Source organism: Vombatus ursinus, unplaced genomic scaffold (genome assembly GCF_900497805.2).
Source record: "Vombatus ursinus unplaced genomic scaffold, bare-nosed wombat genome assembly UNPS02014798.1, whole genome shotgun sequence".
In the NCBI taxonomy this organism is placed as follows: domain Eukaryota; kingdom Metazoa; phylum Chordata; class Mammalia; order Diprotodontia; family Vombatidae; genus Vombatus; species Vombatus ursinus.
Genome location: NW_020954576.1, coordinates 83,702,863 through 83,774,951, shown reverse-complemented (window position 1 = coordinate 83,774,951; position 72,089 = coordinate 83,702,863). Strand labels below are relative to the sequence as shown.

The window sequence follows — 72,089 nt, the reverse complement described above, 5'->3', positions numbered from 1 at the left end:
GGAAATATTTTTTTAGTTTCCAAGGCTTAGTACTCAGACCTTTGCACTTCTCCTTTTACCTTCTCCAACTAAGAAAACTTATTCATTCATTACTACAAATATCTACAGCTATGACTGACCTCACTCAAACTCCAATCCTGAATTCCCTGCTTTTTGCTGGAAATATCTGTGCCTGACTGTTCAGATAGCACCCCAGATTCAACATGTCTAAAACTGAACTTACCATCAGAGAACAGAGAATAGTGTAATGGAAAGGGCACTAGATTTGAGATTCAACATCCTAGGTTCAAATCCCAGTTGTGCTATTTACTGCTAGTGTAACCTTATGCATATTGCTTAATCTCTCTGATCCTTAGTTTCCTTATTGTAAAATGAGGGAGTCAGATATCTCTAAGGACCTTTCCAACTCTGAACCCTATGATTTTCTCCCAAGAAAAGCTCATCCTTCTTTCTTTTCCTAACAATGCTACCAAAATCTACCCAAGACTCCAAACTTCTTAGTCATCTTTGAACATTGTCCCATCACTCCAATCAGACACAAAGTATTATTGATTTGTCCTTTGTAAAGGCTTGGATATCCATACCTTCCTTTCTATTCCCACTACCATCAGTCTTGTTTAGAGCCTTTTCTACTTCTGTCTGACTTCTATACTCTACTAATTGTTCTCCCTGCCTCCTGTCTCTTTTCTCTCTAGTCTTTCCTGCATGCTATGCCCAACTTATCTTCATAAAACGTTGCTTTTCCAGCTCTTTTTGTGGCAACAAAGAATTGGAAATTAAAGAGATGACCATCAACTGGGGAATGGCTGAACAAGTTGTGATATCTGATTGCAGTGGAATACTATTGAGCTGTAGGAAATGACGGGCAAGTTGCTTTCAGAAAAACCTGGAAAGACTTATATGAATTGATACAAAGTAAAGTATGCAGAACCAGAAGAATATCGTACACAGTAACAGCAATATTGTTTGATTATCAACTGTGAATGACTTAGCTATTCTCAGCAATACAGCTTATCCAAGATAATTCTAAAGGACTTATGATGAAAAGCACTATCCACCTCCAGAGAAAGAATTGATAAGGTCTGAATTCAGATCAAAGCATACTTTTTTTCCTTAGGGTTTTTTTTTGGTCCATGTTTTCATTCACAATATGGCTAATATGGAAATATGTTTTGCATGACTGCACATGTATAATCTATATCAAATTGCATGCTTTTTCAAGGAGGAGGGAGAAAGAGGAGGAACTCAAACTTTTAATGTTAAAATTGTTTTTACATATAATTGGGAAAAATAAAAAAAATTGAAAAAAATTTAAATAAAGCATTGCTTTTCTCAAAAACCTTTAATTGCTCCTTATCACCTACAGGAGAAAATCCAAGCCCTTTAACTTGGTATTCAAAGCTACCAAACTATTTTTACAGCCTTATTTTCCCTATACCTCTAATCCAGCCAAGTTGGCCTACTCACCATTCCCATGGCATTCCAATTCCCACTGATATACCATTATGCAACTAATTTCCCATAGATTAAGTGCCTTTTACACATATCAGTGATCCTAGATTGTATTAAGGACCCAACTTGAATGCTACCTTTTCTACAAAGCATTCTCCCACCATACAGTGAACTCTCCATTATCTGAACTCCTAGGGTTCCCATTGTGCCACTCTCTTGACTGTAATCAGATGCTGCCTTTTATTGGTCTGACATTTCTCATGTTATTTGTCATCTCCTCAATCCAGTTGTAACTTGCTCTTGAGAACAAGCACTACCTTTTAAGCTGGTTTCCCTACCTCCTTTCACCACCCCCTAACCCAAGTACATGGCACAGTATTCTAAATGTGAGGCTCAGTCAGTCAATAAGCATTTATTAACCTCCTGGTATGTGCCAGGCACTGTGCTAAGTACTGGAGATATAAAGAAAGATAGAAGACTGCCCCTGCCCTCAAGGAGTTCATATCTAATGGTGGAGACAAGCAAACAAACATGTACAAACAAGCTATATGAAGGATAAATAAGAAGTATTCTGCAGAGGGAGATAGTAGATTTATGAGGGGTTGAGAAAGGCTTCTTGTAGATGATGAGACTTTAGTTAGTACTTGATGGAAACCAGGAGAACTAGAAGATGAGGAAGGAGAGCATTCCAAGCATGGGGGCAGCCAGAGAAAATGCCCAGAGCCAATGGAATGACTTGTTTTTGGAACAACAAGGAGGCCAGCAAGAAGGAATAAAACATAAGAAAACTGCAAAGGTGGAGAGCAGGGATAGCTTATAAAGGGCTTTGTATTTGTGTTCTGTATTTGTGTTCCATATTTGATCCTGAAGGTGATAGGAAACTATGGGATTTTATTGAGGGGTAGAGGAGGTGGCATGGTCAGACATACACTTTAGGAAACTCTAGACTTCTATGGTTTTACTGATGTGGAGAACTCACCATCTGGAAATTGCCACCACCAATATTAAATCTGTCTATAACATAGACACATGGAGAATATATTGAACACTGAGAGACTAGGTGATTTACCCATGGTCAAAAAATCTATATATGTCAGAATGTTTTCTGACTCGAATGTCAACTTTTAGGACACTATACCATGCTGTTTCTCATATACGATAGGCATTGAGGGGAAAAAAAGATATTTTTAACTTATTAATTAATTGGTCCCTATAGAATGTGAACTCCTGGAGGGCAGGGACTATTCTATTTTGATCTTTGTGTATTTAGCACCTTATAGGGGCACATAGTAGGGATTTAATAAATGCTTATGGAATGAATAAATGCTTTAGGATTTCTTCAGCAACGCTGGCACGGTCTCATGAAAGGACCCCAAGAAGGGAAAAGTTTATGGCCTATTGGAGCATACAAAGTTCACAAAAGAAAAATGTTCCAATGTTCATCCTACAGTTGCAGCCTGCAACTTAGACAACTTCCTTTCTTTGATGAGACCTAATCAATCAAAGGAAACTGAAATGTGGTTTGGCCATGGTTAGTGATGGGTAGTGTACCTAAAAAGTTTGGAAATTAGAGAGTTTTCAGAAGAAGACATTTATCTTGGAGAATCCTGCCAGATCCTGGCCTTTGGAAGAGACAGTGGAAGAGATTGAAGGTTTATACCCTAAAAGATGTTGGGAAACTGTTCATTTTTTCCCTGCCTCCCAGAAGATGAGTGTTCAAGTCCTAAGAATCAACCTAAAAGGCCTAGTTCGGTAGCACTGTGGTTAGGGATCTGGGTTATTATACAAAAACAGAGGGTGAGGGGATTTGGAGAGGGCAGATGCAGGTTAAACAAGGCATAGTTCCAGCAATCCTGCATCCTCCAGATGTGTTGGCTAGTTTCCCACCAGACAGAGGTTGTTTCATGAATTCATTTCTGGCCATTAGAAAATTTGCTCTTTGGAACACCCAGTCAGGACCCTGGGTTATTTATAATGATAAATTTATTTAACTTGCATAATTCAGACTAATTTTCTCTGCATATATATTCATGTGCAGAAGTAGCACAAAGGACAGAGAGGGGAGAATAACATGGTAGCAATCTATGAATTTATAGTAAATTATCCAAAGCAATCTGTAAGTACTTATTCTCTCTGGCAAAAAAAAAAATCCTTTCCTCTGCTTTACAAATGAGGAGACTGAGTCATTTGTTGATCTGCCTGAGGATCATAAGCTCTAAGTGACACTCAGACTGTGAGTCAGATGGCTAGAGTGAAAAAAGATAATTGCCCTGAGACCACACTGCCAGCCATAGCCCTGCCAGTCAAATGGTCAACACCAAATATCCATGCATGTCTCAACTCTAGAAAGAGAGGAGCATCTTTAAGGCTTTTGTTGAAGCCTTCTCTCACTCCCTTGCTTCAGAAGCACCCTAGAGATACAACCTTTCTCTGGGAGTCCTATGTGAAAAAAGTCTATCTCACCAAGATCAGTGTCAACAGGGTCTAAGTGCCAGGGTCACACTCCAACTAGTGCAGGAAAGGGCTTCCTACTGCTCACAAAGGAAACCCTTTTTTGAGAGTCCTTGCTAAGTTAGTAAGGATAAACCAAACAGTGAAATTCATAAGTAGAACTTCACTGGGATAGATAATACCATTATAGAGAAATGGGCTGGTAACTAAACTTGTATTTCTGTGGTTTATTTCATGCAGATGTATCCAAATAACTTTATTAATGAAATGCTGTAGGTATCTGCTGCCAGGAATTCTGCTCTGCCAACTTGAAAATCCCCAATGTTCAAGAGTTTTAAAAGGATGAAGTCCTTCTCCAGTCCCTGGAAAAGTTAATCTACTTAGATTTTGTTGGTGTTGTTGTTTAATCTCCAATTAATTTCTAATCTGTATTTCTATGGTCCTTTATTAATATAATTCTATTGCATTATGATCTGAAAAGGATGCCTTTAGTGTTTCTGCTTTTCTGCATTAAACTATTAAGTTTTTATGGCCTAAAATATCATCAATTTTTGTAAGGGTGCTATGTACCACTGAGAAAAAAGGCATATTCCTTTCTATTCTCATTTAATTTTTTCCAGATGTCTATCATATCTAGCCCATCTAAGATTCTATTCACCTCTTGGACTTCTTTCTTATTTATTTTTTGGTTAGATTTATAAAGTTGTGAGAAAGGAAGGTTGAAATCCCCCAGTATTATAGTTCTGCTATCTAGTTCTACCTACCTTTTCCTTTAAAAATTTGAATGCTATAGCATTTGGTACATATATGTTTAGTACTGATATTGCTTCATTATCCATTGTACCTTTACATGCAATGTAGTTTCCTCACTTTTCTCTTTTAAATTTATTTTAGCTTTAACTGTCTGAGATCATAATTGCTTCCCCTGCTTTTACATCAGCTAAAGAGAAATAAATTCTACTCCAGCCCTCTATTTTTACTCTATATGTGTCTCTCGTTTTTAAATGTTTTATATAAACAACATATCACCAGGTTCTGGGTTTTGATCCAATCTGCTATCTGTTTCTGTTTTATGGGTGAATTCATTCCATTCACAAAGTTATAACTGTCAGTTGTGTATTTCCCTCCATCCTATTTTTTTCCTCACTGTTCATCTTTCTCTTTCTCTTTCTCTCCCTGTCTCTCTGTCTCTGTCTCTGTCTCTCTGTCTCTCTCTCTCTCTCTCTTCCCTCCTCAGAAATCTAAATTATTTCCAATCACTGCCTCCCCAGTCTACACCCTTCTAAAAGTTCCTCCCTTATCCTATTCCCTTGCCCTCCTATATCTCTGTAAGTTAAGAAGATTTTTGTGCACTGTCTTGAGGAGGGTGGTGGGGAGGAAGGGGGAGAAAAATTTTAAACTCAAAAGCTTATGGGGGGGCAGTGAGGTGGCACAGTGGATAGAGCACTGGCCCTGAAGTCAGGAGTACCTGAGTTCAAATCCGGCCTCAGACCAAACACTTCACACTTACTAGCTGTGTGACCCTGGGCAAATCACTTAACCCCAACTGCCTAAGCAAAAAAAAAAAAAAAGCATATGGAAGTGATTGTTGATAAATCAAAATAAATTTTTTTAAAAAAGATTTTTATACCCTTCTAAATGTAAATTTTATTCCCTTTTTAACCCAGTTCTACACACTACCTGCCCTCCACCCTATCCTCCTCTCCACTGTAAACTTTCTTCCATTCACACCTCTTATGTATGAGATAGTTTGCTCTATTTTACCTCTCCCTACCCAGTTTTATTCTTAGGATCATCCCATTATAATCAATTCAACTACAAACTTTCTATCTATGTATATACTCTTTTGAACTACCCTAGTAATGATAACATTCTTTTAGTTATAAATATCATTTTCCCATATAAGAAGTAAACAATTTAACCTTATTAAATCCCTTATAATTTGTCTTTCATGTTTACCTTCTTATGTTTCCCTTGATTCTTAAAAGTCAAATTTTCTGTTCAGTTCTGGTCTTTTCCTCAAGACTACCTGAAAGTCCTTCAGTTCATTAAATATCCATTTTTCCCTTGCAGGATTACACTCAGCATTACTGAGTAGGTAATTCTTGGTTGCAAACCCAACTACTTTGCTCTTAAGAATATTATATTCAATGGCTTTCAGTTTTTTAACATAGAAGCTGCTAAATCTTGTGTTGCCCTGACTACACCTCTTTAATATTTAAATTGTTTCTTTCTAATTGCTTATAATACTTTCTTCTTGACTTGGGACTTTGAAACTTAGCTATAATAATCCAATGAGTTTTCATTTTGGGATCTCTTTCAGGCAGTGATAAGTGGAGTTTTTCAATTTCTATTTTACCCTCTAGTTCTAGAACTTCAGGGCAATTTTCCTTAATAATTTCTTGAAGTATAGGGTCTAGAGACCTTTTTTTATTGTAACTTTCAGGTACTCTGACAATTCTTATACTATCTCTCTTTGATCTGTTTTCCAGGCAGTTGTTTTTCTAATGAGATATTTCACATTCTCTGCTATTTTTTCATTCTTTTGATTTTGTTTTTTTATTATTTCTTGATGTCTTATGAAGTCATTAATTTTCCCTTGCCCAATTCTGATTTTTAAGGAGTTATTTTCTTGGGTAAGGTTTTGGAGCTCTTTTTGCAGTTGGTTGACTTTCTTTTCATTATTTTCTTGCATTACTCATTTCTTTTCCCAATATTCCCTCAACCTCCCTTATTTGATTTGTAAAGTCTTTTTTAAGCTCTTTCAAGAACTCTTTTGGGGCTTGTGACCATTTTACATTTTTTTTTTGAAGCTTTACAAGAAGCTATTTTGTCTTTTTCTGAGTTTGAACCTTGATCTTCTCTATCACCATAGTAGCTATCTATGGTTGAGTTCTTTCTGTTTTTTCACTCATTTTAGTGGCCTATTTCTTGGCTGTTAATTTTGTTAGAGTGGGGCTTTGCTCCTGGGGTGTGGGGGATAATGTCTCAGGCTTCAGGTTTTTTGTATTGTTGTTTTCTGAGCTCCAAGCCTCAGTTCGCCCCCTCAGCCCTGAAACAGAAACCAGAGACTTTGGAAGTGACCACAACCAGGACAGCCCCGCCCCTCTGCTGCCACCCTCACCCACAGCCACCACTTGGGATCTTATTGGATCAGCACACCTGGCCCTGAGTCTAGCACTGCAGAGCGCCCCTGCAATCTTCCCCCGGTCAGTCACCCAACCCCCACACACTCCATGGGGCAAAAGTTCCTGAAGCTAAGACTACAGCCAACACAGCTGCCCCCAGGGCTTTCTGTTGTTGACTCCCCCTTATCTCCCCATTGGTATCTGCACTTCAATCAGGCCAGACCACTACCCTGGGAGATAGGATCTTCTCTAATCTTCCCAAGTTGTCTTAGGCTGCACAACTGCTTTACCCCAACTTTTAATTATTTCTGCTGCTTTCAAATTTACTTTGAAGCATTATTTTAAGTTATTTGTGGAGGAATTTGGGAGAGCCAGGTACTTTCCTGCCTTATTCCACAATTCTCCCACAATTCCCCCAATTTGCTTAGCTTTGAAATTCTCACCCTGAGCGTAAGCCATTTAGTGACTGAGTGAATACAAACTTACCTAGCCCACCATATCTAGTCAGGCCCAGACCAGACCAGGTATCCCATCACATCTAATTACCCACCCTGGCCATCTAGCCATTCACCACTTGCTCTGGGCCAATTAATTAAAATCAATACTGTGATTGCTTCACAAAATGGGAAGGCAAGGGACTGCCCTATGAATCAACTCACCATCACTATTACTCCCCAGACTCAAAGTCCCCTCACTGGCGACCACTCCCCTGTGTTTGTCATCTTCCGCTATTAAAATATATGATCGTGGAAGGTGGGGATTGTTTCTCCTAGCCCCATAGTAAGCACTTAGTAAATTGCTTTTTCATTCATTCATCCACAGCCGTGCATTCAGCACCCAGGTGTATTCAAACAAACCAACCGACTAAGATGAAGGAGAGAAGGAAGTTCAGACTATACACACGGTAAATTTACCCACCAGCTCATCACCCTGGCATAAAGGTCCTTTTCTCAGGTTAGAGAGGGACTTGAAGCTGGAGAAGACTGTGTCTGGGTGACACTTGTCCCCGACTCTCTCCTCCTGTCATTACAGGAAAACAGCAGTGCCAGATCCCTCCCAGAAAGGTTGGGCTCAGATGGCTTCATTCTCTAGTGAAGCGCTTCCTGCTGCGTGGTTTCATTTAGTTGTGTATTTTTATCATCGCATCGGCGGTGGCCAAAGGCCTGTGGGCAGTGAATGTCCTTTTCCAGCAATGAGATGTACTTGCCGTGATGATACTTACTTCATTGGACAACCATCTTATTTTAAGAACAAACTCTTCTTTACCAACCACTCCCCCTCCTCTGACTTTTTTTCTTACATTTTTTTTAAGTTTGTGTTATGCTAAAGCATTTAGTTCCACAGTCAGAGTACCCTTTTAACATTATATGATGCCGCCACCTAGTGACCACTTAGTCAACAACCTCCCCAGTAAATTTTGGGTAAAGATAGAAGTTTTCAAGGACAGAGAGGGCAGAATAAGGGGACATGGGGGAGGGAGATAAGGAAGGCTAGGCATGGTTCTCTGCCTGGCTGCTGGAAAAAAACTATAAGACATTCCATGCCACTTCATGACACTACATGCCCATTCTATCCCCTAGGGACTTTCACTCACTACACTTCTCTTCTACAGATGGAAGGGGATCTCAGAGGCCATCGAGACCAACAGTCCTTCCTGGTCTCATTTAGCAGATGGAGAACCTGAAGGTGGAGGAAACTGAGTCACTTGCCCAAGATGACTCAAGTAATAAGCATCAGAGGCAAGACCAGAACCTAGATATTACTGACTCCAGAACCAGTGCTCTTTCCAGTATACCAAGCTGCCTCAGTCCAAACTGGAGCTGAGAAAGAATCTGCATGGGAATCAAGATTCCTAGCAGCTCAAAGTACCAAAGGATTACTGAGTTAAAAAGCCAGGCAGCTAGATGGGGCAGTTCATAGAGTACTGGATATAGAGTCAGTAAAACCTGAGTTCAAATCTATACTCAAACACTTATTAGTTATATGACCCTGGGCAAGTCTGTCTGTCTGTCTGTCTGTCTCTCTCTCTCTTTCTCTCTCTCTTTCTCCCCCTCACTGTATTTCTCTATCTTGCTTTCTCCCTGCTTTTCTGTCTCTCTCCTCTCCATCTGTGGGTGTGGGTGTGGGTGTGCATGGGTGGGTGTGTTGGGGAGTTGCCTCTCTCTTGGTTTTTCATAAAGTGTTAATACTCCGAGTTGGGACTGTGGTTTCTTCTACACTTGGACAATCCCAAAAGATACTTTCAGTACTAAAGTGAGTGAAAACATTCCATGCCTCCTAAAGAGGACCTGGAAATATGATTTGGTTATGAAATTGGATTTTGGGATATAGTTATGGAATATGGAATTTGGATTATGATTATCATATTTGGAAATATGATTAGCTCTGCAATTCTGAGAAACAATAGCTTGTCCGTTTCTTTATCTTTTTTGTTCATTTATTTTAACATTAATTTTTTTGAGTTTCAAATTCTCTCTCCCTCCTGCCCCTCCCCCACTCATTGAGAAGGCAAGCATATCCATTTCAAAGATAAATAAGTGAAGATCCGATGACCTAGACAAGGAAGCTGAGTAAGTGTTCATTGGCTTCCTCTGCTTCATTCTTTCCTACCACAGGATTAACCATTTATAAAATATGAGCTCAGGGCTCAAAAGAATTAACCCACCTTCCAGCACACCCATGATATACCCAGGAAGTTTGTCAGTCACCTGGCATGCGCTGACTCAATAATCTTGTTTTTATGGGAAAATGTTCATCCAAGGATCTCTAAGCATTTGATACACAGAGAGTAACCTCACAACTCCTTTGACAGCTATAAATATGAAAGATAACAATTATCTACCATTATGGAAACATTAACTCTGGTGGGAAAATGATGAAAAGTCTTTCCTAGGAGATAATAACACTAGAGATAGAGTTAGGCATGTTTTCTTCCCTAGCCAGGAGAAGGCAATTAGCACTACTGTATCAGGAACTGGTTTAGATAACTTCCAATATCCAGCTCCAAAATCCAGTGTTTCTATGATCTATTCTCACCTGATACCTCTTGATTGCAAGGTCTGGCATTTAAAGAATGCTTTATGGGATGCAAAGTACTTTACACATATTTTCTCATCTGACCACACCAACTCCGTGAAGTATTATCATACCCACTTTACTGATGAAGAAACTGAGGGTTTGAAGGGGTAAATTAATTGCCACAATCACACAGCTCCTAAATATTGGAGGCAAGATTAGAACCAGATCTCTCAACCAGCACTGTCTCTACTATCACATACAGCATGTCCCTTGTGTGCTTATTTTCTGTAAGAAAATCAATGCTAACCTTAAATTTAACATCAGTTTGGATTTAATAAGATGAAATTTAATAGAGACAAATACAGTCTTATATTACAGTTTCAAAAAATCAGCTGCACAAATACAGGCTGGGTGAGACATGGCTAGATAATAGTAAATGCAGGGATGTGTTGGAGCCAGCTTAAACAGGCTCAGGAAAGCCAATTATCAATTTTTCAATGTGAGTATTTATACCTTAGAAATCAGCAAATACTAAAAATCATGGCTTAATTTATTGTTTTGCTGATTGTTGAGACTTAAAGTGATGGAGAAAATTTTAACAATGTAGATTAAATTTAAAAGTGCCTTTTTTTTTTGGAGAGCTGGTTGTTAAACATTTAGCAGCACATTCCTACACACAAATGTAAACTACCTGGGCACTCTTTATTGAACTAAAACCGCAACATGAGTCAAAAATGTGATGTAGTACTCCAAAACACAGAACAAGGGAGGCCATAGTCCCATTGTATTCTCTCTAGTCAGACCATACCAGGAACACTGTGCTCAGATCAGAATATCAAATTTTAAGAGGACATGGAACAACTGAGAGCTTCTAAAAGAGGAAGATTCAAGGATTCAAAATCAGTTCATATAAGATTTGGTTAAAGGAAATAAGGTATTTATTCAGCAAAAACAAGATATCATATATATCTTCAAGTATTTGAAGATTTTTTCATGTGGAAATAAGATTAGATTCATTTAACATTGCCCTTGAAGGCAGAACTAGGAACAATGGATAGAAAGTACAGGGAGAAAGATTTTGTTTAAATAAAAGTAGAAACTTCCTAAATAATTAGAAGGATCCAAAACTGAAATCAACTTCCTTACGAGGTAGTGAGTTTCCTGTTACTTGAAGGGTTCAGGTAGAGTCTAGATGACCATTTGAGTGGAACCTTTTAGGAAGAGATTCATTCTTCAAATATTGATTGAGTTAAAAGATCTCCAAAGTTGCTTCTAACTCAGACTCTAATAATTTGCTTTCCAAAGGAAACATTGGCCTTGTTGGAATGGAGAAAGCTCTTTTTCCAGTATACCTACCAATCTGAGTGCTGGCCTTCACACCAATAAGCCTTTAACAGGAGGCCTTTGGAGACCCTTACATTAGTGTGGGGTTGGGGAGGTGACAAATAAGTTTCAATCATGAATGAAGACTGGATTTCTTATCCCCTCCATTACCAGACTGTCCCCATAGCCCAATATTCCTTCCAAGTCCATCTTGGACTCATTGGGTAAATTCTTGGCATCTCTTTCCACCATCAAAAAGCCTTAAGCTTCCCCCCCCCCAGTCACTCCAAGCTGGGGCTGCTGTTTGAGAAAGGAGAATGAGATGACAGGAGGCAGCTGGATAAACAGAAAGGAAACACTCTTCTTGGGTTTGTTGAAAGCTTGCCCTATCTGAGTTTAATAAGGTTAATTCTAATCCGTTGTCTTTTGGGAGGTGACAAAGGCTCTCCTTTCTGAACATGACTCACTGACTGACTCATATTTCAGGTCCCAAGAGAAAAGTGATCATGTCTCAAACAGCAAGCCCGGCAGGTGCCAAACAAGGATTGGCTAGACCCTTTCTGACTCTAGGGTTTCTATCTATGTTGATGTATCACAAACTCTGGAGCTACTTTCCCAACCCCATTCCCATTGGCAGGTCAGGGCCCCAGAGGGAGGCTACTATGTCTTACTGTTCTAGGTAGAGGTGGCCCTATGGGGTTGAAGGTGTCTTTCTTTGATATGTGTGTATATAATTTATTTATTTTTACAAGCAATTATTATTTGCCACCATACACTGTAATTTTAACAACACTGATAAAATGCTACTGACAAGCCTGAATCTGCTTGCCCAAGGAATGGGTAGACCAGTCCAAGTCAGAAAAAGAGCAGGTCATATAGCATATGCTGATTAGCCATGGGATAGAGCTGATGGATGGCTACCATACTTTTAGCTTGAGTTAGAAGGAAGACCTAGTCCCCCCCCCCAAAAAAAAAAGATGCTTTTGCATCATCATGATACAGTCATATGGTATAATGGAAAGAACACTAGATTTAGAATAGAGAGAGATCTGGGTTTGAATGCCACCTCTGACATTAGCTTTGTAACCATTGGCAAGGCATTTAACCTTTCTGAAACTCAGATTTCTCATTTCTAAAATAGAAACTATATGATCTATAACATTTACCTTGCAGAATTGTTTTGAGACTCAAACAAAACGTTATATGTAAAGTGCTTTGTTTACCTTAAGCTGCTACCCAAATACCAACTACCATCATTTGGAGTCAGAAGACTAGAGTTTGAATCTCAATTCTGCTATTAAGTATCTGTGTGAACTAGAATAAGTTGCTTTACCTATCTGGGCCTCAGTTTCCTCATCATAAAATGAGAAATTTGAACTAGAGGTGAGTCTAAGGTCCCTTCTGGCTCTGGTGTTCTATGGTGCTAGAATTTTTAATGTGGAAGAGAGATGAGATATTTTTTTCTCTCTAGACCCAAAGGGAATAATCCAGAGCAATGGGTCAAAGTTGCAAAGAGGAAAATTTAGGCTTCATATCAGCAAAAATTTCCTCTCAACTATAGTTGTTCATAAGTGGACATAGTGTGGCTTGAAAGCGTGATGGTATTCTTTCATTTTTCCTTTTATTATCTTTTATTATGCCATTTCTCATCAATATTTGGCTATTTCCTGTTAATATTAACTTCATTTGACTAAAATCTTACTTATGGAATTATAAAATTAAGGGAAGACTTTTTGACATTCCTCAGATAAGAAGCCAAAGAGGAGTTTGAGCTTCCCAAAGTGATGTAGCTATTTGTGGAAGGATTCCCCTAGCTAACAATAGTTATGGAAGGAGTTCCCTGACTCTAAGCTTTTGGTTATATTTATGACTCTCCTCCTCTCAATCAGACCATTGCGAATCTTCTAAATGTAAATCTGTTACCTGACTTAGTTTACCTAAAGAGTCTGTTTAATTAGGTTTGCTTTCTTAAAAGGTACATGACATTATGATTCTGTTTAACCAATTTTGTTTAATTTTTGTGACCTAAGAAGATATCCCAGATTGCTGTGTATCAAAAATTATTTCTCTCTCTCTGTGACATAATTTTGTCTATAAAAAGTCTCATTAGATCCTAATCTTGATTTAGGGTTCTTTTTCTACCTCCTGAACTTGTGCTTAAGCATAATATAACCTAGTGTTTTGCCACTGTAAGTCCTGTGTTGTAGTAGATTTATTTGGCAGCAGTAACCTACTACATGAACTCAAAGAGGAGAGATTTCTCCCATAACAAGAGGTGATGGCTTCTCTCTCCTTGGAGGTCTTCAAGCAGAGGCCAGATGATCATTCACTGAATATGTTAGAGTGAGAATTCTTTTTGTGGGTTGGACTTGATGGCTGCTAAGGTCCACCCATAAATTTTAAATTGTATGATACTGCGGTCTTGATTCTAGCTTAGTTTACCTCAGAGTTTCTTTCTTCTATAATGGGACCCAAGCTTTCCCTTAAAAGTCTATCACAAGTCCATAGTAAGAGCAATTATAGCATATTTCAAGAGACAGCCTAGAAGCTGACCATCCAGAAATCAAGGTCTCTGTTCTGTGTCTGTAATGATCTGAAAATATAAGGAGACAGTGGAAAAAACACCCCAACTCCAAACCAAAAGGGAGAGAACTCCGCTTTCCTCCCTCCACACAGTCTCCTCATAGACACCACTCTTGATGTCATCTCAAACTGTCCCCTCTGCCATGCCCTTGTTTTCCTTAAGGACCTGGCCAGAGCTGCAACCCAGACACTTCTCTCACAGGGCTAGAGTGAGCTTTCCTAGTGGACCAGCCTTTCAGGTGTTCAGATGAGGGGGAAAGTGTGAGCACAGTGGGAATAATTAACCTTATCCTCAAGTGTTCTTTTGGCCTGGGACCCACAAGGCCTCAAACTGGAGATATCTATCTCTACACTCTTACCTTCCTTCTCCTTGGAAGCAGCCTGACAGCTGAGTAAAAAGAGAATTCAGATGGATCCACTAAGAAAGGAGGTATTTGTTCTGTGGTGAAAATCAAGCAAGCCAAGTATCAAAGCTGCTAAATCAAAAACTCTTTTCCTAACCTGCCACTTAGACTCATAGAGCTGAAAGGAATGTTAAAAGTCATCAACTCCAAGTGCCATTGTCCTCCTGAGTATGACAGCACAGGTCCCTGCAGGAGGGACTTTTATTTGTGTTCTTCCTTAAGTCGAACCAATATGCTGATGTCCTTTCTTCAATTCCTATGACATGTTGGATACCATTAGTACACACAGGCTATCCATTGGTTATGAACTTGTCCCTCAAACATCTGGTTAATTCATTCATCAGATGTGTCCAAAGTTCAGTCTGTTTGCTTTTAATATATGTGTGTGTGTGTGTGTGTGTGTGTGTATGTATATATATATATATATATATATATTTCATAGAAGGAAACTAAAAACCCAAGTGATTGACTTTTTCATTGTTCTAGACCTGTGATTGGTATAGGGCAGGGATGGGGAACCTGTGGCCTCGAGGCCACATGTGACCCTCTATATCCAAGGGATTTGTTCTGTGAAGTTTGGATTCAGTCAAAGGGCTGCATTTGAGGATCTAAAGGGCCACATGTGGCCTTGAGGCTGCAGGTTCCTCACACTTGGTGTAGGTAATACCATATGAGACAACTCTCTCTACCAAGGCAGATCAGCAACTGTTCTGTAATTTGGAGTCTTAAAGAGCCATCTGGAGCGCTGAGAAGATTAAGTAACCTGCCCGAGGTCATGTAGCCAACATGCGTCAGAAGCAGAGTTTGAGCCCAAGTCTTCCTCACTCCAAGGCTATCTCTATGAACCATGTCACAATGTCTCTTTTTGTTTTTTTTATATTTAGTTTCATTGATTGGATGCTTTGGTGTTTTAGGACCAGAGATTCAGTGCTGGAAAGGATTACAGAGGTAATATAATACAGATGAGGAAATTGAAATCTTTTTTTTTAATTCTTTCTTTTTTTATATTATGGTAATTTTTATTTGTTTTTTTGTTTTCAACATTTACTTCCACAAGATTTTGAGTTCCAAATTTTCACCCCATCTCGCCCCTCCCCCTACCCCAAGATGGCATGCATTCTGAATACCCCTTCCCCTAGTCTGCCTTCCCTTCTATCTTTCCCCCCCCTTCTTTTATCCCCTTTCCCTTCAATTTTCCTGTAGGGCAGGATAGATTTCTGTACCCCATTTCCTGTATTTCCTATTTCCCAGTTGCATGTGAAAACATTTTTTTTAAACATGTGTTTTTAAAACTTTGGGTTCCAAATTTTCTCCCTTCCTCCCTCCCCACCCAACCTCATTGATAAGGCAAGCAACTAAATATAGGTTATATATGTGCAGTTATGCAAAACACTTCCATAGTAGACATGTTGTGAAAAACTAACTCTATTTCCCTTAATCCTATCCCACCCACCCCCATTTATTCTATTCTTTCTTTTGACCCTGACCCTCATCAGAAGTACTTGCTTCTGATTACCCCCTTTCCCAATCTGCCCTCCTCTCTATCATCCCTCTACTCCCTTGTCCCCTTCCCCCCCATTTTCCTGTAGGATAAGACAGATTTCCATACCCAATTGAGTGTATATGTTATTCCCTCCTTAAGTCAAATTCTATGGGAATAAGATTCACTCGTTCACTCTCACCTTCCCCCATTTCCCCTCCACTGTAAGAGCCTTTTCTTTTCTTTTTTTTTTGTGAAATAGTTTACCCCATTCTACCTCACCCTTTCTCCCTCTCCTTGTATAATCCTCTCTCACTGCTTAATTTTATTCTCCAGATATGACCCCTTCATCTTCAACTCACCCTGTGCCCTCTATCTATCTATCTATATCTATATATATGTACATATAATTTTTCCCCTCCAACTACCCTAATATTGACAAAGGTCTCATGAGTTACAAATATCATCTTTCCATGCAGGAATGTAAACAGTTCAACCATAATAAGTCTCTTATGATTTTCTGTTTCCTGTTTATCTCTTCATGTTCCACTTGAGTCTTGTATTTGAAAATCAAATTTTCTATTCAGCTCTGGTCTTTTCATCAAGAATGCTTGAAAGTCCTCTATTTCACTGAATGACCATTATTTTCCCCTGCAGGATTATACTCAGTTTTGCTGGGTAGGTGATTCTTGTTTGTAATCCTATCTCCTTTGCCCTCTGGAATATTATATTCCATGCCCTGCGGTCCCTTAATGTAGAAGCAGCTAAATCTTGTGTTATCCTGATTGTATTTCCACAATACTTGAAATGTTTCTTTCTGGCTGCTTGTAATATTTTCTCCTTGACCTGGGAACTCTGGAATTTGGCTACAATATTCCTAGGAGTTTTCCTTTGGGGATCTCTTTCAGGAGGAGATTGGTGGATTCTTTCAATTTCTACTTTGCCCTCTGCTTCTAAAATATCAGGGCAGTTTTCCTGGATAATTTCTTGAAAGATGATGTCTAGGCTCCTTTTTTGATCATGGCTTTCAGATAGTCCAATAATTTTTAAATTCTCTCTCCTGGATCTATTTTCCAGGTCAGTTGTTTTTCCAATGAGATACTTCACATTGTTTTCTAATTTTTCATTCTTTTGGATTTGTTTTACAGTGTCTTGATTTCTCATAAAGTCCCTAGCTTCCAATTGCTCTATTCTAATTTTTAAGGAAGTATTTTCTTCGGTAAGCTTTTGGACTTTCTTTTCCATTTGGCCAATTTTGCTTTTTAGGGCATTCTTCTCCTCCTTGGCTTTTTGGACCTCTTTTGCCATTTGGCTTAGGCTATTTTTTAAGATGTTATTTTCTTCAGTATTTTTTTGGGTCTCCTTTAGCAAGCTGTTGATTTGTTTTTCATGATTTTCTTGCAAAACTCTCAGTTTTTCCTCTATTTCTCTTACTTGCTTCTCAAAATCCCTTTTGAGCTCTTCCAAGGCCTGGGACTGATTCATATTCTTCTTGGAGGCTTTGGATGTAGGAGCTTTGGCTTCATTGTCTTCTTCTGGTTATATGTTTTGATCTTCTTTGTCACCAAAGTAAGTTAATATAGTCTGACTCTTTTTGCACTGCTTACTCATGATCCCAGCCAATTACTTGAGTTTTAAACTCTTTGTTAAGGTAAAAGTCTGTTTCCAATGTGGAGAGTGTACTGTCCCAAGCTTCAGGGGTTTGTACAGCTGTTTTCAGAGATACTTCTAGGGACCTGTAAATTTTCAGTTCTTCCCAGGTGCTATGATAAGGTGCGAAATGTTTCCTCTCCACCACCACTACGAGCTCCACCATGTCAGTGCTCCTCTTTGCCCCAGGACCGCCACCCAGAACTGTGACCTAGATCCAAGCATGGGCAAAGCAAGAGAATCCTGCACCAGCAGAGAGATCCCTGCAATCTCCCTCTGATCAGCTACTTAATTCCCCCTCAGTCTGTGGGCCAGAAGCTCAGGAAACAGCCACGGCCCTGGGTGCGGCTGAGACCTAGCTCCTTCTCTCACCGCAGTCACAGACTTTTCCCACTGACCTTCTAAGTTGTCTTTGGCATTCATGGGTTGAGAAGTCTGGAAATCACCATAGCTTCCCGCGATTCAGTCCTCTGAGGCCTGCTCCAAGGTTGCCGTGGCCTGCGCGCCCATGCCGAACTGCGCTCTTCTCCCCACCCAGCGTGATATACCTTTCTGATCAACCATCCAGGCTGTCTTTGGCTGGAGATTTGTTTCACTCTGTCTTTTTGTGGGTTCTGCTGCTTTAGAATTTGTTTAGAGCCATTTTCATAGGTATTTAGAAGTGTTTGGGGGGAGAGCTCAAATAAGTCACTGCTTTCCCTCTGCCATCTTGGCTCTGCCCCAAAATTGAAATTTTATAAGGTTAGATAACTTATCAAAGGTCACAGGTAGTAAGTGGAAATGGCAGGACTTGAACCCAAACCCTCTAAGGTCATATCCAACCCCCTGCTGAATCACACTACCCCCACGTAAGTATAACCAAAGCACAGAGTCAGTCATTGGCCTAAGTAGAAAGGAGAGCCAATATAAATCTGTGGCCCAGAAATACTACTACTAGGTCTGTATCCCAAAGAGATTTTTTAAAAAAAAAAGGAAAAAGACCTATTTGTGCAAAAATATTTATAGCAGTTATTTTTTGTGGTGGCAAAGAATTGGAAACTGAGGGAATGCTCATCAATTGGGGAATGGCTAAACAAGTTGTGGTATATGATTGTCATGGAATACTATTGTACTATAAGAAATGACACACAGAGTGATTTCAGAAAAACCTATAAAGACTTATATGCACTGATGCAGAGTGAAGTAAGCAGGACCAGGAGAACATTGTACACATTAACTGCAACATTGTGTGATGATCAACTGTAAATGACTTAGCTATTCTCAGCCATACATTTACACAAAACAATTCCAAAAGACTCATGCTGAAAAATGTTATCCACCTCCAGAGAAAGAACTGATAGAATCTGAATTCTTTCTTTTTTTAGTGTAACTTTTCTTCTATGAAATGACTAATATGGAAATATGTTTTGCATGATTGCACACATATAACCTATATCAAATTACTTGCTGTCTCAGGAGGGAAAAAGGGGAGGGAGAAAGGAAGATGAATTTTAAAAGCTAATATTAAAAATTGTTTTTACATGTAATTGGAAAAAAATAAAATATTATTTTTGAAGTAGAAGGAAGAAGAAGAGGAAGAGGAGGGGGAGAAGAAGAAGGAGCAGAAGGAGAAGAGAAAGGAGAGCCAAGTTTGCCCTGGATCTTCCCCAGTGAAGCCTCATTTTATTCTATTCCACTGCTCCCCACACATTCCATCTCCTACCCCAGGGCTCAGGCCATGAGGGAAAGAGGCCTAGCCTGGTAGAGTACAACCTTGGGTCACTCTGTGCCCTCTCCATTGTATCCCTGAATCCTCAGGTTCTCAAGATCACCACTCTCCCCAAATCCTGCTGATAAGAGCAATCCTCCCTTGCCTCACTCAGGGAAATTCTAGGTTGGCAGGTAAACCCAAACAATTCTGGACCAGTCTTGGGGAGAAAGTGAGTCAAGTAGCCACCATCTATTCACTCTTTCCCTTCTCCATGCTTATTTGCATATATTTTGCTAGAATTGGGGATCTATTTATTTGATGTTACAAAGTAAAGAAACCTCACCTTTTCCTAGTGAGCAAAGTGATTGTTTTTCTATTATGTTAATAACCAATTATTAATTTAGGATTGAGGTTTTTTTCCTTTATTTCCTCATTTAGGAAACAGCCCACATAGGCCAGTCAGCCCAGTCTCTGAAGGACATTGCTGATGTATGAGATTGCCCACATCCTCCCAGTACACACTCTGTGATCTTGGGCATGACCCCACCCAGCTAGAAAACCTTACAAATAGAATCTAATCTAGGTGAATTCTTGCCCTTAGGAAATACACCCATGTCATCGTACTTCTCCATTGGAGTCTAGGGGAATGCAGCTTATGAAGGAGAAAACTAACCAGAGTGGTCTGGATAGAGGGATTCCTTTGTCCAAACTGCTGAAGGTGGCTGTGTCTCATGATTAAGTCACATTCTCAGCAGGAGGAGCTGAAGACTTTTGGCCCACCTCCTCATTAATATGTCCATCCCCTCATTAATTGTTCACCAATCAGAGCTAATTTTCACCTGTCAGGGGTACCTCCTTTTCCAAAGATATTTGGGCATTCAGGGATCTCCATGGTTTTGTCTTTGGTTACTGAGAGATCCTACTGACCATCAATTTATTGATTATCAGCTAGCCTAATTAATAAATTGATTATTAATTACCCAGAAACTCTGTCTCTTGGGTTTTTTCATTTATTTCACTAGCTCCTACTCCTTCCCAAGATGCCTCAGCCTCCTCTACCCCCTGGGGAGATAGAGGAAGAGAAGTGAAAGGAAGAAAAGGAAGGGAACAACCATCTATATAATGCCTACTTTGTGCCAGGCACTGTGCTACATAGTGGGTCTTCCCCCACCTTAGAAGGTTTCAAGCATAAACTAGATACCATATATTTGATAGGCTGTAGTAGGGAACCTGCCTCAGTCAGACATTTACTAGCTGTGTGACCCTAGGCAAGTCACTTAACTTTCTACACCTGTAAAACAAGTTGGAGAAGGAAATGGCAAACCACTCCAGCATCTTTGCCAAGAAAGCCCCATAACAGAGTCATGAAGAGTCAGATACAACTAAACCACTAAATAACAACAACAATAAGTAGGGAAGCCCACCGAATCAACAAGTCAGAGCATCTGACTGATTGTGTTTTACCCTAGTGTTATATCAGTGGCCTCAAACACAGCACTGCTGGAAAGTGACCGTCAGGAACCTCCATCCACCTTTCCTAAATCCGCCCCATGACTATGTTTCTTCGTATTTCCAACACAGACTCCTGCCTCTGATCCCTACTCCCTTTTCTTTTTAGGTAAATCTGGCCCTTCGAGGACAGCAGACACCTTCTTCTACTACTTCTGTGTGCTCTCATTCTCCCATCCTGAAGCTAACAAATTAACCATGGATATGACTTTATAAAACAAATTCTTAAAGAAGAAAATGGCTTGGGTTGTAATTTAAATTAAGCTGGGGGGATGGGAGAGGGGTAGGAGGAGGAGAGATGGCAGAATGAGGGATATCAGATGATGGTACTGGGGAGCAGGGGGATGTGGGTGCCAGATGATGGTGTCTGAAGAGGGAGGTGTGTGGGTGTCAGATGGCGGTGTTTAATCCAGTAAGAAGCACACCTGCTGGGAGACACTCCTCACCAGAGGTTTAGGAGTTTCAAGTTAATGGAAAGTTTGAATAATCCTGAAACTCAAGACAAGTATTGCCCAAGAGTTTATCATGCTCCCACACCTCCCTCTGGTGACGAATTTTGAGAACAGCAATAGCTGTATGGACGCATCTAGCTATACTACTCTGTCTTGACTATCCAAGCAAAGGCTCAGAATGAGAAAAGGCAAGGAGGAAAGAAACTGTTGAAAACTTCCCAAAACTTCTCCCCTTTCCATCAAAATTCAGATGCCCCATGGAGCTACGATCTCACTGATGTAGATCCTCCCTCCAGCAAAGCAGATCACAGTCCCTCAATGCCTACCCATCCTGTGTGATTCTGATTCATGTTCTCCCATCAATCATCCAAAGGGGCATCCACCTAATATCCATAGGGACCTTTCTCTCATTCTTTTAACATTGTGTGGATCAGAACAAATCCTATCAACAATGCATGAGGCCCTGTTCTGGGCATGAAACAAATCCCAACTCACAATAAGCTTACATTCTAATGTGGGTGACAAGTATGTATGAAAATAGACTCAGTATAAATATAAAGCTAATACATACAAAGTAGCTTGTAAGGGAAGGAAGGCACTACTAGCTGAGGGGACCAACCAGCTGCACACCCCCTTTGTTGGTTATCCTTCCTCACTCTCTCTAAAGGAGCAGCCCATCTTTTTTTCCAGTCCTGCATTTCTCTGACATCGTAGCTTCTCCTACACAGTTCTTCATTTGAAATGTGTTTCATTTTAACTTGTCCGTGTCCATCACAGTTCTTAAAGTGAGCCTGTTGTTGTTTGGTTGTTTTCAGTTGCGTCCAACTCTCTGTGACCCCATTTGGAGTTTTCTTGGCAAAGATACCGGAATGGTTTGCCATTTCCTTTTCTAGCTCATTTTACAGATGAGGAAATGGAGGCAAATAGGGTTGAGTGACTTGCCCAGGGTTACACTGTTAGTAAACGCTATCCACTCTGCTGCCTAACTGCCCCAAAAGTGAGCCTACGATTAAGCCTCAATTAATCAGAGATGAGTGGTATATACCATTATTTGCAGCCAAACAGCACCAGAAGAAGAATATTCAGTGTCAAAAAAAAAAAAAAAATACGGACCTTTGTTTCAGAGAGAAACTTGGGGTTAAAATAACTATAAGGTTTCCCAGAGATAATCCAGCCAGTGCTCCCCCTGCCCAGTCCATTCAGTCCTGAGCCTACTTCATTATCCATCTGATGTTTGCCTTGGATATATGTACTGAACTGATACATGTACAGTCAGAAGAACTGATATATGTACCAATGGACAAGCTTAGGAGTTGTCCATCCCATCCAAATGGACATCACAGTCTAGACCACAGGTATCAAACACAGTAGGTCACAGAGAGCCCACAAAACTTCCAAGTGCATCATGAAGCAGATTAAAATGTAATTGGTAAATGTTTAACAAAATAAATAAAAAATACAATATAACATAGACAATGTTAATTTGTGATATTTTGAGTCAATATGTGGCCAGTAGGTATGTTCCAGAACTTTTTGGTCTCAGGACCCCTTTATATTCTTAAAAATTATTTAAGACCCTAAATAGTTTTTGTTTATATGGATTATGTCTATTGATACTATATTCAAAATAAAAACTGATAAAATTTTAAAATATGTATTTATTATACATTTTAAATGACAATAATGAACCTATTACATGTTGATAGCAATGATATTTTTGTGAAAATAATTATAGTTTTCAAAACAAGAAAAAATTTAGTGAAAACAGTGGTATTATCTTAAATATTTTTTGCAAATCTCTTTGATGTTTGGTTTAACAGAAGACAGCTGGATCTTCATATATACTAATGCATTCAATTTGCTGTTATATGATATTTTGGTTAAAGTATATAAAGAAATCTGGTCTCACACAGATATGTAGCTGGAAAAGGGAGGAGTATTTTAATAGGCAAATAACATCTTAATATTATTATGAAACTAGTTTTGACCTTGCAGAATCCCCTAAAGGTCAGAGGAATCCCACCGGGGTGTAAGGACCATACTTTGAGACCCCTTACTCTAGACAATAAGCATTCTTTTTTTTTCCACTATTAGCATTCTTCATCCACTTTCTTTTGTATAATTAAGTTTTTTTTCTGTGTAAATAAGGATCTTGTTTAGATTCTTCTTACAGCAGTTATTTAAATGGCAAAGGAATTTTATCAGAATTTAAATTCCTAGACAGTATTATTTTCTATATACTGATCTCTCCATTGGACCCTAGTGATTGTCTAATTTTTTTTAATGGACTGTGGGATAGAGATAGGCAGCTGCTTAAGACCCAATACACAGGGAATCCCAATGAGAGGCATTTTTTAGTATCCTTTTTCTTGTCAACTTCAAAAGATATTTAATTTCATCAATATGAGTACCCTACACACTGGTTTCATGAGTTGCTATAGTAGGAAAAAGAGAGAGAGAGACAGAGAGACAGAGAGGAAGGAAGGAAGGAAGGAAGGAAGGAAGGAAGGAAGGAAGGAAGGAAGGAAGGAAGGAAGGAAGGAAGGAAGGAAGAAAAAAAAAGACCTAGTAACTAGCCTTTAGTTATGATATGTTTAGCATGTCTTGCTAATGTTCTCATGAACCAGCTCCTGCCCAGAGACTCCATAGGCTCATAAAAGAAAACCAGCAGCTCTCACTTCTTTCCTTCTCTGTCCTTGAAAAGCTCAGTCACTAGCCCCTAGACCCTGCCATGACTGCTTCATTCTTCTACCCACCTCCTTCTCTTCAGCTCTTCTTACAGTACCCACTGTCAGAGGCTTCACTTGAAGGGGTTCAACCCAAAACGTGGAACTTGGCCAGTGACTCCTCCACCACATATTCCATAGTCATGGCAAAAGGAAGAGGGTGAAACAAGGATGCTAAAAAAATGCACATAAAAATGTGCATAAAATCCACTTTGCATGGCAACTAGGCATTCCTTTAGTGAAAAGTCAAGTCTTCTGTGACAACGAAAACTCAGTTTCCAAGGCAATAATAATGCACAAGGGACACAATTTTCCAAAACTGCCAAGGGCTCACCAGGGTTATACAATCTCAGCAGCCCTGTTTTTCACGTCTTATTCTGTGAACTACAATCAAGCCCACACTAACTTTACCTCTGGAAAGGGCATGCCAATGGACTGGCCTCTCTTTCCCCTGACCCTCTGTGTGACTTCCCAGATCAAGACGTTCTTCTTTGATCCCTCCTTCCACTAGAGTTGTGTTTCGCATTAAAATGTGATCCCCTCGAGGGCACAGGCTATCTCATTTTTGCATTTGTATCCCCAGGCCTAGCCCAGTGCTTGGCACACGGTAAGCACTTAATAAATGCTTATTGATTGATTGATTGGTTGGTTGATGATTCCAGGAATAAAGCATTTTCCCCAAAGCGCTTAATGATTTCAGGATGTGAACTTCGGAGACTTTGTAAGCAGCAGCAACAAGAGGGAGTCTTGTTTCTCCAGTGTAGAATCGTTCCAACTCAACATAAACTACAGGCAACCAATTGTAACACCCCTGTTGCAGTAATTACCTCGTTTAATTAACTATGTACTTCTAAATGGGCAGGCTATTCCATGGAGCCCCGCCCTTGGGTAATAATTTGTTTTCCGAATTTTTTCTTTAAAGTGCAAGAGCCAGCAAAGCGTCTGCAAGTTCTATTTGGCGCGAAAGAGAAGGGTCTCTCCTCCGAAAAGCGTATTTATCAAAATGAGGTTAACAGAAAGCGGAAGCCGCCCAAAGCTCACTATCATCCAATTATATTGGAGAGAATGATAGGTGGCTCCATAGCTCAGTGGTTAGAGCACTGGTCTTGTAAACCAGGGGTCGCGAGTTCGATCCTCGCTGGGGCCTCTTCTTTAATTGCATTTTCTTTCTTTCCTCTCATAATACATTTTACAGGCTCCGAAGAAGAGACGCGGTTTCTGAAAGCGCCGCCTGCAAAAGCTCGAGAAAACACAAGCTCCGCGATGCCGAGGCGGGGCCCCGGAAACGAAGGAGATGCTTGGGAAAAGGAGGCTACGCGCTCGGGCTGCGGACGCCGGGGGCCGCGAGCACCTGCGGGGGCGCGGGCGGGACGCGGCGGGGCGCCCGGGGACCTCGTTAAGCCCACTGCACTAAGCGAAAGGCAGTGCAGGCGGCTCCGCGCGGGACACCAGCTCATCGGGCTGCACCGAGAGGAAGCGCCGCGGGGACCCACGGCCCGGCTCCGCGCGCCGGAGTGCGGCGGGGAGCGTGGAAGGTGGAGCCCGGCAGGTTCCAGCGGAGCCGCGGCCGCCTGCCGCTGCCCGGTGCGGCCGGCAGAGGGCGCCAGAGGAGCGGGGGCTCGGCTTCCGCTCTCCCTGCCGAGACCATGCCACGTGGCACCGCGGACCTGGGCTGGTGAAGGGACGGGGCGGGAATAAGGTACAAGGTCCGGGCCTCCGGGAGAGGTCGCGAACCGGCGGGGGTGTGGCCTCTGCGCAGCCTCCGCTCGCTCTCCTCTCCACCCCCCCCGCCCCTCCCCTCCCCCCGGCCGTTCCAGCTTTCCAGCCTCGCTCTCCGAAGAGATCGCTAGTTAAATCAGCAAGCGTTGATGAAGCGCCTACTGTGTGCTACCCGCTGGGGATACAAAAGCACCCAGGGAGCTTACGACCTGTTGGGGGAGACCAGTCACCTCAGTCGTGTCCAACTCTTGGTGACCCCATCGGGGGTTTTCTTAGCCAAGATACTGGAGTGATTTGCCATTTCCTTCTCCAGCTCACTTTACTGCTGAGGAAACTGAGGCAAACAGGGTGAAGCCTCAGTTTTGCCCAGGGCCACACAGCTAGCGTCGGGCCAAACTTTAACTCGGGCGACCTCGGGCCGGAGCTCTGTCTGAATAGCGACGTCTCAGGGCAGGACACTGGCCTGAAGGGGCACGGGAAAGACTTCTTCCCCAGGGTGGGCCGTTGGCCGAGGCCTGGCCACAGCAACTCTTGCATTTACCTCCAACGAGCTTGTAAGCGAACTCCCTAAACACTTAAGCTTGTGCTAGTGATGAGGGACATAAGGGTGTGTTACAGGGTCGTAATGGGCTAGTTCAGTGGCTGCAGCACCAGTCTGGTAAACCAGAGATCATATAACGATTAACTGTGAGGGGCTCTAAAGGTCATGAGGTTCAGCCTCTTCGTTTTGCTGATAAGGAGGCTGAGGCTGACAGTTTAATTGACTTGTACGTAATTGACTTATTAGATTATAAGCTCCTTGAAGGCAGGTACTGTCTTCTGCCTCTATTTGTGTCCTCAGCATTTGACACATAGTAGGGACTTAAATGTTGATTGATTGATTGTCCTGAACAACAAAATGGCAGATCTATGTGCCTGGCACATAGTAGGAACTTAATAAATGTTTATTGATTGATTGGTTGTCCTGAAGAACACAATGGCAGATCTAGAATTCTGGCTCAGGTTCTCTGATTCTAAATCCGGGTCTCTCACTGTGCATACCTATATAATTCTTTTCTTCTTTCTTTCCTTTTTTTAAAAATTAGACTTGATAAGCTAGGTGAGGAACTCAGTAAATCCCTATTTAATTGAATGAAACAATGGGGCAGCCCCAAGTCTTTCTATACAGCATTGCTTTAAGCTGGCTTGTATTTCATCCCCTGAATGCCAAGTCAGTCTCAAAGTTAGAAGGGACCTCAGAAACCATCTAGTCCAACCCATACATGAACAAGAATCCCCTTGTTAACAAATAGTAGTCATCCAGTTTTTGTGTCTCTGCCCTTACTGGTCAATAGGTATACGGGACTAAGAAAGGGAGCTTTTTAGACAAAACTAGGAAGACTTAGGGGAGCTAATGCAGAGTGGAGTGAGCAGATCCCACAGAGCAATTTATAAAATAACAAAAAGAAAACTAAAGGGGAAAAGTGTAAAAAATATATAAGAACTCTGATCCATGCAGTAGCCAACCATATTTCCCAAGGATCTGCTGGCAGTGAAGTGATGAACTCAAAGTGCAGAATGAGATATATTTCAAACTTGGCCAATGTAGGGATTTGTTTTGCATGACTATACAAACAAGGGTTTTGTGCTTTCTTTCAGGTTGAGGTGGAGGAGTGTAGCAACAGGATAACCAAAATGTGGGGAAAAAAGAGGTCACTGAAACATTTTTAAAATGCATAAAAGACAACAGAAGGAAAGTCAATAGGAAACAGAGAAACAGGGCAGCTTTTCAACCATGTTGAATTTGTTGTATATTTGGAGGAAGAAACAGGCTACATAACATGCAGATTCCCCATGCATGTGTAATCCTCTTTTTTTATTCTGCTTTGTATATGGAAATGTTCATCTTATTTGGTGTTAAGTTCTTAATGAAAAAAAATTTTTTTTTTAAAAACTACATATAGAACTGGGCTGAAAGCTAAAAACCTCCTGGCCTTTAAATGACCTTTAAGCTAATTCATATCTCTTTGCCCATCTGTCCACAAGATATCTACCCATTGCTTACCTACCAGGATTGTTGTAAAAATGAAATCAACTCTTAAGTAGTGTTCCTTAAACTAATTTGGCCACAAAATTAATCCTGGGCCTGAAATAAAGTGAGAGTACTATAAATGTTGTTCTAATTCTAAAAATGAAAGAGCAGGTTCTGGGAAATTTCTCTAATAAATAGAAGAAATGGAGGCATTTTCACATTCCCAAGTTTAATATATGCATAATTTAATGGAAAGTGTTTGTGGAGTGGGGGGAGACAACACTAGCAAGTAATTTTCTCACAAAACTCATACACACATCACATAGAAAACTAGGGTTCCACAGACCATAGTTTGGGAAAACTTGCCCTCAAAGGCCATTCTCAGAGTGTCTCAGAGAAATGGGCCTATTAATATATATCTACCACCATGCTTTAGAAAACTAGGAATGGTTTCCTGCAAGATACTGGAAATAAACCAGTATCTAAAACACTTTCTGATTTTTAGGGGCCAAAACACAAGAATAAGTATCCAAGTTATATTTTCTTCAACTGACAGAACTAATAATGGTGCTTACCTCTCTGCACCCACAATAGGTGCTTTATTAGTGTCTTGTCAAATTGTTAAGACACCTTAGCTATATCACCTTCCATCAATCCCCTTCTCCCCCTAGAAGAAGAAAGCACAGGCATCTTAGTATTTTTTAACACAATGTACTTTTTCAAACCTTAGGGCTATAAAGTAGCTTCATTTGTTTTGGCTCCCCCACAGCTAAAGGATTTCTTTCAAACAGAACAGACATCCTCCATGAACAGCTGGCACCAGCAGGCTTTGCTCTCATCATCCAGAAAAAAAAAAAAAAAAAGATACTCTACCCAGAAAGCAACATTCCACTTTTATCCAACCAGCTTCCAATCTAACTGTTTAAGGACAATCTTTCAGCTCCTTTCTCCATACATCCCCCAGCGCATGGAGAAAGCAAAGCATGATGTTCTTAACGCCTTGCTTTTTTTTTTTTAGTCCATTCCTTTTATTTTTGAGAAATTACAGTTAATTCCCAGTTTATATACTTATATCCAGAGCACTCTTGACTGGATTGTCCTATACTACCCATTTCTGAAGCCCCTTTTCCCTCAAAGGGTTCAGAACACAAGCATTTGAGGAGTGTAAATATGGGGAAATGAAGGCAGGGTGTCCATTCTTCTAATCCAGGGATTTTTCCAGTCTACCCTACTGTCAGGCACAGGATTCCTAGCCTTGTGACAGAATCCAAATTTCTACAACTGAATGTAAAATAAGAACCCTACAGAACAAATAGCTAGAGAGGATTTGAACAAGGAATTTTAGATTTTAGCTCACCATTGAAGAGAAAAAGGCCAGAAGATGTAAGTTTGAGGAAATGCTGCTTTATTCACCAATTCAAGCATTTATTAAGCACCTAGTTATGTGCCAGGCACTGTGCTAGGTACTAGGGATACAGAGGCAAAAATTAAACAAATCCTATCCTTAAGGAACTTACATTACCTTGATGTTTGCCTGGACATTTTGATTCAATTAATTCAAAAAGCATTTATTGCATGCCCTTTATGTGCTAAATATATAAAGACAAAAATGAAATAGCCCGTGCCCTGAAGGGGCTTATATTAGTTTGAGGTTGTCATGAGAATTTGAGATAGAATCAGTAAAATAGAATCAGGGGTTCCAAAAAAGCAGTACCCATGCATTGCCATCCTTGTGTGCTAGTAGCAAAATTAGCACCAGTGGACTCATGGATAGAGTTGCATGAAAAGAAAAACCACACTGGTTTCAATGTCAGTCTCAGCTCTCCAATAATTATTCAATTAAGCTGGGGCTGGGGCTGGGGCTGAATCAGAGCCTCTGAGATGGGCCCTCTTCCCCTTCCCCCACTCTCAGCTGCTGACTATCAGGAGAAAAAAAGGCAGAAGGAAGACTCCTACCAACCCTGCCTCCATGTTGGCTGCCATTGGGTGTGGTGCTGCTGGTTCCTAAGGCCCTAGTTCTCTTCTCCTGAGGTCTAGTGGAAAGTCTTCTGGCTTTTGCCTGGCGCTTGCCAAATGTTCCAGGAGTCTTCTTCCTGGGCCTGGGTCTAGGCTTGGCAGGCAATTTCTGGGTACCTTTAGGAGAAGCTGACTTCTTAGAGGACGCTTTCTGAGAAGAGCCCCTGTTTCGAGTACCAGAAGCTAATGCTGCTTTGGCCAATTTTCTAGCAGCTTTCTCTGACTGTTCTTTTAGCAGCTCCAGGACAGTCTCTGAAAAACAATAATTTGTATAATAAGATATGTAAGTAATGGAAAACTGAAATTACTCAAAACTCCAATTCTAGTAAAACCCTACCACCTATGAAAGTCACAAGGGTTTTCCGTTCTCTGCATATCAACTCTTATTAGGTCAGTTATCCCAAATCCTTGAACAGGGAGCATCCTACTAGCTATTGGGATGCTCACAGGGAGAGGTGACCCTGGGAAGTTTCCCATTTCTCACAGCACCAAAAATATTTCTTTTAATTTTTGTAAACAATTTATCTTTGTATTTTATCATTGTAAAAAGTATCACAAATAATAAGACAAAAAAGACAAAAAAATTTTAATTATTGTAGATGCTTAATAAATCCCCATTCAATAAATGAATGAATGAATGAATGTAGGATTCCTACACATTCCCCCAACAGGCATTCATTAAGTGCCATTATGTGCCAGGCACTGGAGACACAAAACAAAAATAAAACAGTCCCTGCCTTCAAGGAGCTTATAGTCTACCAGATGGTACTTATGGTAGAAAAGGTTAACAACAAAACATAGTAATTTCTAGATGTTAGAGAGATGTGACACGTTAGCTTCTAATGACAAATTAAAGGGTTCCAAATAACAAATTCTAATCAACAAATCATCAATGTCCTTTCTGAAAGAACATTGACAAATAAGTAGCATGGAAAAATGGATAGAGTGCTGAGTTTGGAGACGAGTTCAAATTCTACCACAACAGAAAGCAACCATGTGACCAAGGGCAAATCACTGCAGTTCTCTGAGCCTCAATTTTCTCATCTGTAAAATGAGGTGAATGATATCAAAATGATCTACTTGAGAAATCATTATATGGTTTAAATGAGATAATGTAAGTAAGGTGTTTTGCAAACTTTAAAGGGTTGCCCTTTAAATTATTATTAGTTATTAGTTATTAGTCAGTTATTATTATTTAAAAGAGGGCACCAGAATAGGGACCAGACTGGTAAGTAAGCCTCAGAAGGATCATTTAAAGGAATGGGAATGTTTAAGCTTTGGGCTTAGGCTTGAGGGAGATGGGATAGCTGACTTCAAGATGTAAAGGGCTGTATGATGTAAAAGATGTACGTGGAAGCGAGATTCCATTGCTCAATTGCTTTGCTTGGCCCTTAAGGAGTGGAAGGCACCAGGAGGCAGATTTTGTCTCAAACTGAGGGAAAACAGCTTCCTAATGTTTAGAGCTACCCAAAAGTGATAGGCAGTATTATCTTAACTGTTAAGTGAGTTCAAAGGACCATATATCCACCATTATAGAGCTGGAAGGAAACTTATAAGCCAATCAAGTCTCATCCCCTCATTTTACAAATGAGGAGACTAAGGCACAGAGAGGTCAGGTGACTTGCCCAGAATTGCACAACTAGTAAATGTCTGAGGCAGGATTTGAACCCATATCTTCCTAACCTCAAATCTAATAATTACCCTGTATGCTACACCACACTGAGTTCCCATGGAGGTGGGGGTGGGAGCCGAGGAACCACCCAGAGAAGCTTAGATGACTGCCGATCAAAAGTGCCGTAGGGTGGATTCGTGCTTTGAATTCATGCTCAATGAATTTATGATTCCGTGGGGAAAACATAACCGCTGAAATAGAAGCTAGGACAGCTCTCTTGGGAACCACAGCAGGGGGTTTTTCTGACCACTCAGGTGCCCAAACTATAAAACACAAAGACAAACTCACTGGCAAGTGGCCGGAAGGGAATCAGCTTGCTCTTGGCTTTGACAGGTGCTGGTTTGTATTTGCATTTGCCTGGGGGCGCTCGCCTGTAAAACAAAGAGGGAGAGGCTGAGTACGTGGAACTGGAAAAGGGCAATTGGAGAGCCTGGCTACCAGTAGCCCCAGAGGAACTCTAGAGGTTTCCTATTGCTTCTAGGTCTAGGATAAAATATAAAACCCTCTAGTGAGCTTTTAAAGCCCTTCACAACCTGGTCCCAACCTCTATTTCCAGCCTTATTGGACATTACTCCCCTTCTAATGCAGCCAAATTGACCTTCCCTCTGCTCTTCACTCATGACACCACAACCCCCAGGTCTGTACCAATGCATTGGCCACTCCCCCCCACCCCAACCTTCTGCCAACACCTGGAATGCACTCCCTCCTTACCTCCTACCCATCAAGTCCCTCTCTTTAAAATGCAACTCAAGCAATGTCTTCTGCAAGAAATCTTTTCAGATTCCCTCCTAGTGCCTTCCGTCCCAAACTACCTTGACTTTAACTACTTTGTATTCATTTATTCACTTTATATGTATACTATGTATGTTTATGTATACACTTGTCTCTCCTATTAGAATGTGAGCCCATTGTCTGTAGAGATGGTTTCATTCTTTGAACTTGCGTCCCTAGGTCCCAGTACACTGTCTGGCACTTAGGAGACTCAGTAAATGCTTGTTGACTAACAAAGTCCACTCTGAATTATCCAGGTTAATGAGGAGAACCCGGGGGAAAGATTGTTTCATTCTTCCTATTATGTATTCCCATCATTTAGTAGTGCGACTAGCACATGGGAGGAACTTAATAAATGTTTATTGATGACTGACTGATTGATTTATCTTCTAATGAGAAGAGACAGTAATCTGGATGTAGGAAAGGACCACTCCAACCTTTGTGACCAGGGCTGGTCTAAGAGCCTTATTTAATGAACCAGGGAGAATGGGCAAATGGCCCACACAGATAATCCACAAAAAAATAAGGATCTCTCTAGCACTTGGCAAAGAGCCTCACATCTGTTTTTTGAGTTATATCTTATGGCAAATCTTGGAATAGCTTTGTACATTAATCCCAATGAATGTTTATAGATCATCGAGGTTAATGAGCATAGAAAATAAGGGTATTCATCAATACTACCCAGTTAGTGAGATAGGATTAGGGCTCCCAGTCCAGGGCAGTCCAATTTCCTGATCTTTAAATCATTCATAGATCTGGCTGCTATGCGGAAGAAGAATCCTTTCCATACTTCTTTGCACTCCCCCGGGGTGAGAGTAGGGATGTGGAGGTAAGGGGTGAGATGGAGACCAGAAGCTCAGGAATGATAGAAAAAAGCAAAATCAAATGGGTGGGATACCTTGTAATCCCAGATGACCCACCAGACCTTCCTAAAAGAAGCCTTTGAGATGCTGCCTTCTCCTATACTACCTAGCTGGGGACACTAAGCCCTGCAGATCTTTTCCAAGAACTTTTTGGAAAAAAATAAACCAAACTGCTTATTTGTTGAGAGTATAAAGTTTATAATAATAAAATTTAATAGAAAAATAAACCAAGAACCCCAACTTGCCAAAAGGAAGGTTACATGAGGACTGCCACCTCCCCCTCCTTCTCCAGCCTTCCACAACTGGAAGGGTGAGTGAAGCTTGAGTGGTACTAGTCCATCTGCCACCTACGGTACCAGCCCTCTTTACTTCTCAAGTGGTGAAGTAAGCACTTCTCTTTTATTCTGTATGGAACTAGATGGAATGCTAGTATAACCAAGAGATAACTACCAAGTGTCTTTGTTTTTCTGGTGAATGGGGTGGATAGGAGAGGGAGGTCTTAAAGGGGGGAGTCCTAGAAGCTTGTCAAAGATCAGGGGTTCCAGAACCTAAATCAGTCAATTCTAGCCCAGTCCAAACCAGTCAGTCCTATCTCTAGAGCTGCCATATTCCCTAGTTTCCAAAGTTCCTAGAGAAGCATTGCTCTAGATTTGAATTTGCTCAACCCTCAGTTCTGTTTAGTGCAGATATTCAGATATGAATCTGGACAAATTTTGGCATCATAGATTTAAAGTTTGAAGGGACCTCAGAGACTGTCTCATACAATCCCTCATTTTACAGATGAGGAAACTGAGGCCAAGAGAGGTTATGTGACTTGCCCAAAGTATAAATAAAAATCAGACTCTCAGTTTGATTCCGTCTCAAAAGGAGGCCTCCAGTATCCTAGACCTAAATATTAGGATGAGATTAAGTAGAGGCCTCTAGGCCCACCATGGTCTGATGAAATTAACTATAGGGAACACTCCTACAGACCTCATCTTGGATGACACCAGTTACTCCAAAATCAAAATGTTCTCTCCAGCCTCTTCAAATCACCCCTCATCCAGTCCTGTTTACTCAGACTCCCAAATAAGGACAGGGCTGAGCAGCCTCACCAAATGGGCTTCTTTTGCTGCCTTCTGGGTGTGTCTGTGTCTGTGTGTCTGTGTCTGTGTCTGTGTGTGTGTGTGTGTGTATCTCCTTGCGTTCTTCAGAGAAGAAGCTGCCCATTTGCTGATACTAATTAAACTTTTTTATCTTCTAGCCTAGCCTGATTTATTGACCTCCAGTCAAAAGGCCCTCGGTGGGAGGAATTATTCTCTGAGAACATCTTGGGATCTCTGGGCAGACAAATTCCCCAACAGAAATAAGAAGAATTCTTACCTAGAAGGATCAACAAACTTGTAGATGGATCCATGTGGTGCATAGGCACTCGGATAAGAGGTGGCCAGAAAATACAGCTCTCCTAAACAACCAAAAAATAGTCAAGACCGTAGGATTTTAGTTTTGTCAGAACTAAATTACCCAAGACATCTCCCAGGGCTTGCAAAGCACATATAAGAGGTCCAGTCTACAAACACAGAAACTAAGACTAAACTCACTTATCACAACTCTAAAGACTGAGGCAGAATCACTGTCAGTATTTGAAAAAACAAGAGCCAAACTAGGCCTTTTAGTCCTTCCTTTCTACTCTCAGAAATGTTGTATTAGATTTCATCTTACTACAATTCAATTCAATAATTTTAGGCACTACTTACATACAAAAACAAAAACAAAACAGTCCCTGCCCTTAACAGCTAGCATTTATATAGTACCTACTATGTGCCAAGCACTAGCTTTTACCAATATTATCTTATTTGATCCTCACAGCATCCCTAGGAGTTAGGTGCTATTATTATTACCATTCTACAGTTGAGGAAACTAAAGCAGACAGTGGTTAAATGACTTGCCCGGTGTCACTTTGCTAGTGTCTGAGGCTAAATTTGAACTCAGGTCTTCCTAACTCTAGGCCCAGTGCACTATTCACTTCTATCACCTACCTGCCTTCAAGGAGCTTGCCTTCCACTGGGGTAGGAATAGGGGACCCAAAATATATATAAATAAGTACAAGGAAAACTGAGGAGAATGAGAATATAGATTAGCAGCTGAGGATGATGGGGAGGAGATAAAGAAAGCTTCCTGGAGGATTGGCTTCTGAATGGAGCTAGAAGGAAGATAAGGACTAAGAGGTGGGGATGCAGAGAGCGCCTTGGACAACTGGTTCTACCAAAGAAGGGAGGCAGGAGTATCAAGTCAAGGGAAAGGAGAGTAACTCCATTTGTCTAGAACATAGAAATCTTGAAAGTATATGATATGGAATAATAGTAATAATAACTAGCATTTATATGGCACTTTTAGGTTTGCACAGCACTTCACATATTATAACTCATTTGATCCCCACAACAACCTTAGGAGGCAGGTGTTCTTATTATCCTCATTTTGCAAATGAGAAAAGGGAGGGCCATAAAAGTTAAGGGACTTGCCCAGGGTCACACAGCTAGTAAGTGTCTGAAGCAGGATTTGAACCCAGGTATCCCTGACTCTAAATTCCCCCTGCTCTATCCACTATGCTACCTAGTTTAACCCATGTGCTGCCTAGCTTACTCCAATAAGGCTGGAAAGGTAGATGTAAACTAGGTCTGTCATTTATAACACTGCTGTGTGTGTGTGTGTGTGTGTGTGTGTGTGTGTATGTGTGTACAAAAATATAGAATCAAATAATTTAAGAGTTGGAAAGGACCTCAGAGGTCATCTATGCCAACCTGTTCCTGAATCAGCAATCCCTTGTATATCCCCAAGAAGCAGTCATCTGGCCACTGCCTGTAAGGAAAAAGCCATATGACCTCCCCAGGGAACCCATTCCACTTTTGAAAAGCTCAAATAATGAGGACGTTCCCCCAACATTAAGACTCTCTCTCTCTCTCTATCCACTACTCCAAGTTGCCTCTCTTACAATAATATAAATATTTATTTATATTATATTTATTATATTGTAGTAATATAATAAATATCAACTTATTACCTAATATATTATTTACATTGCATTATATAAATCTATTCATTAAATATATTAATATAGTAAATAAATACAAATATATTATAAATTAATATAAGTATGTTAATAAGTATATTTAAAAATATATTTGTATAATACATATGTATATTCATTTATATATTACACATTTTCTAAATTATATTTATAAATAATATAAATTTAAATGTCCATAAACTAGTAAAGCTTGGGAAACGTTATGTTTTAAATAACTGTGATTGGGACAGCTAGGTGGCGCAGTGGATACAGCACCGGCTCTGGAGTCAAGAGTACCTGAGTTCAAATCCAGCCTCAGACACTTGATACTTACTAGCTGTGTGACCCTGGGCAAGTCACTTAACTCCATTGCCTAGCCAAAAAAATAATAATAATAATAACTGTGATGATATGGATGTAGGTAAAAGTACTTTCCTTGAGTTTCTACTACCCCCAACTCCCAAACACACAAATATTGAGTTAAACCTGATCTTGTCAGTCCGGTCTGGGGGGACTATGGTGCTAGCAGGGTTATGCCAGAGAGGTAAAAGACGGTACTTACTACATGCCATGGGCTGGTTTATTAGCTCTCCTCTTGTGGGAAGTTCCAAATTTAAGAAATTCCCCATTGAGAACAAGTTTTCATCAGAAATTCCCTAGGTCCACCCTGCCTTGGTAAATAAGCCTAGGGAGTCCTCTCCACCAAATCCCAGCCAAAGATGTTTTTCTTTGCCTATGTTCTGTCTGCAAAGATAGCTTGTTTTTCCTCTAAAACTCATCTGCAGGCACAACCAAAGCCAGAGTATTGGCTTAAGCAATTGAGCCATGGAACAGACTGCAGCCCACAGATGCCCCAGGCAGACAGGCCATCCTTGTCTTTGGAATACTCTGGGAGAGATTTACCACTGCAGCCTGTGGAGTTTTAGATCGTCTGCCCTTCATTGATTGATCACCGGGTTGCCAACCTGTGGTGCCTCTTATTTTTCATGTGTTTGGGTTTTCTGTTTGGAACTCAATGGCTTTTTTCCTTTCAAAATGTTTAGTTTTCCAAAATGATCTAATGCTACAAAATGTTCATCTGAAACCGTTAGCTTTGAAAAGTGGCTGGATAGTTTGCTGGAGCACTTCAAAGTGTGCTGACATTTTTGTTACATCAATCAATCAACAAGCCATGTGCTAGATTCTGGGGTTGTAAAGACAAAATTGAAACCTCTATTGCTCCAAATGTAAGGAAACTGAAGAGTTTAGGAAGTCCCTACCATGTCACCAAAGCAGAGGGCCTAAAGCAAACTCCAGTGGAGAAGAGGAAGAGCAAAGAGAGGAAAGAGCGAATGGAAGCTTCCAACAGCAAAGGAACTGACGGCTTGGAGAAAGGCAGACTCTGATGTGGGGGTTCACTGAGAAATGGCACTAAGTAAATGAATGCGCAGGAACCATCTAGACTGTGAGGTTCTCTGTCTTTGGTGCTATCGCAGCCAGAGAGCTCTGATAAACCGAGGTTACCTGCTTCATCCTCAGCAAAGGAAATAATGAACTTGCTGTAGGTGCTGATCAGTCCTGGGAAGGCGCAGGTCTTAGTGTTGCCAATGCAGATGTCTTGTTTTTTCCATGTATTTGTTTTCTCATCTTCCTGCAAAGCCATAAGTCGACTAGATGAAAAGCAAAACCTTATATTTTAGGCATCCATTTGTCCACTGCGCAGGATTCTTTTCATATAAAAAGCACAGAATCTTAGGACTAGAGAGGCAACCTATGTGCAGCCTATGAATGAATGATAATCCTTTCTATGATATCCCAAACAAGTGGTCATTCTGTTTCTGCTTTAAAACATCCAATGAGGAGGAACCCACCTTCTGAAGCAAGTCATGCCCATTTTGGATGGCTCTATTTTTTAGGAATTTTTAGTTTTAGGAAGTTTTCTCTTATATCAAATTGGAATCTGTCTTTTTGCAGCTTCAACCAATCAACAAACACATTAATAATCTACTATGTAGCGGATACTATACTAGGCATTAGTTAGGAATACATATAATAAATGGATAAATAAAACTGTCCTTGAACTCTAAGAGTTTACCTTTTAAAGGGGAAGGCAACATGTAAATACATAAATATGTCTAAAATATAGACAAGTTAATGTTAAGGAGGAACTAGCAGCTGGAGGGATCAGGAGAGACTTTGAGTAAGAGGTGATATTTGATCCGAGCTACCAGAAAGCTAGGGATTTGAAGAAATGAGTATGAGGAGGGATAGGCCAGGCATGAGGGACAGCCTGTGTAATAACACAGACAGGAAATAGAGTATCATGCATAAAGAACATCACGAAGTCCAGTTTGGTAGGAACAGAGAGTATACAAAGGATAATAATAGAAAGGGAGGTTGGAAGCAGAATGAGAAAGGTTTTAAGTGCTTTTCAGTTTGTATTTAATCACAGAAACAATAAGGAGACAGTCACTTAAATCTGTGATTGAAGAATAACTCTTTGGCAGCTGTGAGGAGGATGGATTGCAGTGGAAACAAGGCAGGGAAACCGATTAGAACACTGCTTCAATAGTGCAGGGGAGAGATAGTAAAAGCCTAGCCTAGGGTAGTTACTGTAAACAAAGAAGGAGATAGATACAAGAGATGTGAAGACAGAATACAGAACAGTTGTCAGCTATTGGATATGTGAGGTGAAGAAGGATAAGGAATGACGGATGACTCAGGTTATGAAGTGAGGTGACTAGAAGGATGGTGATTCGCTCAACAAAACTAGAAAATTCAGAAGTGAAGTAAGTTTGGTGGGAAAGATAATGATAATGAGTTCTGTTGAGTTTTTTATGCTTCTGAATCATCTAACTCAAAATATTCAATTAAGGCAGTAAGATACAGGACAAGAGCTCAGGGTATAGAGAAAAACTGGGTAGATGTGGAAGTCATCTGTATAGAAATGATTATTGTATCCATGGCAGCTGGTGAGATCACTGAGTGTATAGTGAGCAAGGGGAAGAGGACCCAGAATAAAGCCTTGGGTACACTCACAATTAAGTGTATAAGTCCACCTACTACCCTTTATTTTGTCCTTTGGGGAACAAGAACAAGTCTAATCCTTTTCTATATGCAACTTTTTCAGGTACTTGAAGACAGCTGTCATGTCCCCATTAAGCCTTCTTTTGTCCAGGCAGAACATCCCCAATTCCTTCTTCTGATCTTCATATGTAATACTATCAAGACCCTTCACTATCCTGGTTGGGTTTTTTTGTATGCCCTATAAATGTCATTCCTAAACTGTGGTACCTAGAATTCAACACAATATGCCAGATATGGTCTGATAAAGCATAGTGCAACAGAACATTACCTCCCTAGTCCTAGATCCTATGCCTGTTTTAATGATACCTAAGATCTCATTAGCTTTTTTGGCTGAGATATAATATTACTATTGCCTCATATTGAGCATGTAGTCCACTAATACTCCCAAAACTTTTACAGATGAACGGCTACCTGGCTACACCTCCCCTGTGTTGTTCTTGTATAACTGACTTTTTTGGGCATAAATGTCAAACTTTACATTTATCCCTGTTAAGCTTTATCTTTTCACTTCCCGGTCATCTCCTCATCATGCTGCCTATACTTTGGCCATCATCTCTCTCCTCTCCCACTGACTCAACCTTGGACTCTATTTCTGGTTCCTTAAGTTCTACGAAAGGAGATTTCACCTATCTTGCCTGGAATCAGAGTTTCTCAACACTTTCCAGCCCTCACCATACCAGGCTACCACACTTCTCTCACATACACTTTCCAGATTCCCTTTATAAGTTGTTTTCTCCTGTTAGAATGTAAGCTCCTTGAGGCCAGGGAGATATATGTGTGTGTGCATATATATATATGGATGTGTACACATCCATATATATATATGCACACACACATACACACCTTGTATCTCCAGGGCTTAGCAGAGTATCTAGCACAAAATAAATACTTCACGGGCATTCCTTCTTTCTTTCTTTTTCTTCCTTCTTTCCTATCTCTCTGTTGGTCTATCCGTCCATGTACCTATTTATCATCTATCTATCATAGCTATTTTCAAGTATTTTAAGGACTGTCACTTCTTGGAGAAGGGTTTAGGCTTATTCAACTTGTCCCCAAAGGGTAGAAGTAGGAGCAGTGGGTGGAAGTTAAAGAAAGTTTTATTTAGCTTCCATGAAAGTAAAACTTTATGAACGCTTAGAATCGTTCCGAAGTGGAAAGGTTGCTTATGGAGAGACTGGGCTCCTTCTTTCACTTGAGGTCTTTGAGCGGAGAGGCTGGATGACCACAAGGCAGTTGTTGCAGAGAGGATTGTCATTCAGATACCAGTTGGACTAGACAGCTCCTGGATCCGACTTCCAATTCTAGAATCTGTGATTATACGGCTCCGCTTCTCTTCTAGACTTTATTCATAATTCCAGCTTTACTAAGTTTAAACTTTGAAGTTTTGGATTCAGATTACAATTCAACACAAAAAGAGCTGAGTGAGTGCAAATGCAGAGGAGCTATTAAAACAAATTTAAAAAATAATAAATGATTTCTGAAACTGTTTTTATTGGAGTTCCTCATAGCTGGGAGCTAGGCAGCTTCCTCATGGAAATTAGACCTGCCTATTCTAGGGAGCTAGCTTCAAAGCAAGGAACCAACTTCTTTAATCATCTACTTTCGGGGACAGTCTGCTGAAAGAATGGGAGCCAAGACTGAGTGGAATGAAAGTGAAAAACAGATTGAAGAGTGACTCACACCGTTAAATAGGTGAGGAACTCCCTCAAGCCACAGCCTTGGACTCTGCCAATAGGTTCCCTGGCTCTGATAAGTTAGCTGTCGCCTTATTTTGCCCAGATCCGGGCCACCCCACTGTCTCTCAGCCAGCCATCGTCACGTCATACCGCTGCAAGTTTTCACCACCAACTCCCCTTTATATGTTGTCTATTCCTACTAACATGGAAGCTCCTTGAGGGTAGGGACTGTCTTACTTGCTTATTTATGATATACTTTTGTTTTTATTTTTATTTTTTGAGGCAATAGGGGTTAAGTGAGTTGCCCAGGGTCACACAGCTAGTAAGTGTCTGAGGGCAGATTTGAACTCAGGTCCTCCTGACTACAGGGCTGGTGCTGTATCCCCTGTGCCATCTAGCTGCCCCTTGTTTTTGTTTATATGTGTATCTCCAGGGCTTAGTACAGTGTCTGGCACATAGTAGGTGCTTCATAAATGTTCTATCTATTTTTCTAATTCAGCCCAGTGTTCTAACCTATTGAGATAATTTTGAATTCTAACTCTCTTCCTCTTTCCCCACATATCTCCTTCTCAACGAATAATTCATTATGCATTGGCTGTGTAATTGCAATAGTATAATTGACTGTGTAATAGTGCATTGACACTATGCTAGGCACTACAGGTGTTAAGACAAAACAAAAAAAATAATTTCTGCCCTCAAGCAGCTTACATTTCACTTGGGAAGGGGAGGGAGGGTATTGTGGGAATAAAACATTCATATCAAAAGAAAATACAAAATAATTCAAGGAAGTAGAGAGCATTAATATCTAGGGAGGTCAGGAAGGACTTCTCATAATGATATAATCAGCTCCTATGGCTTTGGCTGTCATTTCCATGCAGATGATCCCCAAATCTCCTGTACATATCTAGCTCACATGTCTCACTGGAGTTCAGTCCTGTATTTCCAACTACTTGCTAGACCTCTCCACCTGGCTATCTCATAAGCATCTCAAACTCAATCTACCTCTTCTTCTAACTTCCCTATATCTATTAAGGATGCTACCATCCTTCTAGTCACCCATATTTGAAACCCAGAAGCCATATATTTGACTCTTTACTCTCTGCCCCCCCAAGTCTTATGGATTCCACCTCCTCAACATCTCTCATATCCAGCCTCCTTCTCTTCACTCACACCACAACCACTCTAGTTTAGACCTTTATCACCTCTTGTCTGGACTATTTCAATAGCTTCCTAATTGGTCTCCCTACACATCATGTCTCTCCTCTCCAATTCACTTTCCACCCAGCTGCCAAATTGATATTCATGAGCAGGTATGAACATATTACTCCTCTGCTCAGGAATCATCAGTGGCTTCCTGACTCCCATCAGTTACTCCATCATACAATGACTATCTTCTATACATTAATATGCAGTAGATATGTAAGTGATCATTATTCACTTACAAAGTAACACTTACCCAGCCTGTTATATGATGCTATAAATGCTAAGCTATTAGTATAACTTCAGCAGGGCTCCCCATAAAAGCTTTTGGTGTCTCACTGCAAGCATGCCGGCAAAAGCTCCTTGATAGACTATCTCCTGATATCCCTAGAAGTAGTTCAGTCAGTCAATCAATCATTCAACATTTATTAAGCACCTGCTACAGGCCAGGCACTGGGGATATTAAATACTAAGGGGAGGATCTTGGATCTTGGCTCTGAGACTCCGCACTTAGCTTCTCTGAGCCTCAGTTTTCTGAGTTTTAAAGTGAGAAAGATAATTTAGATAAGGGATTCTTCACCTGGGATCCATGAACTTAAAAAAAAAATCTATTTAGATAAGTGTGTTTTAATAGAATTGATTTCCTGTATAATCCTGTGTAATTTTAGCTTATACATTTTTAAACATGATTCTGAGAAAGGGTCCATCTGAAGGGGTCCATGACATACACACAAAAAGGATAAGAGCCCTGAGCTATGATCTTAGGGTAATAGAGTCAGAGTTAGAAGGGATTTCAGAGGTCATCTAATCCAAAGCCCTCATTTACAGAAGAAACTGGGGCCCAGAGAGGATAAATAATTTGCCTACTGTACTATTCTGACTATGAATTTCAGTGCTCTTCAGAAAAGGTCAAATCCCTCCAAGGTTAAAGAAGGAAAGAAGGAAAGTAGCTGTGGAAAGGGAAAGTGTGGGATGGAGTGAAATAAAACTGCCTGTCTGAAAAATGGTTCTTGGAATTAGAAAAGGAAACATGGTGGATCATGGGATCACCAACAGAGAGCTAGAAGAGCCCTCAGAGGTCATTTGGTTCAACTCCTTAATTTTATATAAAAAGAAACTGGGGTCTAGGGAGTTTAAGATGACACAGGAAGTAAGAATTCTTACCCACTCATAAAGTCCCCAAAGATGTAGAGGCCATTTAGATTTGGGGATTCACACCCCCGGTACACGTATCCTCCAGTGACTGACTTTCCCACCAAATGGCCATAAGCATAGATCGGCAGGATGTCATCTGTCAAGAAACAAAAGGAGAAATAGCTACTGTTCGTCAGCTAATTGACAGGTGACGTAGAAACAACTGACATGGTGTAGGGGAGGGGGGAAGCAGCTTTGAAAGTGTTTTTCAAAACTACTGCAATACAGGAAGCAGGCATGGTGGTATTAGAGTTTAGCAAATCCTTCTAATGATAGGCATACAGAGTTACAACAGTGACCCTAGAAAAACCTCAAAACACAGAAAGGTACAGTACCTAATATATCAAAAGAATTAGAAAGGCATATTTTTAGCAAGGAATTGTCACAATCTGTGTCAAGAGCACCCAAGAAAGGAGAAAGAGCTTATTAATGACCAGATGGGACTGATCCAGTGAAATGTGATTTAATTCTAGGTGCTTGGTGAGAGAAGGGATCCAGGCAAGGGGCTAGTTTTTTCCTGGTCAGGCCAATGAAGCATTTTATGACCTTCTGTTTCCAGCACCCACAAGCAAAGTAGAAGGATAAACAAACACCCAGCAGGGCAGAAAATGTTGAATTCAGAAATGCTTTTGTTTCAAGCTTTATCCTTCTTCTCTTCTCTTGCTCTCTCTCTCTGTCTGTCTCTCTGTCTCTCTCATACACACACACACACACACACACACACACACACTCGACCTGTGATTTCATCATAGAACATGATGTGAGAACACACAAGCAGTATACTATGTGTGTGTGTGTTAGAACTTGAATCCAGGTCTCTGATTCCAAGGCTCTCTCTGACCCTCATATGTCACAGTGTCTCTCGTTCCCAACCTGTATCCTCCCAAATTTCAGGTTTTCTTGCTTACCTAAAGAGGCATTATGACAGAGTTTAATGTCATAACATTCAAAGCCTTCCTTAGCTCTCCAGCCATAATTCCCTCCTTTAACAATGAGGTCCACCTCTTCAAACCTGTTCTGACCCACATCACCACAGAATATCCGGCCTCGGCCCTTCTGGGTGGTGGGGTCGCCTCGATCGACTGCACAGCGCCACATGTTCCTGACCCCATATGCGTAGATAGCGGGGTGAGCCCCAGGCTCCGAGACGAAGGGGTTATCTGGAGGGATCCCGTAACGCTTGTTATCTGAGCCTCTCCGGTTTATATCTATCCTCAACACTTTTCCCAGCAGTGAACTCCTGAAATAAAAAGAAAGAAAGAAAAAAAGCAAGGAAGAAGAAGGGATAGGGAGTAGAGCTAGCAATGAGTGAGAATAAAATAACAAGAGTGACTATAAATTCTGGGATGGGGCAAATGCCACACAGTTGGGAGAGGGGGCAGGGAGCGGGTGGGGGAGAGAGACTTCAGACTGCATAAAGCCCTGTTGAGGGGAGAAGGGAAGGGAAGACTCAGAATTAAGGAGGGAGTTGGGTGGGAGGTGGAACACATCCTGGGGTGCTAAGAGGCTCCTGCTGGGAAAGCTATTACTGAGGGAAGGAGTAGAGTAAGATAGCACCAGGAAGGAGTTCTGGGAGTTGGGGGAGAGGGAGGGAGAAAGAAGCATGCCACCTGATAACTTCTCATTTTAACTAATTCTTCTTTCTAAGTGCCTTGGCTTATTGTTCATGCTTATTTAAGGAAACAAATGCTGTCAGAATCTTATACATTTTGGCACCCAAGGGCAAAATACCTGTTCCCTTATCCTTGTTACAGTTTTTGTTTTGCCTGCCTAAGATATACTTTGTGGCAGGCTATCATGTGGTACAATAGGATGGTTTGAAATGGCTCGCTAGGGGTGTACATTGTGTTTTCTGTTACACTTCAATCCCTACAAGATGTTAGGATTGTGCATGCTGAAGTTCAAGGAATCATTTCTTAAATATTTACAAAGTACTCACTATGTGTAAGGCACTGAAATACGGTGATGAGAATGCAAAGACATAAACGAAACTGCTTCGTTTTGCTAACCGTGTAAGAAGGTGCTATTGATTCTCTATCATTTTATTATTGACCCTGATTACAGTTAATCGATTTCGTCTTCTAACTGCCTAAATCATGGTTCTTTGTCTCTGAATTTAGAGCAGAAATTTAGCGGGCCTATAATGAGTTAAGTTTACAAATCCAGTTCTACTTTATCATGTTCCTGTTTTTGCCTCAAGAAAATCTGCTATCCTCGTGGGAACGCAGGTGGGCACCAGGGAGTCTGCTCTAGTGTCTTGATGCCACCAAGCTATCTTTCCAGGGCATCTGTTTGTTATCCAGAGAAATGTGGCCCACTATCCCTAACCTGACAGGCGGACTCAAACAATGAATTTTTCTTAGTCACAGGAGGGAAGAAGAGGGTTGTTGCTAGCCTGTCAGTTATAGTTTCTAATCAATCATGTTGTCCCCCATGCCTCAACTCTGTAACCATCATGTCATCTTCACCCCCATGATGTTACCAACCCTATAACCAATCACAATTTGCTTCCTGCCTACGAAGTCCTATTCCTTATTCTGTACTCCTCAAAAACTATGTTTCTTTTCCTAGGGTTCTTTGGCTTAAACTGAGGCAAGTCATTGATCCCTTTATTATCAGATTCATGCCCTGTTAATAACTGTTATCTTATGCAGAGAATACATGCCTCAGTCTACTTTTGATGAATTTCATTCATGACACATTTGCCCCTAATTTCACTATGTAACCCTAGGTAACTTCTCAATCTCAGTGAGGTATTAGGATTATAAAAAAGAATAGGGGTTCCATTCTTCCAAATGCATTCAAGATGAAAGTTAATTTTTACCCAACTTCTCAGGTCAACAGTCAGACAACAAGCATTTATTAAGGACTTATTTATGCCAGGCACTCTGCTAAAGCACTAGGAGTACAAAGAAACGCAAAAACACACTCCCTATTCTCAAAGAGCTGATGTTTTCATGGAGGAGACAGCTTGTAAATAACTAGGTAGGTACAAGACATATACATTTCCAACAGTAGGTAACCTTAGAGGAGAAGGCACTAACAACTTGGGGCCTCACGGAAAAGATAAGAAAGGCTTCCTGCAGAAGGTGGAATTTGAGCTGAGTCTTAAAGAAAGCCAGCAAAGTTATGAGTCTTGACAATTAGAAAACTGACTAGCTTATATGGATATAAAATAAAATTTATTCTCTACTGAAAGGTGCTATGGGAATCCAAAAGCTTAATTAATCAAACAAGGTACCATGTAGAAATCTGGAATTTGAACACTGTAAAGAAGCTAAATGGGGCTTTTCCACAGGGTCACCTCATGCAGTAAGAGGTAGTTAAGCAAGGAGCCTTGATTTCATACCTATGGGAAGCTGAAAGAGCTTTTGGTCTCTACCTCCTAAGAACATTCCCCATCTTGGCTATTATCCCCACCCAAGTAAGTACCAGGCACAAAGAGATTGAAGCCCAGCCCCCAGCTTACTTGTTCTGAGCATTTCCAAACTTGCCAAAGGGGTCTCCAGCTTCTCCACCATCCCCAGTGAATATATACAGATAGCCATCAAGGCCAAAGAGGAGTTGCCCCCCATTATGATTGGAAGCTGGCTCTTCTAACTCCAGGATGACCCTAGAAAAGAAGGATAAGCTATGCATATATCCTTAACTCAAACAAAATCTCACATACATAGAAACAATCAGTCCTCTAAGGCAGCCAAGATACCCCATGTTTCCCAGGTTCAAGTGGCTTACTATTTTCAGGTTACAATCAGTGCAAGTATGCTGTGGTTAATCAAATTCTTTCCCTGATTAGCACGCTCCTTAGGTGAATTCCTAGCTAGTCTGTTAACTTGGGCACTAAATTGAGTTTGGGATTTTGCTGAGTATGGCAAGGCCTCCAGGAGGAATCCTTTTGTGAACACAACCTCCACCTTGGATTCTGTACCTCATTTTGTTTGGTTATATGCAGGGTTGTGCTGTAAATATTTAACAACTGGCTGAACTAAAAAAGAAAAAAAGAATAAAAAAGAAAAACACATGCAAGAAATGCTTTTAAGTTTAATCTGCATTATTAACATTTTCTTCACCATTTTAAAAAATTCTAAACAATCAACAAAACAATAAATCAAGCCTTGATTTGCAGCGAGTTTCCAAGTTATAAATGCTCACCCTAAAAGTTTAACAAATGGCTCTTCATTTGGTACTCAACAACTACAGCTCATCCCTGCTAATTCTCTGGTATATATTGAAGGAGGGTTCCCTGGCATCCTGTCTAGAGAGAAAGGGGGACTGACTGGTCAGGATCCTTTGAGGTTCAGAATCAGGCTAGTGGCAACAAGAAAAATAGATAGAAAACTGTGGTCCATAGGAAACAAGGCTGGATTTGGAAGCAGAGGACTTGTCTTTGAAAACCAGCTCTGCCACCACTTACTAACCATGAGACCTGGCAACTCACTCTGTAGCTCTCTGGTCCTCAGCTTCTTTATCTATAAAATGAGAGGGTTGGACAAAATAAACTCCAAGGTCCCTTCCAGTTCTAAGACTAGGATCTTAAAGTGACAACTCTTTCTCCGACAATAATTGGGGAGTTCAGGCTTTGAAACTGTTTCTTATGTCCAGAAACAAGCTGGAGCTCCTAAGAACATGGTTGTTAAAGTTTCAGCATAAGCATTTATGCCTTGGGAATTGTCACAAATCAGGGCTTGATTTATTGTTTTGTGGATTGTCTACAGAAAGTTATACAGAAGATATTAGTAATGCTGATTACATTTTGAAATGTATATATATATTCATGTTTTCTTGGGGAGTCAGTTGTTAAACATTTACCAGCACACACACACACACACACACACACACACACACACACATACATACATACATACCAGCACACCCACACATATATAGAACATATGTATGTATATACATGTACACGCTCCTCCACATACTAGCATATGTATATATTTGTGTGTATGTCTATGTATATGTATGTAAGTATGTATGTATGTAGATAGAGATCCCAGAGCCATTTTGTCCCACGTGGATAGGGCACTATTTCCCAGTGTTTGACCTCATTATTTGAAGACTTACAATGCCAAACTCTGTATCCATGATACTTAGAAGTGCTCCACATTATTAGTGTGGATTTTATCCAGATAGCACTTACAAATCCCTATTTTTACCAAATAATTTTAAATGGCTTTTTAATATTTGATAAGTGAAGGGTTCAAAATAGGTAGACTTGAATTCTTGTATCTCTTCTCCAGGATCTTTGGGATTTCCCAGTCCATCTGTATAGACAGTGAGAAACAAGTAAAGAAAATTAAAAAAAAAAAAGGAAACCTTCTCTTTTCTATGTGCATCTGCTTTTTCTTGTAGTATAGGCACAACACTGTCTACACCTTTTGTAAGTCTAATAAAAGTTCCACTCAGTCAGTTAAACCCATAACAGTCCTTGAGTAAAGGGGACACATTATAAGAGTCTACTCTGAACATCTATATTATTTGGCAATGCCTCTTTGGAAACGTGATGAATCACAGAAGACAATCAACCAAAAGTGTTCTTATGGGCCATCAAAAAAGACAGTCTCTGCCATCTGTAGCACTCCTTACCTTTCTGAGTTTATATCAGCCTTATTGACATCAGCCTGAGAAACCTTCATCTCACTGATACGAATTTTCTCTGCTTTCTTTTTGCCCCGGCATGAGTAGTAAATATAGAACTTGAGATTGCGTCGGAATCTGGGGTGGAAAACCAAGCCCAAGAAGCCTCTCTCATCACCTATCCATGGGGTTGTCAACACCAAGCTCTTAAGGTCCAGGAAAGGCTCCTCTAATCGACTCCCATCTGGCAAATAGACCCACACCACTCCAATCTGCTCAGCAACAAAGAGGCGATGAGTTCCATCCCCAGCATGCACCATGGAGACAGGGTTCTTCAGCCCATTGGCCACCTCAGTCAGACAGAGTTGCAAACAGCCCTTCCGGTCCTCTACTACAGCTCCAAGCTTGCGATTGAGGTTGTCATTCCTCAGCACATTGGGGAAACAGTAGTCCTGGTCTGGAAGATTGAGGAGGTGGCAAAAGTGGGCTCCATTCTTCTCCTGGGATGCCCGGAGACGGTGGTCATTAGTCAGCAGAGAGACGGCAGAGTGGCAATTGGAATGGAATGCCGAGCAGTAGTCAGAGCAAAGGCCTGGGAGATTCCGGAGGGGTGTCTGAGGGTTTTCAGCATCATAGAGGTGAGCTGCATAGGGTGAGCACTCCTAGAAAAGGGAAAGGAAACTGGTCGGAGCACTTGAGTCTGGTAAAGAGCTTTGTGAATCTTTAAGTCAGGATGTCTTAACTTGGCATCCATGAACTTTAAATGTGTGTGTATGTATATATGTGTGTGTGTGTGTGTTTGATAACTGTACTTTAATATAATTGGTTTCCTTTGTAATCCAATGTGCAATGCATTTAATAACATTATTCTAAGAAGAGGTCCATAAACTTCTCTAGAATGCCAAAGTGGTTCATAATGCAAAAAAAAAAAAAGGGTTAAAAACCCTGCTTTCAGTGCTCTCGATATATCCAACCACTTAGGGAAGTCATGTGTGAGGTTAGGCTCCAGTATCCTGTGCTATCTCATCTTGTTCAGTTGAAGGCTAATCCTCCTAGGCTATCATATGACCTTTCTGAACACAGGCTGCTCTTGAAATGCCCCCAGGGAATCAAGCCACCAAAGCTATCAGCCGAAGCATTATGGTTTTTCTCACACTGCTGCTCAACTTAGATACTTAACGGAAATTAACCAAAATTTTACAATGTTTATTAATATGAAACACATAAGCATGCACACTCACGCATGCACCCACACACACTTTGCTCAGCTCAGCTCAACCTCCATTCAGCTTAGCTGAACAAATATATCTTTCATCTGTAAAAGAATATCACTTTCAATATCTGTACATCAATAAAATATTTTGTTGGTCAATGGTTTATCTCATTTTAAAGGCTTAGCAAGGGAAAGTAAACATTTAGGAAAAGACCCAAACTTCCAGAGTCTTCAGATTGCTCTTTACACATACATACACACACACACACAGAGGCAGATGGAGGCAGTGAGCTGGCACGAAAATGAGAAGACAACAAAAAAGATATTTGCCCTCCCTCTGAAGGGAGGGAAGGGGGGGAGGAAGAGGTCCCTGACAGCTCTAAATCTGATCCTGTGATCCTATGTTACTGTCTCTCCTCCTGGCTCTCACTTGATGAGCAGTGCAGAGTTCAGTCAGCCCACAGTTCTTGCTCAGATTGTCCCCCTTCATCTCCAGCTCTCTACCATCTCTTCACTCATACTGGCAGGATCCTGGCTATTCTGATGATTTCTGTTCCTGATGCTCCATGATGGCTCCAATGATGTCTTCTTCCTTGTTGTGGTTTCCTCTTTGCTCTTCCAAAAAGCTCATTCACGTTTAAGGTCTGTGATATTCTGAATAATCTGCCCCAGGTCAAGTTCAAAACCACTAGAGCTTAAGGGATCTTGGGAAAACCTCCCAATCCAAAAACATCTGCAGAGAAATTAAGTGACATGTCCATTCACACAACCAGTATGTATCAGAGACTAGATTGAACCTAGGTTTTCCAGACATTGAGGCCAGCTCTCTATCCACTGAGCAACAACGCGTCTCTGAATGCACATAAATGTTAGATATAATTTTTAAGACCATTCTGGATCCAGAATGACGGCAATAGGTTATTTGTCTCCATCTACAATCACACATTTAAATAAAGAGGGAATAGAAATATATCATAATGGTATAGTGAGAAAAGAACAATGGATCTGAACCAAGAAAACCTGGATTTGAATCTTGGCTCTGTTACTCACTTCACTTTGGGCCCTGGATCATATGTAAAATGATGGACTTGGTCTCATTGGTTGAGACAGCTCATAAAGGGTCAGGACTCTTAGGTTCTATTCTTGGTCTCTCTCACTCACATGCCAAGTGAATTGATTCTTTTTATTGGAACCTGATTACTATTTACAAAAACATCTATTGAGTGGGACTGATTTTGAAACAAACTCACTAAATTTATTACTCCATTTAAATAAGCACCATCTCCTTCATAGTAGTCCTTGTGGGGAAAGTCATGGACAATCCCATGATGTCATCACTGCCCTCAAGTACCTTGGGGGGGAGTCCTCCTTTGGAATTGCCTCCAGAGCTTATAGCAGCTCTTGTTGACCCCTCCTAAATGATACATCTTCATTCTTTCAAGGTTAAATCTGGTAAATAAGGTGGTTTAAGATATAATTGGCTTCAGAAATGAAGTGTGACCAGAGAGCAATGAGATTAATTTTACTGTATGTATTAGAAACTGGACATAAAGACAAGAAGCAATTGGAGAAATGTGATCCTATCAAAGGATGCTAGATACTCCATCTCCCATCTTTGTGCTGGCTGTCCCCCATGACTAGAGTACATTTCATCCTCATCTCTACCTCTTAGAATACCTCAACTCAAATATCACCTTCTGCATGAAGCCATCCCCACAGCTGCTAGTGTCATCCTTCCTCTAATTATGTTGTATTAATTTTGCATATGGGAATGCACTAGAGGCTTTCCCAGTAGAAACAGGAGTACAGCAAGGATGTTCCTTTCCCTGCTATTGTGTGATGTAGTTCTGGAGGTGCTAACAATAGACATGGGATAGAAGAAATATTTTTATCTATATTTGTGTAATGGAAAACTGGCCCATTCTCATTCTGAGCTATGACGAGTATAATGAGGGACTGACTAGTAAACCCAGTCCCTATAAGCATGTGTGGAGAGTTCATTTGATGCAATTTCCCACCTGGACTTTACAGCATACATAAATCTTTGGTCCCTGCTTTGCTGACTATGTGGTAAACAAGAGCCTGTTTGGTTGGCTTCATAGCCAGATGAAGGGACATCCAGAATGCATCAGTTGTCCAGAGTCTAGTCCTTCTCTTCCTAAAAACCTTCATCTGGCCTGGTAGCATTCCAGTGAGAGAAAATACTATAAAGAGAGAGACCTTGGGCCCTCCCCATCTGAGGCTAAACATGTAGTCCATGAATACAGTCCTTAATTATTTCCCTTGGCAATTGTTTTCTCACTTAAGATGAAGGAGATTGAAGGCTATATAATCTTGTGAGTTTCAAAAAAGTCCAGGAGTCAAGTCCATGCTCAGTTTTGTAGCCACCAGGTCTAGCTTTGAGGCTTAGAAGACTGAGGAGAGATCTTTGGGACCCAGATAATCAATAATGAGACAAGGGCTCATACAGCGTGAATTTGGCTCACACAGCGTGAATACACCAACGTGAATTTGGTGGAACTTATGCTATGCATAAAATGTGTTTAAGTCTGAGTCTACTTTCCCCAGGGATAGAGGTAGTATAGAGGAGAGTGTATCCCCAGCTGTTAAAGTAAAATGTCTGTACTTTTGTTCTTGCTATACCTTGAAAAGAAACATCATTTTATAAAAGCTAATTGATGTTCAATGGGCAAATGGAACTTGGGTGGCCAACAGTGATGGCTTTCCCACACCGGAATGGGGTCTTGAGCTGATAGCATTAGAAAAGAGACAGCTCTGCCCTAGAACTCTGACAGAAAGTCAAGCCAGAGAATACTTGGCTAATTTATGCACACATATATATGTATGTATGTTTGTACACATGAACACACACATACACACACACACACACACACCAGCTCAAGCACCATGTTCTCCATGAAAGCTTTCCTAATCCTCAACTGCTAGTGCCCTCTCTCCCTCCCATTACTTTCGTCTATATTTGTATTTTTATGCTGTATATATTTTATTCCCCATGAGATGTAATATCCTTGCAAGTAGGGATTATTTCATTCTTTGCATTTATATTTGCATTATATACCTGGAGTAGAGCAGGTGCTTAATAAATATTTGTTGACTGATTGATACATGTGCATATTTCCAATAGAATGGAAGCTCAGTAAGGCAAATACTGTTCAACTTTTGTCTTTGTATTCCCTGCACCCAGCACAGTCCCTGGCTCACAGTAGGCCCTCAATAAATTGTTATTGATCGTTTGCTGCTCAGGATACAAGAGTCTGAGTAGATAAATCTCATCCAGTATTTTTTTTTTTTGGCTAGGCAATGGGGTTAAGTGCCTTGCCCAGGGTCACCCAGCTAGTAAGTGTCAAGTGTCTGAGGCCAGATTTTAACTCAGGTCCTCCTGACTCCAGGGCCGGTGCTCTATCCTCTGCGCCACCTAGCTGCCCCATCATCTAGTACATTTCTTATATTCATGTTATTTTTGGTCCAAACTTGTGATCTCACCATTATAGAGTGTAGTCAGAGGAAACTCTCTTTATTAATGCAGATCAATAACTATTCTGCAACTTAAACCTTTGGAGAGTTGGCTGGGGTACTGAGCATTTAAGTAATTTACCCAGGATCATACAGCCAGCATGTGTCAGAGGCAGAGGCCTGACTTGGACCCTATCTCTTTATCCAATATGCTTCTCTACTGCTACATGAAAATATATTCAATAAATGCATGGTTATTAGTTAATAATTAAGAAATGATACTGGCCCTTAAAGAGCCTTTTGTTGAAATAGAACACAGAGTTAATACTAATCTGAAAATTTCATTAATATAAGGCCTTTAGAAACTAATATAAAAAATGAAATTCTATAGTGAGTGGGCATATGCTCATTACTTGGTTTTTCAGTCATTAGTAATCATTAACTGGGTTAGTGTCAGGCTAACAAGCAGTAAAACAAGGAACATGAAAAGTCCAAAAGTTAGCATTTTAAAATGACATTTTGCTCCTTCATTCCGGATATAAAGGCCTGGTGACCTTTGTGAATTGAAACACATGTTCCCTTTTGATAGCCTCCTGGAAATGAAGAACCTTTCCTAGATTTCTTGAAAGCAAAAATCTCAGCTTTTAAACCTGTCCCAATACAAACAAAATCTAGTAAATGCACTACTACTCCTTCAGTTACAGAGTTGCTGAGTTTGTATTTTCAAATTTCCTGTCCAAAATTTGAAGCCAGTTCTTACCCTAGGACTTCCATCTGAACTCCCCAAGAATTACTCTGGGGAGGGGCACTGGAGTCTTTGTCGAGCAGCAAAGTTGCCTTAGAGATGTTGTTTGCTTAACCTGTGAAGACAATGCCACTGACCCACTGTCCAGAGTATGTGCTTTTCTTCTTGGGATGAGAGATTTTCACCAATTCATCCACTTTTGTCCAAATGTCCAAAGCCCTACAGGAGATACAGTTAATACCCAGAGGATCAGCATTAAACTCCTGATTTCTGATTCATTAGCATTATTACTCTAGCCAACTAAGCTCATTTTTCTCAGATGAGTAAGACTGCTCAGAGCCCTTGCATTTCATAGGCTACCCTCTAATGGAAGCTCTGAAGACCAGTGAGAGGATCCAAAACAAACAATCTATAGGAGGATCAAAAAATAACCCAGATATTGGATAATCCAGAAGCTGAATGATCCCTTAGTTATCCTAGAGTCCCCTCACCTCTGACTGTCAGGGTCCCCACACCTGTGACATCAACTTGCCCTGAGGAAGAAGGAATGGCCCAGAAGATATTATCAATTTAATATTCAAAACCCCTAGTCCCTAGCACAGTGTCTTTACACATTGTAGCTGCTTAACAAATGTTTGTGGTTGAATCGAAGGCACTTTCCACTTGTTTAGGCCTTTAGTTAAGCCAACATAATTGAACAAGAGAGAGTCCAATGTGATAGAGGCAACGGGAGTTGGAAAGCATATCTAGAAATGACTGCTATGTAAAAACAAAACGACTAAATTAAAGGAGAAAGCTGTATCAAGGAAATACAGACACAGAGAAAGTAGAAATCAGAGAGCTGGATTGGGTTGTTCAAATCAAGGGTGTACAGACAAAAGAAACCGGGTACTAAACAAAGAAAACAAACACAGGGTAGTCACTCAGAACAGAGCTCAGAATGAGGGCTCTGATAGTGCCAGTAGACTGTCTGCATGCCCAGAATTTCGTTTTCTGTAAGATACTCTTATATGCAAGCACCACCATCTGCCCACCTTTAGGTTGTTACCTGTTCCTCAGCATCTTCTAATGGGGTAGGGGGAGGACAGGGGGAAGGAATAAGCATTTATATGGCATCTACTATATTATGTACCAGGCAATATGCTAAGCATTTTAAAATATTATTTTATTTGATCATAACACTGCAAGGTAGGTGCTATTACTATCCCCATTTTATAATTGAAGAAACTGAGGAAAGCAGAGGTTAAGTGACTTAACTAGGGCCACACAACTAGTAAGTGTCTGAGGCCACATCTGAACTCAGGTCACTCTGACTCCAGGCCCAGCCACTTAGCTGCCTGGTGGCACTTATACAAGAATACTAGAAACCTAGTCATCAGCTCCATTGCAGTAAGGTCCACCTCTTGTCCTCACTGTCCCTCCTTCAATTATTAAAGGTTGCTGCACACACAGTATGATGAGGACTAGTTTTTACATCCCAGAAGTCCTGCTTCTTTCTGCTTATATATACTAGGTAAATGCAGCTCCAGGGTGGATGAGAGACTGGTGCCTTCTTCCAGGCTACTGGTCACACCTGCTGTCTTCTCCCTTGTGCTAACATAATGGAGGATTGACTATAATAATAGAACATAAAACTTTGAACATGATGAGATGCTAGTAAGGAGATCAATTTTTTTAAAAAAAAACAAATACAGCAGATGAAAAGCAGTGTGTTATAGTAGATTTGGGCTAAAAGCACCTGTGTTGAACATGGGCTCTGAATGTTCACCCTCCTCACCTCCACCCTTTCCTGGTTTTCTTCAATAGCTAACATCCCACCTCCTATAAGAAGCCTTTTCCAATACCCCTCACTGTTGGACAGCTCTAATTTTATGGAAGATTTTTTTCTCCCAATAACAATGTTAACAATAACAATAACTGACATTTATCTAATGACTTGTCCAGGATCGCATAGCCAATGGGTACCAGGAGCAGATGTTGAGACCAGGTCTTCTCAATTCAAAGCAACTAAGACTATAAATCAGAGAATTGCCTTAGAAGTTCCTTACCAGGTTTTCATTACACTGATATAATCATAGATCTGGGAGAGGGGGAAAAATTATATGAAAAAGGGGGTTTTCTAGCATCCATTTCCCACTTGGCTGCCTCTTCCCTTGGCTAACTCTTGGGAGGCACATATCTTAGTTATCTACTACCCCTACAAATCAGAGGCAGCCAGGTGGCTCAGTGGATAGAGCACTGGGCCTGGAGTCTGGCCTCAGATACTTACTAGCTGTGTGACCATGGACAAGTCACTTAAGCTCTGTTTGCCTTAATCCACTGGAAAAGAAAATGTTAAACCATTCCAATATCTTTTCCAAGAAAACCCCCAAATGGGGTCACAATGAGCCAGACATAACTGAACAACAACAACAATACTGCCACAAATTACCCAAAGCAGGATGGTAGATAAATGGCCAAAGCAATGGCAGTGGGTGTACAGAGTCTCTGGATACACTCAGGCCTTTTCCTGCTGCCCACATGCCCACATAGCAGGAGAAGGACACAGGAAGACAACTCACTTAAAGGCTGTACTGCTCTGCATGGTCAATCAATCAACAAGCGTTTACTAAGCATCTATGATGTGTCAGGTACCATATGAAATGCTTATCTTATGGCTTCAGTTTTCTTTCAAATTTCTCCCTTCTCTTCTGGCTATGGGATTGCTCATCACCTGACCCCTGGTGATAGATATCTCATGCTTTGAACCTCACATATAAACACACTCCCTCTTTACATTTTTTCTGAACTGTTGAATGAAACAAAATTAACTAACTTCAATCTCTTCTCTCCAACTGTCCAATCTGTTAGGGATCAAGGTCAAGAAGAGGAGGATTTCTGCTAAGGAAGAATAATAGTTTGTATTTACCAAGCAGTTTTCAAGTTTACAAAGAACCTTCTTCTCAACAGTCCTTTGAAGTAGGTATCATATTATTCCTATTTTACAGATAAACAGGCTCAGAGTGGTTAACATCTCACCCATGGTCACATAGCCAGTCAGTAGAACTCAGGTCCTGTGGTTTGATATCCATCACTCTTGTCACCACAACTTGCTGCCTACTAGGAAGTGGTAGGAGAAAGAAGATGGCTTGGTGATCCACCTACCTTTCCTAATTTCCCAAGTATTAACACTCCCTCATGAAATTACTTTGTATTTGTGAACCTTTATACATGTTGTTTCATCAGTTGTTGGGCAGCCACGGATGAGTTACAACCTCCATCATTGGAAGGAATGCCCACATTGATGAGATCAGAGTTCTACTGGAGTGTTTGACTATATGTCCTGTCACTCAATAGAATATAAGATCCTTGAGAGCAAGGACTGTTTCCTAGCACAGTTCCTTGTACACAGGACATGCTTAATAAGTGACTGTTGAGTTGAATTTGACGGAATCCTAATAAAGCTAACCCCAACCCCAATATTCTAACTTCCTTATGGGCCCCGCTGAACAGCAAGTATGTCCCAATTTAACCACACAATCTGGCCTTAACCACACCACAGGCCTCCAGACTCAATCACAAGCCTCACTGAACAGCAGGACCACTGCCCTAGACTCAATATAGCCACTCCCCTTATCTAGCCACCCCCCCACCCATGCCTCAATATTCTAACTTCCTTATATGACTCACTGCCTCACAAGAACAAGAGGTGTATCCATGAACTCGTATTTCTCACAGAAACAGCAGGCATGTCCATGTGATGGGATCTCAGCCACTGCCTCTAGCTAGCTAGCTAGCCACTGTCCCCAGACCCATTGCTCATATTTCCTACAGAAACAGCAGGTGTGTCCATGCACTCAACCACAACTTACATCCATCTAGTCTCAGACAGGACCACTATAGCCAGCCAATCAGAAAGCAGCACCACCAGGATGCCCAAGCAGATTATAAACCCCAAAACAATAGAAAGGACTTTCCCTAAGTAGGCACCTGCGCAGTAATAGCAAAAGCTGTCCTTTAGGTGAACTTATAATGCAGAAAGGTTTATTAAAATATCATTATCACATATACAAGCCCCCTCCCATGGGTTTTTCTGTACACATTATAGAAAATTGCACGCATAGTTTCACCAAGGCTGGGACCCTTCCCCCATTACTTAATCCCTTGACAAATCTCTCCTGCCTTTTTAATATTCATAATTTCTGTTGTGTAATCAGCATCATTACACTATAAAATTGCTTATCTTATCTTACTAAGTTGCTGGTTCCTCTTGGAACTCAGCCCATTGGAGTCATCATTCCCAATAAATGTCTTTATTTGGATTAAAAATAGTCTGAGTCTGAATTCATTCAAGAGATAACCCCCACAACAAACCATAAAACTGCAACAAATTGATGATCAGCTTTGCAAAATATAATACTAGTTAGTTATTTCTTCATCTTTGTGTTATAAAGCCTTCCACAAATAATAGCTACCAGTACCCCACCAGTTCAATTCACTGGCTGTAAGATAACATCTCTATATATTTGGATTGTGGATGGGGGTAGATTAGGAGAATTATCTGAAGAAGGCCATACTTCTGTTATGGTTTTCTTTCCTACTTATACCCATTCACTATATCTCTTAGCCAAAAACAGGTGGTAACAATTAAGGACGGGATGAAGTTTCCCATCTTTTCCAATCCTAACAGTCTATTAATGCTAGAAACAAACTGGCCCCTACGGGAGAGAAGAAAGGTCATGAAGAATCACAGGAAGTTAGAGCTGGAAGGGACCATCTTCATTCAGCCTCATTATTTACAGATGAGGAAACTGAGGCCCAGAAAAATAGAATGACTTGCTTGAGGTTACATGCTAAGTGACACAGTCAAGATTCAATGTCTAGGAGATTGGAAAAATAGAGACACTAATGCACTGTTGTTGGACTTGTGAACCAATCCAACCATTCTGGAGAACAATTTGGAACTATGCCCAAAAAACTATAAAATTGTGCATACCCTTTGACTCAGCAATACCACTACCAGGTCTGTGTCCCAATAAGGTCAGAGAAAAGGGAAAAAGACCTATTTGCGCAACATTATTTATAGTAGCTTTTTTCTGTGGTGGCAAAGAATTAGAAATTGAGGGGATGTCTGTCAATTAGGGAATGACTGAACAAGTTGTGTGATATATAATTGTAATGGAATATTATTGTGTTATAATGAATGACAAGCAGAATAGTTTCAGGAAAACCTGGGAAGATTTACATGAGCTGACGCAAAGTGAGTGAGCAGAGCCAGGAGAACATTATACACAGTAACAGCAATATTGTAATGATGAACTATGAAAGACTTAGCTACTCTGATCAAGACAATGATCCAAGGGCAGCTAGGTGGTGCAGTGGATAAAGTACCAGCCCTGGAGTCAGGAGGACCTGAGTTCAAATTTGACCTCAGACACATGATACTTACTAGTTGTGTGACCCTAGGCAAGTCACTTAACCCCAATTGCCTCACCCAAAAAAAAAAAAGAGACAATGATCCAAGACAATTTCAAAGGACCCATAATGAAAAATGCTATCCTCCTATAGAGAGAGAAGACTATGAACTCTGAATGTAGACTGAAGCACTTTTTAAAATGTTCTTTATATTTCTTGTGTATGGGTTTGTTTGGGTTTTTTTTTTTTTTGGCTTTTTTTCCAAACATGGCTAATATGGAAATAAGTTTTCCATGACTTCACATGTATAATTGATATCATATTGCTTGCCTTCTCAATGACGGAGAGAGGGGCAGGAGGGAAGAAGAGAATTTGGAATTCAAAATTTTAAAAAGCGAATGTTAAATTCTTTTTAAGAAAAGAAAGCCTTGATGTCAGCTGACACACACTTGGCCTCTTGCCAACTAAATGGAAGGGGCAGAGTGGCTGTAGCCAAGAATTGACAATACAGCCTTGGGCCATAGATATCCTTCCTCCTGGCTTTGGAGTCTGGCACTGTCTTGATTCTCTTCAAGAATTCTGGTAACATTATTAACCTCTTTGGATCCATCAAGGTAGTAAGGCCAGAAGTGGATGTGTGTTGTATTATCTCTGTAGATAGAATGTATCTTCTGTAGCCCTTTTCCTCTTAAGAGTTGTTTGGAGCACCAAGATGCTAAGTGACTGGCTCAGGGACGCACAGCCAATATATGACAAAGGTGAAACTTGAATCCAGATCTTGCTTACTTCAAGGCCAGCTCTCTACCCATTATACCACACTGCCTCTCTTAACAGTAAATGACTGATAGTTTTTCCCAGTAAAATCAGCAATCTTATCAGTTTCCTGGTGCTACTCCATCCTCCTGCCTCAAAGTCAGCATGCATTTTCACAGGTCACATTTTTAGGCCGAGGAGAACTACGCTGGTGTTTCTCTAGAATGTGGATTTTGGCTGAATCCAGGATGACTGGTAAAAGCAAAAGCTGCATGACTCATGCGGTCAGCTGCATGACATTTACTGAACCAACTCCTGGAAACCTGTGGAGCCATGTCTCTAGGGACAGAAATGCTCTCTCTCCCACTCTCCTCCCTGCGCCTGCCCCCCATCACTACCCTGGCATTGAAGAGAAGACCCAGGAGGGAATGAATCCCTAGATACCACAGGGGACCCAGCAAAGACTGGCCCCGTACCTTTCCCCTCTAAGACTGCAGAGAGGATACAGAAGCAGCTAGAACTTCCAAGAGGCCTATCCCCACCCACCTTTTACCCTCCTGCCAAAGAGAGAGAGAGAAATAGAGTAACAGAGAGAGAGAGAGAGAGAGAGAGAGAGAGAGAGATCCCATAAGAAAATTATTTCAAACTCCTCTGGGCTCTAGAGAGAGGATACAGGTTAAAGAGAGAATCCTACAAAGCACAGCCACTTTTTATCTTCCAGAACACTAAGAAAGCTCCAAGGAGGGCAGTCCCTGCCAAAGCCTTTGCAGCTAAAGACTAATCCTACACACTTCTACTCTCTGTATGTGTCCCTGTCCAATACAGGCAGCATAGAAGAAAGGGATGCTATTACAATCATTACCTGGGACATTTACCTGGCAAGATAATGTAAGCTCCTACCCAGATGGGGAGCATAGGATTAGGGGCAGCCCTGGTAGATAGTGAGTTCCTCGTCACTGACATTCTTTAAATGGAAACTGGGTGACCACCGGTTGGCAATTCTTGATTTGGAGTAGGTTGGAGTAGACAGTCTTTGCATTCCCTCCAACTCTAAGTTCAGTGATTGAGGGAAGTGAAACGGCTTCCCCTTCACTACTGCCATCCAGCCTGGCACCCACCCCTAGCAGCAATCCTAAAGTCTCCTTCCTTCACTGCCTCATAGCCATCATATCCATCCCTACCTGGCATAGGATGTCCTTGATATAATCACCACACAGCTCATGGCCTTTCAGATCTAAATACTCCACGATGTCCCAATAGCGAGCAGCAATGCGGCGATCCTTGCTCTGATCACAGCAGCCAAAAGTTTCATAATCAGAGCAGAACTCCAGGTGCACAGGGGGCTTGAAGGGAGGCCCATAATCCAGGCACTGTGGATGTCCCTGAAGAAAGGCAGCCTGGCTTAAGAAGAGCAAGAGGCAAAAGCAGGAAACATAGCAAGATTTTGGCAGCTGGGAGCCAAGTCTAGATGCTGAGTTCCTTGGACCACCCCTAGGTACAATCCCTCTCAGCATCTTGGCCTGGGAAACACTCAAGCTGCTGTTTACCCAGGTTGACTTCCCTGCTTTTCACTTGATCCCTCCCTCTCTTTTTCCTCCTCCTCTCCCTCCTCCTTCTTCCCCCTCCCTCCTCTTTCTCCATGAAGTTTAGTAGCAATCTGCTGGGCAGAACTTTTCTTAAAGGGCAGAGAAAGTCATTCTCCCTGTGAGCTCTCCATCTTCATTCAAAGTAGGAGGCAGGGAGCAACCCAACCACAACTAGATATGAAGCTGTTAAAGGACAGATCCCTTGTCTCTGTTTCCACCACCCACCACCCTCAGTACCGAAATGACTAGGATTGATCAATTAGCAGAGTGAAATTGTAGACATAGTAGTGATTTCTGAGGTTCATTCTGGCTTTAAGTCCAAAGAATTTATAACTTGAATGTAACCCCAGTTCCAAAGTCCATTGGTATGGAATGCTGTCCTTATTAGTGGAGATAAATGTCCTGCACCCTGGGCTTTGGGACTGAGGTTATGTTAATATCATGTGCACAAGACTCTCCTCAATGTCTAGGGGAAGAATAAGCAGGAAATCATAATGCTTCCCAGTTAGGAAACTCACTTTATAGAACAAGGAACCCTGATCCAGCATGTTCCTGACACTGCACATGGAAATCAGGTTCAATGGAGAGCACCTTCAAAACACTATTTCAGTGTTATTTCAGACATCACACGGGACTTAGGAATTGATGAATTATGCCTCAACTAGGTGAATTTTGGATATACCAATGCAGAGGAAGTGGTAGGGAGTGAATTTAGGGAATCTTGTACACATGATCAAGAGTAAGGAAAAGTGAAATAAGAGAGGCCTAATGAGCTCTGTGAACTATCTGTGAGAAATGTTGGAGGAGGTATGTTAGGAATAACACATATTTTGTGCTCAACCTAGTCACTCAGGCAGTTCTCTAAGGCTAAAATTTATACACAGGTGGTAATCTGAATCAAAGAAGACAGTTGCCACGCTAAAATAATAACAGTAATTGCCAAGATTTATATAGCACTTTAAGACTTATAAAGTACTTTACAAATATCATCTCATTTTATCCTCACAATAACCCTGAGAGGTTTTGTTGTTGTTTTTCAGTCATTTCAGTCATGTTTGACTCTTCGTGACCCCATTTGGGATTTTCTTGGTAAAGATACTGGAGTGACTTGCCATTTCCTTCTCCAGCTCATTTTACAGATGAGGAAACTGAGGCAAACAGGGTTCAGTGACTTGCCCAGGGTCACACAGCTAGCATATATCTGAGGCCAGATTTGAACTCACAAAGATGAGTCTTCCTGTTTCCAGGTCTGGCACTTTTATACCTCACAGCCCTCCAAAGAATCTGAATTATTATTATTCCTATTTTAAAGAAGGGGAAACTGAGACAGAAAGAAGTTAAATGACCAACCCAGGATCACAGAGTTAGTAAGCATCTGGGGTTGCATTTGAACTCAGGTCTTCTCAGTCTAGGTCCAGCACTTCTATCCACTGTATCACCCAACTTTCTATAAAGCAAGTTCTTGATATATGGATAGTCACTCTTTAGAATGATGTGACATTTTGTTTTAATATCTTGGATATGTTACAGGTTCAATTCATTTGTGAAAGCAAAGCAAAAAAATGAATGAATGAATAAATAAACAAAAAAGTAAATGAATGAATAAGAAAAAGATTTGCAAGTGGCAAAATACCATAACCCCATACACAGGGCCAAGGAGAAATGAACTAGCAGGGTTTGTACCCATAGCTCTTGGCTGTTTGTTTGTTTGTTTGTTTTCACAGCTCTGCTAAGAATCTGGAATTTGTTCATGATTAAGACTTGCCCTTATGCTAACAAAAGGGACAGGGTGTCCAATTTCTCATGTCCTTAGAAAGGTTCCCTCTCCCCACTCACCACCATAAGCCTGACTTGGTTGTATTTCAACAGATGAGAGACAAAGAAGTATGTAAATAGTCTGGCCTCATCAATTACCCAGATACTTCAAACCCAAGATAAAAATCAAACTAAAGCAAAAAAACTTTTGCTCATTATTCAAGTAAGAAAAGGCAAAATCTAATCAAGTGGGTTAAATGGATCCAAGTAAGTGGATTAATCTGATCTAACTAAGAAAATGTACTGAGAGAAAAGGAAAGGAGGAGACAGACAGGGGTAAATTACATTACAGGAAAAGGCACAAAAACCTATTACAGCAAAGAGAAAGAAGGGAGGGAGATGAGCATTGTTTGAACCTTACTCTCATCAGATTTGGCTCAAGAAGGGAATAACATAATCAGTTAGGTATAGAAATCTAACTTGCCCCATAGGCAGTAGGATGGAAAAGGGGAAAGAAAAGGGAGGGGGGTTAGAAGGGAGGCAGGACTGAGGGAGGCAGTGGTCAAAAGCAAAACACTAGTGAGAAGGGAAAAGAAGAAAGGACAAAGAAAAGCATAAACAGAGAGGAAAAAGGATGGAAAGAAAGACATAGATAGTAATCATAACTGTGAAGGTGATATATGAATGTAATGGAATACTATTTTACTGTAAGAAATGATGAACAGAAAAACCTGGAAAGACTTATATGGTCTGATGCTGAATGAAACGAGCAAAACCAGGAGAACATTATACACAGTATCAGCCACATTGTGTGATGACTAATATTGATAGACTTAACCCTTCTCAGCAATACAAGGATCTAAGACATCTCCAAAGGCCTCAAGATAGAAAATGCTATCCATATCCAAAGAAAGAACTATGGAGTTTGAATGCAGATCGAAGCATACTATTCGCTATTTTTTTTTCTTCCGTTGTGTTTTGTTTCCTCTTTCTGGTGGTTCCTCCTATTGGTTCTAATTCTTACTTACAACATCACTAATGTGAAAATATGTTTAATAGGAATGTATATCATATTTGCCTATATCAGATTGCACCCCATCTTGGAGAGGGAGGTGGAGAGAGAGGGGGTCGAGTAAAGTCAGTTTTCTGGCAATCTTGCCCGGAAGGGTAGCTGGATGGCACAGTGGATAGAGTGTCAGGTCTGGAGTCAGGAAGACCCATCTTCCTGAGTTCAAATGTCACACACCTTCTAGCTGTGTGACCCTGGGTAAGTCACTTAACCCTGTTTGCCTCAGTTTCCTCATCTGTAAAATGAGTTGAAGAAGGAAATGGCAAACCACTTCAGTAAAACAAGAAAACCCCTAACGGGGTCACAAAGAGTCAAATGTGAATGAATAACAACAATATTAGTATTCTGGCAGTCTTGGGCAAGATATATAAAAAGCTACCTAAATACAGTCAGTGAAGACACAGCTGCTATTGGCTTCTGAGGAAAAAAAGGAGGATTATCTCACCCCAACTTGGAGTGAACACTCTCCTATTTTATGGAGCACTTGCCAATATTTTTGGGTTATTTAATGCCTGTTTATTTGAGTTTCAGTTGCCTTTTTTCATAAAAGCAAATAAGAAAAGGGCATCTCTTTCATAAAAAAGCTTTTTTTTTAATTGTGCAAATTATCAAGTGGTAAAGTATAGCAATAATTTTAATATAACAAAATACTAGCATTCCTAGATACTCTGGACTTATGAAGTCAGGCCCAACGACATTGCTTTTTGGCAACTGGCCGCAAGATTTACAGAACAAATGGGTTTTGGTTTTTGTGGTCATTGGAGCAAGTTACATAGTTAGAATGAATGAATTTTTAAGGATGAAAACGTAAAATTTTGGCAGGGGGAGTTTCATAAAAAAGATCACTAGAACAATACATCACTGCTTGATTAAACTGAAGTATAAAGTGATAGAGGTAAGTGTTATTATTGTCTGTATTTCACAGATGAAAAAATTGAGGCAAAGATTAAGTGAATTCAACATGACTAATGTGGAAAAAAAAAAAGACTAAATATAGGCCTGATGAGAGACTGTGCCAGTCATCCAAGGACCAAGCTAACTAACTTCAGTGAGGCTCAACATTAGATGTTTCAAAAGATGGTGAAGCTTTTGCCCAAAGAAACTCTTGAGGACTATATACTAAGTAGCAGAAGAGTTCTGATCCTTATCAATGGAGGGGCTGTCTTCACTGACAAATATTACTGATATTTGTCCACTGATAAATATCAGAATAAATCTCTATGTAGACAAAAAAAATTTTTTTTAAAAAGTTAAGTGAATTGTCCAGGGACAGACACACAGCTAGTAAGCATTTGAGGCTGTATTGAACTCAGGTCTTCCTACCTCCAGGTCCAATGCTACTTTGCAAAGCATTTCATCCTCACAACAACCTGGTTAGTTAGATGCTACTATTATTGTCATTTTACAGATGAAGAAACTGAAGCAGATGGAAGTTAAGTGACTTGCCCAGGGTCAGACAGCTAGTAAATGTTTGAAGCACAATTCAGACTTATGTCATCCTGACTCCAAGTTGGGTACTCCACCTGATTTACATTTCAATATATAGTACTTTAAGGTTTGCAAAATGCTTTACAGATACCTCATCTGATCCTCAAAATGCTGTGAAGTAGTTAGTATTATTATCCTCATTTTACAGGTAAGTAAACAGGTCTAGAAAGATTCAGGGACTTGTCTGGAGTCACACAGTAAGTTAAGTTACTAGGGCAATATTTGAACTCGGGTCTTCCCGATTCCACCTCCAGAGCTCTATCCACTAAAAGAGAATGTTTACCTCATACTAATGGGACTGGAAAAGTCTACAGAGCCAGGACAAGGCAACCAGACTCCTAAGTCAGGGTTTGAACATTGGCCCCTATGCCACTGTCTACTAGAGGTTTTGAGCCTTCACTGCAACACGGGTAACATAAATTCCCTTTGTAATACAGTGTGGAATCTGATTGCATTAAAATGTCAGTAAAAAAGGACCCTTGTCCTCAGCATGGTTAGGTGGCTATCTTATCTCTCATCTCAGCTCTGCTGATTTTCTCTGCCCTTGATCACAGAAATGCTGTCACCACCAAGGCTCATCTAAGCACGTAAGATTGACTAGGTCAAGTGATACCTGGTGATCATTTTTAATTGGCCTAATTGATTTGATTTGGACTGTGCCTGCAATTTCATTGGTATAGGGAGCTTCTCTTGAGGAGTGCCAGTAATTCTATGTAAGGTAAATGGAAACCTTTGAGGAGGCAGAGCCAAGATGGTGGAGGGAAAGCAGTGACTTATTTGAGCTCTCCCCCCAAACACTTCCAAATACCTATAAAAAATGGCTCTAAACAAATTCTAAAGCAGCAGAACCCACAAAAAGACAGAGTAAAACAAATTTCCAGCCCAAGACAACCTGGATGGCTGATAGGAAAGGTATATTGTGCCGGGCTGGGAGAGCAGCGCAGTTCAGCATGGGTGCACAGGCCGCAGCGACCCTGGAGCAGGCCTCAGGGGACTGAATCTCGGGCAGCTGTGGTGGTTTCCAGACTTCTCAACCCATAAACACCAAAGACAACTTAGAAGGTCAGTGGGAAAAGTCTGTGACTGCAGTGAGAGAAGGAGCTAGGTCTCAGCCGCACCCAGGGCCATGGCTGTCTCCTGAGCTTCTGGCCCACAGACTGAGGAGGAATCAAGTGGCTGATCAGAGGGACATTGCAGGGATCTCTTTGTCTGTGCTGAGGCAGGAATCTCTTGCTTTGCCCATGCTTGGATCTGGGTCACAGTTCTGAAGGGCGGTCCTGGGGCAAGGAGGAGCTTGTTGTGGTGGTAGAAAGGAAACACCTTGCACCTTATCATGCCACCTTGGAAGAACTGAAAATTTACAGGTCCCTAGAAGTACCTCTGAAAACAGTTGTACAAAGCCCTGAAGCTTGGGACAGTACATTCTTCACATTGGAAGCAGACTCTTACCTTAACAAAGAGTTTAAAACTCAAGTAATTGGCTGGGGTCATGAGCAAATCTCGCAAAAAGAGTCAGACTATATTATCTTACTTTGGTGACAAAGAAGATCAAAACATACAACCAGAAGAAGACAACAAAGTCAAAGCTCCTACATCCAAAGCCTCCAAGAAAAATATGAATCCGTCCCAGGCCTTGGAAGAGCTCAAAAGGGATTTTGAGAAGCAAATAAGAGAAGTAGAGGAAAAACTGGGAAGAGAAATGCAAGTGATGCAAGAAAATCATGAAAAACAAGTCAACAACTTGCTAAAGGAGACCCAAAAAAATACTGAAGAAAATAACACCTTAAAAAATAGCCTAACCCAAATGGCAAAAGAGGTCCAAAGAACCAATAAGGAAAAGACTGCCCTAAAAAGCAAAATTGGCCAAATGGGAAAGGAAGTCCAAAAGCTTACTGAAAAAAATACTTCCTTCAAAATTAGAATAGAGCAATTGGAAGCTAGGGACTTTATGAGAAATCAAGACACTGTAAAACAAATCCAAAAGAATCAAAAATTAGAAAACAATGTGAAGTATCTCATTGGAAAAACAACTGACCTGGAAAATAGATCCAGGAGAGAGAATTTAAAAATTATTGGACTATCTGAAAGCCATGATCAAAAAAGGAGCCTAGACATCATCTTTCAAGAAATTATCCAGGAAAACTGCCCTGATATTTTAGAACCAGAGGGCAAAATAGAAATTGAAAGAATCCGCCCATCTCCTCCTGAAAGAGATCCCCAAAGGAAAACTCCTAGGAATGTTGTAGCCAAATTCCAGAGTTCCCAGGTCAAGGAGAAAATATTACAAGCAGCCAGAAAGAAATAATTCAAGTATTGTGGAAACACAATCAGGATAACACAAGATTTAGCAGCTTCTACATTAAGGGACCAAGGGCATGGGATATAATATTCCAGAGGGCAAAGGAGATAGATTACAACCAAGAATCACCTACCCAGCAAAACTAAGTATAATCCTGCAGGGCAAAAAATGGTCATTCAGTGAAATAGAGGACTTTCAAGCATTCTTAATGAAAAGACAAGAGTTGAATAGAAAATTTGACTTTCAAATACAAGACTCAAGTGGAACGTGAAGAGATAAACAGGAAAGAGAAATCATAAGAGACTCATTAAGGTTGAACTGTTTACATTCCTGCATGGAAAGATGATATTTGTAACTCATGAGGCCTTTGTCAGTATTAGGGTAGTTGGAGGGGAAAAATTATATGTATGTATATATAGATACAGATAGATAGAGGGCACAGGGTGAGTTGAAGATGAAGGGGTCTTATCTGGAGAATAAAATTAAGCAGTGAGAGAGGATTATACTAGGAGAAGGAGAAAGGGAGAGGTAGAACGGGGTAAATTATCTCACAAAAAACAGAATAGAAAAGGCTGTTACAGTGGAGGGGAAACAGGGGAAGGCAAGAGGGAATGAGTGAATCTTATTCTCATAGGATTTGATTTAAGGAGGGAATAACAAACACACTCAACTGGGTATGAAAATCTATCTTACCCTATAGGATAATAGGGAGGGGAAGGGGACAAAAGAGTAGGGAGATGATAGAGAGGAGGGCAGATTGGGAAAGGGGGTAATCAGAAGCAAATACTTCTGAGGAGGTACAGGGTCAAAAGAAAGAATAGAATAAATGGGTGGGGTGGGATAGGATTAAGTGAAATAGAGTTAGTTTTTCACAGCATGTCTACTATGGAAGTGTTTTGCATAACTGCACATGTATAACCTATACTGAGTTGCTTGCCTTTTCAATGAGGATGGGTGGGGAGGGAGGAAGAGAGAAAATTTGGAACCCAAAGTTTTAAAAACACATGTTTAAAAAAAACTGTTTTCACATGCAACTGGGAAATAAGAAATACAGGAAATGGGGTACAGAAATCTATCCTGCCCTACAGGAAAACTGAAGGGGAAGGGGATAAGAGAAGCGGGGTAGAGATAGAAAGGAAGGCAGACTAGGGGAAGGAATATTCAGAATGCATGCCATCTTGGGGTGGAGGGAGGGGCAAGATGGGGTGAAAATTGGAACTCAAAATCTTGTGGAAGTAAATGTTGAAAACAAAAAATAAATAAAGTTATTAATTAAAAAATAAAAATTAAAAAATAAAAACAAATAAATGGAAACCTTTGGAGATACCGGAGCTAGCCAGTGTAGTTAATAGCAAACAGTCCTGGGTCCTGAGATGAATGAAAACTACTTCCTTTCTGATAATAGAAATGGTGGCCAGGGTACTTTGGTTTATCAGTTCCCATTACAGTAACCCTGTAAGGCCAGTGAGGAAGACAGATGGCACCTGTAAGCTATTAGTGAACTATAGGATATTGAACAAAATTGCCATTCCAATTGTCAAGGCTGTGACAATTGTCACCATTGTGACAGACCAGATAGCTTAGGCCCCTAGTAAGTAATATGGGGTTTGTTAATCTTGCTAATAACATGTTCTCTATTGCTATGGTTGAGGCTAGCAATTCCCTTTCGCCTGGGAAGGAGTCTACTATGGCTTCACTATCTTCCCCAAGATTACCATAACTCTCTTTTCTACTACCATGGTGGATAGTATTAACAGGCCCCACTTCCTGGGGGTATTAATATACAGTCCTACATTGATGACATATGGTGATGGAGGTATATGAGGCCATGGTGGGAGAGGCCTTACATTGGATGGCCACCCATCTGAGGGATAAAGAGATGGATGGAAATCAACCCAAAGAAAATCTAACTAACTATGTTAAGTTTGGAAGCATACAATGGAAGGAATGAGCCCAGATAATTCTGGACACAATCCAGAATATTCACATCCCCACACTCTAAATAGAAATGGTACATTCAAGATAATGCTTGCCCCTGGCTCTTAGGTGATAACATCCTTCAGGAACAGATTTTAACTCTGCCAGAGGCTGAGGCCTCTGGTCCCAGTCCTGTCTTGCCTCCTCTACTAGTCCAATAGGCCTACAAGGACCTGGCTTCAGAGAAACAGTTTTGCCTGGTTCACCAATACTTCTGATTGACAACTGGATCTCAGCAACCATTAACCTAATAATGGAGGATGCCCTGAGGGATGGAAGAGTCTATTGGTCCTCTCAGCAGGCTAAGGGGTAAGCCGTAGGGCTGGTATCTGAGATAATTTTGAAATACAAATCAGTTAAGATCTTCATTTACCTTGGGTGGTGGTCATGGGTCAGAGGCCTGGAGAGAACATTTTGCGACTATCAAAGGCTCACTCCTTCAGATCTGGACCAACGAAGGAATTTTTTTGATGCCTTCCACCGACAGTTGTTTGGAGAACACATCAGCACTCTCTACTAAAGTAAAAATGTCATTAAAATGGCAAAAGTTCAGGAGTAGATCAATTGGCAATCTGGATTCGGGAGCTATGTATGCTGGGTGTGTATGTGTATGACAGGTCTGGCCTCAGACCACATAATCCTCCTAATTAAGGATGAAGCAGCTACTTCTGCCCAGTTGGGTTCCCTTATGCCTGTTGGAGAGCCCATTTATCTTGGATAGTCTTGGACCCACACCTAACCAGCAAATGGGCCCTCTTCCCTTAACTGAAGACAAAAGTTTTTCTCTGCTAACCAGCAGTTTGATCATTATGACCCTGAGTACCAGTCAGGTGTGTTCCATCTCCCAGCAGGCTATGTCCAAGATGAATCACCACCATCCTAATAAGGGGAGAATGGGGAAAACTGGTCCATTAGTGGCTTGGATTCAGCCTCCAGAAAGATTTATCTGACATCAGACTGATTTTGGTCATAGCTCTGACTGACCCTCTCCAGCCTTTCCTTATTCTATCTCTGTAACACAGTCACTGAAGCCTTGCGATCTATGACCCCTCAAAAGACTCTATACCTGTGGGATATGTCTCAGATCCCCATTTCCCCTGGGAAACTCCTTCCCAGAAAAGGTTTAGGGAATTAAGGGGTGACACTGTCAGGAAGTGACTTGCTTTCTGATGACATAGAGAAGGTAAATTCACATAACTATAGTAAATGTTTACTCGGAAAAGGGATCCCCTAGCTGACTTGGTGGCACCAGCCAGGATAGCCTTCTCTCTGGAAACTTCAGGGCGGAGGGGAGAGATACCAAATCTCTGCTATTTTAGGTGTCTCTTGCTAAGAATCTGCCCCTCTTCTTCAGGGGCTGAGTAAGGACTCTCTATCACCATCTAGGAACAAAGGATGGGTACCAACATATTTGGATGATCTTCTATGGAAGATTTATAGGAAAATACAAAGCCATTGCATAGAATAAGAAAATATCAATGGATTTCAATTTATACCATTGAAGAGATGATCCCCATTGACAACAGATCCACAGAAGCATATCAATTTTCCATGTAGTACTACCCTAAGGCAATACAATTTTGTAGTATCACTGTTAATACATATGAATAGGAGTAAACTCTGTTATTCAAAATACATATGAATAGGAGTAAA

At 40.8% G+C, this 72,089-nt stretch overlaps 1 protein-coding gene and 1 non-coding gene across 2 annotated transcripts; one reads left to right on the top strand and one right to left on the bottom strand.

The window, feature by feature from the left end:
• Positions 1 to 24,940: 24,940 nt before the first annotated feature.
• TRNAT-UGU lies at positions 24,941 to 25,013 on the top strand. Its single transcript has one exon. It is a non-coding gene; the product is annotated as a tRNA-Thr (tRNA).
• Positions 25,014 to 29,000: 3,987 nt separating this feature from the next.
• On the bottom strand, positions 29,001 to 61,776 carry LOC114050005 (HHIP-like protein 2). The gene is made up of 9 exons (XM_027871512.1): positions 61,444 to 61,776; positions 48,693 to 49,345; positions 46,570 to 46,713; positions 44,009 to 44,340; positions 43,071 to 43,197; positions 37,468 to 37,613; positions 34,281 to 34,362; positions 31,573 to 31,655; positions 29,001 to 29,864 (listed from the first exon to the last, which is right to left on the bottom strand). Exons 1-9 carry the CDS (start codon positions 61,774 to 61,776, stop codon positions 29,464 to 29,466), a joined length of 2,301 nt encoding a protein of 766 aa, XP_027727313.1. The 3' UTR covers positions 29,001 to 29,463.
• Between the last annotated feature and the right edge of the window lie 10,313 nt (positions 61,777 to 72,089).

Bases quoted from the DNA above. Each gene is read 5' to 3' on its own strand.
- LOC114050005 (XM_027871512.1), bottom strand. From the start codon at position 61,776: ATGCTGAGAGGGATTGTACCTAGGGGTGGTCCAAGGAACTCAGCATCT. The intron at 49,346-61,443 runs GTAGGGATGGAT...TCCCTTTTCTAG, and splicing joins TCAAGGACATCCTATGCCAG to GAGTGCTCACCCTATGCAGC. The intron at 37,614-43,070 runs GTAAGAATTCTT...CTTTTCATCTAG, and splicing joins TTTGGGGACTTTATGAGTGG to TCGACTTATGGCTTTGCAGG.